The 72,089-nt window shown below is 34.4% G+C and overlaps 2 protein-coding genes across 2 annotated transcripts in view; one reads left to right on the top strand and one right to left on the bottom strand.

Annotated features, from left to right (window-relative positions):
* LOC127840565 (slit homolog 2 protein-like) overlaps window positions 1-11,308 on the bottom strand; it is a 47,236-nt gene extending 35,928 nt beyond the window's left edge. Inside the window, exon 1 of the mRNA XM_052368976.1 lies at window positions 11,138-11,308. The gene's annotated coding sequence lies outside the window, so the exon portion shown is untranslated. The remainder of the gene's footprint in view (window positions 1-11,137) is intronic.
* Window positions 11,309-26,824: 15,516 nt separating this feature from the next.
* LOC127840564 (trichohyalin-like) lies at window positions 26,825-34,852 on the top strand. Its single transcript, XM_052368975.1, has 4 exons — window positions 26,825-26,964; window positions 27,439-27,559; window positions 33,944-34,210; window positions 34,700-34,852. The coding sequence occupies exons 1-4, from the start codon at window positions 26,825-26,827 to the stop codon at window positions 34,850-34,852; spliced, it is 681 nt and encodes a 226-aa protein (XP_052224935.1).
* Window positions 34,853-72,089: the final 37,237 nt, after the last annotated feature.

The following is a 72,089-nucleotide window of genomic DNA, read 5'->3' as shown; positions in this document are numbered from 1 at the left end:
AGAGTGTTATAATGCCCTGAAGTGTATTAAAGTATCGTATTAAAGTATCATTTGTAGGTATATACAAATAAGTTAGTTCGAGTTGCTCGCCGCCCAGTAGTGTAATAATCGGACGGAAACAACAAAAAGATGCTTACATCGTTGGCGACAAACTTTACATAAACAGGACACTGTACGAAGAGCCATCGCAACAAAGGAATCGATTGGGCTGGAGCCAGAGTGGAGTACGATGCATTGCATGGTATATCAAAGGACTGACACAGCAAAAAAGGACCAATAGTAACTTCAGCCAATATTCAAACCAGTTTGACATTATATTCTTAAGTGAAACGTGGAATAATAAAAACAGTGACATTGAATAACAAGGTTTTACATTATTTTACTCATACAGAAAAAAACAAGATACGCGTGCAAAAAGTAACAGTGAATAAATTTTAGTATATATCAACAATAATTATGTTAAGGGCGCTAAGCTAGTTAAAAACGACCAAGATTATATACTTGTACTATGGATTAAATAAGATAAGACGTTTTTACCAGAATGAAAGATATTTTTTACTATTTACATAATTATATTGCACCAGAATATTCACATTTGAATGATGCGGTCTATACATATGCATTTTCCAAATAGAAAACGATTAATGTTATTTTCAAAACAAATGAATGTTATTAGCTTGTGATGATTTTAATGCGGGGGTATGCAAAAAAATCGGACTTTGTACGTTATTATCGACATGTTTTTTAATCAGCATATGACGAACTTGATTTTACCTTCCTCGGGTATCTAATGATAATAGAACTAACGCATTTGGCGACAGATTACTGGTGTTATGCAAAGCTCGTGATTTTCGAATATGTAACGGTCGATACGAGTGTCTTTCAATTCACGTGTTTCACGCATAATTGCGAAAGCGTGGTTGATAACTTGTTAGCCGGATACCTTTATCTTGACCATAACACGATTTTCTGCGTGAAGACTTTTCCGAATTTTAAAATCACGCACCGCTTTCATTTGATTTAAAAACGATTACAAACATTTCTGGTATGTTATTAACACTGAATGCTATTGCGTTAAATGGATACTAATTATAGTGATCGGTTTTTAATGAATACTACAGGAGTTAATCGCTTATGCAAGGACATATATCAATTCATAGAAAATAATTTAGATACGGATGAAATGGTTTACCGATTTATATTGCTTTTAATAATTACGGAAATTAATACTTTGAAAAAGGCTCAAAACAGCGTAATTGGCTAATGCTCACTGTTTTCAAACACAAGTAACAAATGGTTTGAAAATGTATGTAAACAAAAACGAAATCTATATATTGAGAAGTTTAAGAAGCACAACTTGTATCAAGATGGTCATAGTAGAAATGCGATGCTTATAACGAAAAAAGATTATACGTACCAGTGCATACAATCTAAGCGTAATTTTAACAGGAATCAATATCTTAAAATGAATGAAATACGATGTTAAAACAATAATTTTGAAGAAAAAGTCATTTAAAAAGAATGCCTTTTTGAACATCTTAAAAAGTTTTCTTCTTCAAATATATGTGAAGGGGAAGGAGATATTAACGAATATGTAAACGTCACACTACAAATAATATGACGTCAGAGATATTTGAAGAGTTGTTTAGTTTATTTGCGAAGGAGTAATACGAGAGGCAAATGTACAATTATTGAAGATAAATCAACCTCATTCAGTCGATAATATTATCTACGAATATTTTAAAGTGGTAAAGGAAGTCTTTGATACACTAATGGAAATATTTTTAAATATATTCTTGAAATATATTCATTTCCAAAATCTTGGTTAAAGGGAGTAGTTATACCTATTTTCAAAAAAGGCGACTCATTCGACCCAATCAACTATCGAGGTATAACATTATTGAGCTGTTTCGCCAAATTGTTAACAGTATTTATAAACTTAAAAAGTGGGATATTGTAAACGACACATTCACCGATGCTCAGTTCAGATTCAAATCTAACAATAGCACAGTGGATGTTATTTTTTCTACTGAAGGCTTTCATAGATAAACAACTTAGTAGTAAACAGAAACTATACTGTTGCTATATTGACCTAATGAAGTGCTATGATTCAATACAAGTATATTAAGAGCGGCATTAACGGTAGATTGTTTAGCATTATTCAGTCGATGTATGATGAAGTGAAATGTGTAAAACATATGGGGACGTTTCCGGATTTATTTAATTGCGTAGTTGGAGTATTGAAAGGGGAGACAGCCTCGCCTGTACTTTTTTCTCTTTTTGCTCACTACATCGAATTTGTTTTTGAGTAATAACAATACAAGCATGACAAAGAGAGACAAGCTTTCTATTTATTTATTATTGTTTGCAGTAGTTGATAGCTTTCTGAAAAACCAAAAGAATTTCAAAAATCTATATATAATCTATACGAAGATTGTGAAAGATGTAAGCTGAAAGCCGGCCGCGTTGATGTTTGTATATTTTCTCATTTTATTTGTCGCAAAAAAGTGATTATGAGTCAAAATGTGATGGTATAAATGTCAGATGTGCAACAAATTTGGTCAAAATCGGTCAAGAAATGCCCAAATTCAGTACAAAGATAGGGCTTTTCAATTTCTGTCAATGGACAGAAATGATCTAAATTTAAACACGCGCGGGTCACATGTAAAACCACGTGACCATTGCATAATTGTTTACAACTGCATGAATGATGAATAATAATATCATTACCAGTTTAAATATATGCTGTCCTACACATTTCGTTCAAATCATGTTTACATTATTTGTTGTATAGTGCCAATTTAATTCGTAAATACACTCCGTCTGCCGTATGACTACATTTTTAATACTCGTATAACCCGCCCCATGTTAACTTTTTTATCAACCACTTGTTTTCACGTAGTTTAAATTTCAGCTGATCTCTAGCGATACACTTTTTATCGTCTGCTACCTTGTCAATTATGGAAGGGAAAGACCGCCAATATTATGTATCACCAGAAATGTTGCACGTGTTGAGTATTCAGTTGATATGCTCCATGTTGCAATTATAGATTATACATACATGTCAAATAATATCCGTTCAAATAAACAATGTTTGATATTTAATGTTTCAATTTTCAACAATGTTAATTTTTAAGGTGGAGCCATCTCAAAAATCATCTCGTGCATTGTCCAATTAAAACTGTTCAATTAATAAAATAATTACATGTTCAAAATGTAAAATATACATTTAGTTTTGTTTTTAAATCGCGCACACAACGCACACAACTTTGTCACAACTCTAACGCTTCTTTACAAAAGTGAATGCTAAAGAGTATAAATTTGGAACAGTAACTTTAACGAGCTGCCGATTTCCACTGTGAGCATGAAAACACGTCAAATATAATTTTCGATGTTTGGAATTTATTGAATGAGTCGAAAATTACATTCCCTTCAGTATGAATTTTCCGCTAGAGGCGCTTTGGAAGGTTTGTCATTCAGCTTTGGGAACTCGCGAGGTTAACATTTTATTTTTATTGTAATGTGTTAATATTTCATATTATGGAAATTATATATTGAATTGAATAATTGATATATGCATTGGGCAAAATTTACATAGAATGTCACTGTATGACGACTGTTAGAAAGATTGTAGTATGTGATGTATATTTGAAGGTTTGATGATGATAATTATGTTAAGTATAATAATAAATGGACAGCCGGAGCCGGTATGCGAGCAGCCGGTATGCCAGTATGCGAGTGCCAACGGCTAGTAAAATACATTCAGCCTGTAATTCAGCCGGTATGCGAGTCCCAACGGCTAGTACCCACTCAGCTGGTGTGCGAGTCCCAACGGCTAGTACCCCTCAGCCGGTATGCGAGTCCCAACGGCTAGTACCAAAAAACAGAGGTTTTGTTTGTTTTCTATATAGGCAAAGGAGGGATGTAAGGGAAGATAAGTCATCGCGTTTCTTTACATCTTGCAATGTTACAAGTTGACATTTGAACAGTTGTAAAGTCTGCATGAAACCTACACGCGGTGGAAGCGACACAATTATTTTTCGTCTTAGCCAGGAACCAATCCCTCGCTTACGGGCCGAGAACCATTGTAAATGTTAACAACGATTTTTATGGTGCAAGGTGTTAGGTATATATATAAGGTAATTTTCAACATGCTAATGTAGTTTGTCATCAACTTACTTTCAGATGGATCTTTTATCTTTTATTTAGTATTATGACTACAATATTAGGTATATGAAGATGTAGAATTTATATATGCACTTCTTCATTTTCAGATCTGTAGTTTAAGAAGTTACATGTTTGTTTTTAAACATTCAACATTTTGTAGAATCGGAACATATAACATTTCACACTTTACAGTTGTACAAAACAGATATTAAAATGTTGCATTTTAAAAATTCTCTGTTTAACAAATGAGCTGAATATTCAACACATGCAACATTTCTGGTGATGAACAATATTGCCGGTCTTTCCCTTCCATAGTCAATATGAAATGCCCGTTAACGTTTAATTCATTGACGCAGCCATCTTTATTTGAACATGTCATTGACTTGATTATTTTAACCTCGTGTATAGTTTGTCGTGTATGTCCAATTTTAATGTATATTTTACACACACAGCCATGTTTGTTTCGTATTGATATCGTTTAAGTTATAAAGGTAGATAACTTGCTAGTGTACAGGAACAAACTTAAAATATGTCTTAAAACATACAAAGTATTAACATTAATGGATTTAGATCCAAACACAGACAAACTGATTGTGTTATTTAGTAGTTCTTCTTTGTAGTGATATGCGCGGAAGTGGACATCACGTGACATTGGCGCTCATGTGACTCACAGCGTGCATACGTAACAGGTTAATAATATTCTTGGGGATTCCGTTATGTACATGATTAGGTTTCATATTGTTGATGCTTTTGGCATTTTTTGGAACAATTTTGGCGAAAATCAGTATGGAAGAGTTCAGCTCTAGAATGTATCTGACGAATACTGATCAATTCTGGTCAGTTGAGATTACTGAATTGTTGTGAAAAATATCAATTCGGGCGGCTTGGAAGTCAATTTAGGAAAAAAAGTAGTCACAAATAAAAAGGTCGGATAAAAAACATAGAACGTACAATGGTCCAATCATTTAACTATCTAGGCATTGTACCATCAAGAGGAGGGGCATTTATACAATCTACTCAAACGTTATCAGATAACGACTTAAAGGCTATGGGGTCGCTTTTTTCAATTACCATAGACATGCATGTCCCTGTTAAAATAATGATGAATTTGTTTAATTAGTATTTTACTTCAATACTGTGTTATGCGTGTGAGGTTGGGGGGTTTCAAATACTGTGGATATTAAGAGAGTTCATAGAAGATTATTGAAACAAATACTTTGTGTCAAAAAGAGTACTTCTGATTTCGCAGTAAAAGGGGAACTAGGGCAATACCCGTTAAATATAAATCGCTATGTACGAATTATAAAGTAATTTATAAAATTGTATACTGTTAAAAAAACTAATTGCATAATATTAAGTACAATATGTTATATGCAAAACGCTGCGGAAAAAAAAGTAAAACGATGTAACAAATAGATAACGAAAGTACGCTTCAAAATACTGGTTTTGTAGATGTATGGATGTATCCTGAGTCAATTAATTCAAATGTATTAATCCCGTTATTTAAAACTAGACTTATTGATATGTACATTGGTATGTAGCGAAACGTTTAATATTCGCGAACATGGATTATTGTGTACATATATTTACGACCACAAGTCGATTGACTTTTAATTTAAAGCACATTCCTTTTAGTACATCTATTGTGTGCGTTCTTTACAACAATAGGAACATACAATTAACTCTCTTAATGGTAAACAGTCCTAGAGAAACTTAAAATTTTGACTGCTAAATTAGATCAGGAAATTAAAAAACCATCTGTTAAGTTCTAAGTTATTAAAATAAATTAAAATATGCTTTTAAAGACGAAGTCACTTGACAAAGTGACGTTTCGAAAAAAGAGACCATGGTTTTGGTAGGGTATAAATACCTCAACCATTATTTGTACACATTGGGTCTGAAATAGTGTGTTTTAATTGATAACCTATTTGAATGTTTCACAATTGTCTATCATGATTGCATAATTTACCACACCACAATTATCAAATTGAAAGCATACACGTTGACCTCATCTGCTTTTAAATCAATACGATGTAGCAGTGTTAAACAAATCCGTACCATGATTTCAATTGTTGTTGAATGTAATATACCTTTTAACAAATAAGCAAATATGTCAAATAAAATCTATATTATTAATAGACACGTCCTATTGTATTCAAACAAACAATCTTCGATACCAAGCAAGACATCGGTTGCATTGAATCTTGTGTCAACAAACAGAGGAAGATTAGTGAAACTGTAGTTCATTTTATACGTCAACGATTTAACAGGCCTTGTTACTAGCTACAATAATTGTGTTGCAAAGATCTAAAATAACACCAGTGCACCAGCTAGGCCTAAATGGAAGGGCGCCGCGCCCTACCCTGCCCTTCTGATGCCCCGCCCTTTCCTCTTTTATGCAAATGCAAACAAATTGAATACAGTAAATGAGGAGTGTGACCTCGGTATCATCTTCAAGGACAATATAAATTTAATAAGCATGTCCCCAGTAAAGTTAAACAATCCAACAGTACCCTTGGTCTAATAGGCAGGTGTTTTGACTTTCTGGATAAGGACTCGTATGTCAAATTATTTAAAGCTCTTGTGCGCCAACAACTTGAATACGGAAGCATAGTTTAGTATTCTAACCAACGCAAAGAAATTGAAAGTATTAAGGGTGTTCCGGGGCGTTTCACAAGATTAATTCCAGGCCTTCAAAATATGAACTACAATCATCGTTTTAAAAACTTGAAACTGCCAAGCCTTTACAACAGACATAGAAGAGGAGATATTCAGTGCTATAAAATTATTTATCAACCTGATGATATACCATGTGAACGTTTTTTCTCCTTCACTAAATCAATAACTGGAGGACACTGTTTTAAACTTGCAAAACCTACATGTGACACAAATTTTAGACAGTAAAAATTTCCCTCAAACAATCATATCTGAAAGGTGTAAATCACCTTACGAAGTAATGTCTGCGAAGTCGTTAAACATTTTACAAAACAGACTCGATAAACTGTGGGATAATGACCAGTGTTATATCTCAATGGAGATATAGGAGATACATAAATCACTAGATTTTTTAATGTGAAAAGTGTATTAAAAACCTGTTAGTACTATATAAGTCCAGTTATCATTTGATAACGAAGATGTAGTTTATAAAAGGATCCTGATCCTTACTTACGATCCTAATAACGATTCTAAGATATTCTATGGTATATTGTGTACTCGGTTCTCGCGCAACATTCTGCGCTTTATTTATTTGCTATAAGTTACAGTAATAAATATATCTCGTCTCGAAGAAACGTAGCAAGTGCGACTTCATTTAAAAAGAATGAAAAACTCTCTTGCAATTTTTATCACGTTCGAAATGGTAAAATCATTTTTGTCTGTGTATTGAACATATTATACTGAAAGTATATTTTAAATGCAATCCGGTATTGTCTTCAGAACGATCGTCATCTTAGCTGTCTCCATTCGAAAGACACAAATAATCCTACAGGACATGAGGTCGGGTACTTTTGAAATTTACCGTAACACACCTGATTTTATCGGACCTCGTCGTTTTACGTTTACGCTACCATAAGAAAATACCTGTATTCAGTTTATTTCTATTATATGGACATTCACATTTTTTAATAATCTAAAATAATGTAAAATGCTTACCAAATTTATACGTGTTATTGTATAACATATCATGGTAAATCTTTCAATTAAAAGAGAAGAAAGCTTGGTAATTGTTGAATAGATAACAAGTATGTGTATGCAGAATTATGAAACACAATAGTACTCGGTGAAACTTTATCGCTGTTCGAAGTGCTTAGTTTTACATCATATGTTGCCAAGGTCAATAGCAAGGGGAAGTTCGTATTGTTCTCCGCTTTTGCTTTACAATCATAACAAGGATTAAAACCAGCACACTTCATTTAATCCAATGAAATACTGTTGTGTTTCGCTGACGTTAGGTAACTCAATGCAGGATTATACTTGTTGTGAAATAAAGCACGTTGAGTTTCACCAGCACAGATAGCCATTTTGCTCGACTGGTTGGAAATGAACCGTTCTATCGAAGACAAAAAAACATATTCCAGCCTATATTTATAACTGATTCGTAGTTTCGTTTTCATTTCCAACTATCATATCTATCAAATATCATATCATTTTTTTTTAACACGAGCACCACCACTTTCGGAAATGTTACCGGACATAAGGATATTTTATCGGAACTGTCCGAGGTCCGACGTCCAAAAGAAAAATGTGATTGTCATGCATAAGCAACACGACCCAATTATAAATATCAGTTGAAGTAAATTTGATTAAAATGTTTCATTACTGTACCCACTACATAAGAAGCAACGCAGTCATCATTTTCTCTCGCTTGTATTGCCGTTACAAATGCATTGGTTCACTGTGCACTTTAATGAGAACGTGTTTTCAATTCAGACGTGATTGTGGTTTTCGATTTAAGACCTTATTTTGACATTTGATTGCATTACCTCCCCTACACCCCCCTTATAGTAATTAAGGTGCTTAGAACGCGGGGTTGTATACAAACCCCGTTTTTTATAGTGACCTCGTAAGTATAGTCTGAAAACTACCGAAACCGCGTAACTGGCACTATGTATTAGTATATATATATATATATATATATAAGTCTCTATAAGCCTTGTATTATTTAAACAAAAACGCTGTATTTATTTTATGCATAAGCTTTCGACCTCAAGGTATTCATTAGCGACCATTTTTTATTTCAAGATGTTTTATTTATATACGGATATGCATTTCCGGCGTCAACATTGTTTTGGCGCCCTTTATGGCTGTTTATTCCTGCACGTTGATGCCATATGGTCGGTATGTTCTTAGTTTTGCCTTCCATAATTGTTCAATGGTCTTGCAATACTCGTCCGACCCGCTGAGTTTTTTAAGTCCCATTATTTGGAAATCATCCATGGAGTGTCCGTCTGTGCAGAAATGTTCAGCTACCGGGTCACTGTGCTGTGTGCGAATACACGAAAGATTCAGCAGATGTCGCTGGTACAGAGTTCCGCCGGTCTCTCCCACATACACGTACCTGCGACAGCGACGACATTTGACCGCGTACACAACATTGGATGATTTGCAATCCACATTGTTTCTCACGCTGTACTTTCTGCCTCTGGGATCTGTGAAGTAGTCCGCCTTCATCATGTACGAGCAAACCGCACCTCTGCGCCCAACAAGGCCCGCTCATGTTGGGCTTTCAGAAGAACATCCTATTGTGTTTCTTGTGTACTAGGATGTCTTGCAGGTTGCAATCCCTTCTGAAGGCTACTAATGCGGGCTCAGGGAACACTTCCTTCATTCGATCAGACGTGTGCAGCGTGTATAGGTGTCTGCGGATGATGTTGGGTAGTGCGCGCGAAAACGTAATCACGAGCGGAATCCTCGTATCACGCTTCGAGTTTGTCTTTTCGCGTAGAATGTCCTCTCTCTTTTTATTGTCGACCTTTATTAATCCTGTCTCTACAAACGCCCCGTCATATCCACGGTTAACAAGCTGTGCTTTCACCGCCTGTCTGTGCCTCCGGTAGGCAACCTCCTCTGAATATATTCTTTTCTCACGCACACCCAGACCATATGGTACCATATGGTATCGCTTTTTTGTAGATTCCGGTTGCAAAGAATCCCTGTGTAGGTACAGATGTTTATCGGTAGGTTTAGTATATAGGCACTTCCGGTAAGCTTCAAGGGAATCCGAAGTAACATAAGCCTGGAATGCCGTTACGCACCATTGTGAATGGTAGAAGCCACCCGACAGAAAAAATGACGGAAATTGTTGAGGACCAGTTGAGAAGTCATGTGACGTCACTTCCGTCGTTTGTAAGAGACACTATGGACTTCTTAAACAAAATACAAAAAGTGAAACAACCTCTTCCGGATGGTGAGCTAATATTCTGTTTGGATGTGAAGGCCCTGTATCCGAGTGTCCCGAGAGATGAGGCCCGTGCTGCGGCTATAGAGGCTTTAAACAGCCGAGCGGACCCGGAAATTCCTACAGAGAACGTCATCTTGATGATGGACACTGTGTTGCAAAACAACACCGTCTCCTTCAACGACGAATACTTTATACAGACGGAAGGGACGGCTATTGGCTCATGCCTCGGGCTAAACTATGCATCAACCTACATGGGTGCTTGGGAAGAGGAAATGTTCCGGCAGTCAGAAAAGCAACCGCTTGCATACTTCCGGTTTGTGGATGATGTTTGGGCTTATGGGCGCATGGTATCGAGGCACTTTCCACAAACAAGGAAATGAAATCAGCCCCCGCATTTAACTCGAGCTCCGCTATTCCTCGGAAAAACTCGATTTCCTGAACACGGTGACATCAATACGGAACTGGCGCCTACAAACCGGCCTATATACTAAACCTACCGATAAAGCTTTCGGCATAAAATAAATACAGCATTTTTGTTTATTTATATATCTATATATATCTATATATATATATATCTATATATATATATATATATATATATATATATATATATATATATATATATATATATATATATATATATATATATATATATATATATATATATATATATATATATATATATATATATATATATATATATATATATATATATATATATATATATAGATATGCACTCAAAATAAGTTTTTAATTCTATTTGTTTATGTAAGGATAAACAAGTCTAAAGTTATTACCAAATGAATGTATTTATTTATTTATTTTTTAGATCATAAATCCACTTATTTAGAGTTATTTCGCCTTCGTGAACAGGAAACAAGACTAGCGATCTATAAATGGCTTAAAGAGTTATCACGTACCATGTTAATGTTGTGACGCTGTATGCAAACATATACATTTATATGTAATTTATTTAATTACGACAGTTAAAAGGTTGTTGGTTGTTCCTGAAGAACAAAGGAAAAGGAAGAAAGCAAAATGGACGATAAATAAGTTCGACAAATTACTTACGGAAAGAAGTGAAGCACCTCGCGACTGAAATTAAGGAACTGTCGAGTCCTCTGTCCCGTATACAAACAATTCTCGGCTATGACCAATTTTCTTAAGAATTCTAACAAAGCACAGTGTATTGACAAGATATGAACCAATAAATGTTAAATATAACATTAAAGCAAATAGGAGTATTCCTATCGAACGCAGGTTTTAATTTCCTTCTGATATATGCAATGTTCTGATCAGAATGAACACTTGTAAATATAAGTGTCTGTATTATTAAGTTAAAGAGGTTATTCCGTTTCTAAGATATGCTTTGTTTAGAACACAATGAACGCTCGTTAATATGAGTGTATGTATTTCGAAGTTAATGAGGTCCTTCCGCTCCTGAGGCTGCCTTATGTATGGACACAGAGTGTGTCCTAGCCCTCCTACCTAATTAACTTACTTAAATCACAAACGTTGGGATGAATTTTTAACTATAGCTGCAATTTCCAGCTATTAAATTATAACTGAAATATTTTCAATATTGTCCTGACCTTGAGTTCTGGGAAGGGGAAGCTGGAGTACCCGGAGGAAACTCCCTCAGCCCGGTATGATGACCTCAACGCAAACTCGACTACTTCCGGGAACGGGATACACCCCATGTCATATAGATGAGAAGCGAGCCTACTCACCACTGTGCTTATTGAACAGCCTTGAAAATATAAACGTTCCGAGCATATATTTATACGATTGAGTCAACCTGCCCTTTTTAAACCACGTGTATTCATAAACATTTGACAAAATCGTACAATCTCACTTAAAAGAGAGTATTTTGTCAAATATTTATGAATTCATATAAAATGTGCAATAAAACTTATAATACATATATTTCAATATAAATTTAAATAAAAGTTAAGAAGAACATGTGTCGAAGAATGCGAAATATGCCAGATAATAAATTTTGAAATTCTGAAATCGAAAATGTCTGGACAGTCGAATTCGCCATCATGTATATCATGCATGTACGAGGTGAATCTTAAATTAGTTTTACGGAATATTTTAATTTCCTGCAGCGATATCTATTTATACGACACACAAAAACTAACTCCGATCCTGATAAAAAGGCGAATGCTTCGGTTATTGTAGGAAAATATGTACGAAATATCTTCGTCACAATCGGCTCGGGGCGCTAATTTGTCTTTGCTGCATGTTATGAAATTCGTATTCAATGTATAATTTATCTTGCCTATTTTATGTAATGCTAACACATTTTTATCAAAATATTACAATTTAACACAAATAAAATCGTTCATAATGTCTTTTAGCACTTGCTTTTATTTCGTCGCAATGAAATGTGAAATCCGCGAGAGTGATATTAACAGCACGCTCATGCAAAGAAATCCCATTATGAAACCCTACCTTTGTGATTGACATTTTCGTTCGCCATCTACAATACCAAGGGGTTGGGCATGCATACACTGGATTTAACTGGATTTATGTGAGGTTATTTTGAACTAAGGTAATATAGGTGCGTTGTTTAAGTTAGTCGGTAGGTTTTAAGTACAGCGTTATTTAAATTCTACAGTAAGTAAAGTGATGAAGAAAACATCATATTGGAGTACACATATAAACATATATGAAAGATGGGTAGGTGCATTTACCACTTAGTCAGAATAACCTTCCCTAAATTAACTCGGAACTAAAAGTTGTATCTTAGCACATCGTGTTCATCTTGAGCTTTTGTCCGCCGTGCTTAAACACTATAGCTGTCATGTGTATGGACCAATTTTGTATAAAACTTTTATAAGACATTCTCGGCCGAGTTAGAAACTGGGTCATATAGTCTCAAAAACTAGGTCACTAGTTAAATGTCTACCTATTCATTTGTCACTCGTTTAAACAAAAAAAAACGTGTAAACATCTATAAATCACACAAGATTATGTCAAATCTCCATAAAACTTGCACAAATTATTTATGCTGTTTTGTCACGGGCGAGTTGGAAAAGGGTTCCGCTCGGTAGAAAAATATTGCTACCGAGGTGGGTCAGCGATGCTTATATTACCTTTTTATGATAGATCTTAGATTATGTGGTTAAAGTGAGGTTTTGTATACGCTCTAGGTGTTACCTTTTTGACCAATCTTCACTAATCTTGCTCAGAAAGCTTGTTCTTATAATAGCTTCGTCGGCATCGAACATTGGTTCCATCCGTTAAATAACATGCCTATCAGGATGCTGTTTAGTTTCCTGATATAAATGTATTTAAAATTGCGAAAACTCCAGAGCTTTTCCCTTTTCCAAACCATCTTGAAACTTGCTGAGAACATATATGATGCTCAGAAGTATTCCGTTTTATTATATAATGACCTATGACCTTTTGTCCTTTTTTCCAGTTTAAACATGCCCATGCACCGAGCTAAGAACATGGACAATTATTAATCGCTCCCCCCACCTTTATTTTTGTATACTATTCTAAATAAAGCAGAGTGTGAAGTCTACTGACTTATGTACTTTTAATAATATATGACATTTATATGACATGATTAAGTATTTACCATTTCCCACATGGTCAAGTTATTGTCTGACAGTTACTTTGGCTGTCCGGTAAGTACGGCGGTCAGCACACGCAGTTCTCACGACCCCATCTCGTCACCCAGCGCATGTGAGTTTGTTTCATTTTCAGCATAGCCGACATGGAGGGGGGTGACGTGGTCGTTCGGGTACTCCGGCGTCCACCTGCACGACGTACCCACATTTAAATTGACTGGCATTCGGGCAAAAATAGCAGTAATTGCGGTTGTTAATCAAACTTAGTTCTAAAAGTCGCGAGTCTAGTTAATTATTTAATAAGTTGGGAGTGCTGTGCCACAATCCGGTTGAACACATTCGCATCATTAACTCGGCTTCCTGTCGTTCCGCGATAAAATGTAAACTCTGCCCTCTTATTCTTACACAATATTCACTAAGACCATGGACAGACTGCTTGGAAGAAATTTGAAAAATTTGCATGCCACCCACCCCTTTCCCACGCCGCCCCTGTAACCTAGTAATTTGATCTGACGACCTAAATCACAAAATGCGTATTTTATCCTACCACTATACACACTTTCATGATAGTTGGTCATGGCGTTCTGAAAACTTTGTGCAGACACGAATTTCCAGATACGAGCCATAACACATTAACCTTTGACCCGTTGAACTCAAAATCGATATCCGACATGCTGTCTTCCCTTTTAACCATCATACCAATTTAAATGATCTTAGGTCAAAGCATTTTCTTGAGGTATTGAAGATACCATAAAAGCTTGTGTCTTATTTTCCACCCGGTAACCGCTATACCAATGTGCCTGACAGTAAGTAAGGCGCAATTGGTAATGGTCGGCTCATGGTACTACTTACATGTACCCCGTGTACTCTTTAGTATACTTACACGTACCCTGGGTACGCTAAATATACTAAAAAGTTCCCGGGAAATTTAACGCTAAATCGATCGTTGTCGGCTGTTTTTGTAATTTTTTTTTCACATTTATGTCAATTGTCGCTCGATTGGTCATTGTCTACTCATGTATTACTTACATATACCCTGGGTACTCTTAAGTATACTTACATATACCCTGGGTACGGTAAATATACTTAAACGTACCCGGTCAATATAAGACTGTACCCGAGTTGTATTCCCGCCCCGAATCCGATGTCATAAAACGCGCTACCGATTATGTTAAACAAACTTCTCTTTAAAACAACTGCATCAACATGCTTTTTGAGTATGAGTTTCGATTATTAATATGCCATTTAACAGAAAATTGACATAAATGTGAATATAATTAATTTCAAAAAAATAGCCGACAACGACCGATTTAGCGTTAAATTTCCCCGGTACGTTTTAGTATATTTACCGTACCCGGGGTACATGTAAGTATAGATAAGAGTACCCGGGGTACATGAAAGTAGTACCCGAGCCGACAATAACAAATCGAGCTCAATCGTCTGTTCAAAGGCCTCTATATTATTGAAACTCATACTAAAAAGCACGTTGATGCAGTATTTTTATAAAGAGACGTTTGTTTAAGATAAACAATATCTTTTTACGGAAATCGGTAGCGCGTTTTACGACATCGGATTTTTGCGGGAATACAACTTGGGTACAGTCTAATATCAACCGTGTACGTTTAAGTATATGTACCGTACCCGGGGTACATGTAAGTATACTTAAGAGTACCCAGGGTACATGTAAGTAGTTCCCGAGCCGACAATGACCAAGCGTAAGTAAGCGTATTCTACATATATCGCGAGGAAACAAACTAAATGTTACACGCCTCTATAACCTTTGACCTGTTGACCTCGAAAACAATAGGCAACCTCCAGGTTCCTTTATTCCAATTTGAACAGGTGAAATCGTTCACTAGATATCGTGCGTTCACGGGTCAATATGCCGATCTGATTACATACACACTTGTGTTAAGCAATATGCCCCCGTTACTTCGAATAGGGATGTTTTCTTCTTTTTTTATCATAATGTATGTTTGGCGGCAAAAGTAACTAAATGTCAGTTATTGGACTTAATTATTTGGGAGCCACGTTTCTGTCTTATGCGATAATAAAAAACAGTTCTTTAGTTGTGAATGTTCAAGTTTATCATTGTGACCGTACAATATGTATGGCGTCCACAAGATCCTATCAAGTGCTAGTTCGAAAGTCGTTGGGACGAATAGGCCTACCATGCAGGTATAGGTTTTCAAACAAACATTTGGCCAATCGGAATTAACGTCAAGCGCGGAAGGTTTGAAATTGAACAAATGCAGTTTCCCTTAAAATAATTCGTTTTGTAATGTGACAACGGCAAAGATGTCCGCAGATAATAACATCAAAGTATCAATGAGAATCCGAAATCTTATTCAGAAGTGAATATTAAATTATACTTCTGAACAAGTACACGTTACGCAATAGTCATTCTATTTTGCGTTGTTCTCCTACTTCCACCTGACTTGTCTCGAGACTATTGGTCAAACGTTAAGAGATATTCACCTTATATGAGACATTATCTCATAATTGTCGTTTCGTGAAGTAAACTTCTACAGTACTGTTAATAGTTTGTTAATCAATTTCAATTTACATGCAGTAAGGGAAGATGGTGTCATTTTAAGAGTCATTTACTGCAGCCATAATCGACTTGCAGTAATGAACAATAGTGTCATTTTAAGAGTCATTTACTGTGGCCATAGTCGACTTGCAGTCATGAAAACCGGTATCATTTTAAGAGGCATTTACTGTGGCCATAGTCGACGTGCAGATATAAACAATGGTGTCATTTTAAGAGTCGTTTACTGTGGCCATAGTAGACTTGCCGTAATAAACGATGGTGTCATTTTAAGAGTCATTTACTGTGACCATAGTCGACTTGCAGTAATGTAACACTGTTGTCATTTTTAGAGCGATTTAAAGTTGCAATAGTCGACTTGCAGTAATGGAAGATTGTGTCATTTTAAGAGTCATTTACTGCGGCCATTGTCGACTTGCAGTAATGAACGATGGTGTCATTTTAAGAGTCATTTACTGTGGCCATAGTCGACTTGCAGTAATGAACGATGGTGCCAGTTTAAACAGTCATTTTCTGTGACCATAGTCGACTGGCAGTAATTAACAATGGTGTCATTTTAAGAGTCGCTCACTGTGGCCATAGTCGACTTTCCATAATGATCAATTTATCATTATAAGAGTCATTTACCTATGCCATAGTCGACTTGCAGTAATTGACGATGGTGTCATTTTAAGAACCATTTGCTGTTGCCATAGTCGACTTGCTGTGATGGACGATGGTAACATTTTAAGATTCATTTTCTGGGGCCATTGTCGACTTGCAGGAAAAAACATTGGTGTCATTTTAAGAGCCATTTACTGTGGTCATAGTCGACTTGCAGTAATGAACGATGGTGTCATTTTAAGAGTCCTTACTGTGGCCATAGTCGACTAGCATTAATGAACGATGGTGTCATTTTAAGAGTCATTTACTGTGGCCATAGTCGACTTGCAGTAATGGAAGATCATGTCATTTTAAGAGTCATTTACTGTGGCCATAGTCGATTTGCAGTATGAACAAGGGTGACATTTTAAGAGCAATTTACTGTGACCAAAGTCGACTTAAAGTAATGAACGATGGTGTCATTTTAAGAGTCATTTACTGCGGCCATAGTCGACTTGCAGTTATGGACGATGTGGTCATTTTAAGAGTCATTTACTCTGGCCATAGTCCACTTGCACTAATGAAAAATGGTGTCATTTTAAGAGTGTTTTTCTGTGGCCATAAACGACTTTCTGTTATGAACAATGGTGTCATTTTAAGAGTCATTTACTGTGACCATAGTAACTTGCAGTAATGGATGATGGTGTCATTTTAAGAGTCATTTACTGTGGCCAAAGTCGACTTGCAGTAAAGAACAACGGTGTCATTTTGAGAGTCATTTACTGTGGCCATAGTCGACTTGCAGCAACGAACATTGGTGTCATTTTAAGAGTCATTCACTGTGGTCATTTTGAAATCACTTGTAGTCTCAATTTTAGTATATTTGTAAGCAAAGATTAATAAACAATAATTTTCCAATATTACTGAAAATATCGCTATTTTTACCAATCAAAAGGCACCCGGCCCCATTCCCAAAGTGGTGGGATAAAACCCTGAACACCTATCTGTTTAATCGCATACTTACCATCTGTTTCCTTATAGATGTGACGATATATAAAACGTATTCAATGTTAATATTATTCCTTAACCATTTTCCGCTCAGAAGCAAATTGAAAATTGTCTAAAATTTTGTCTGTGTAGTTTGACTCGAACATCAAGAACAAGCCTACGGTGGAATGAAGTGATGAGTGATGCAGCCATGCTAAAGCAGTATCGACGCAAGATTCAGAAACTGGAGGAACAGATCAGCAAGTTGGCGTTATGAATTAGCCCTGCTTGAAGAAAACTGGGCTTAATGCATATACATTAAGTGTCGTCCCTGATTATCATGTGTAGTCTGCACAGGCTAATCAGTGGCGACACTTTACATTATGAAATTTTTGTCGTTCGTCGCAAGCTATTTTACACATAGACGTAACGTCGTTTTAATGACGTTTTGATGCATAATTACGCATTTGCCGGACGCCAAAAGGTCAACAACTGGTTGAACATGATATAAACAAATTCTACTGTACATTTTACATTTCGATGCATCATTAACAATTCCATTATGAATTATACATGGATAATATAACAATATATTAACTGTAAAACAACTTCGGTTTTGTTAGTAAGTATTGGCCAAGAGAACTCGCGACTATTTCTTATATTTATACAAGTTTTTTTTCGGCGATGTAAACAACATGAACGATATATCAATAGATTAAACACATACTGCTATTTACTTCTATTATTATTATAATTATTATTATTATCATTATAATTATACTTATTATATAATTAATCCTACTTCCACCTGACTTGTCTCGAGACTATTGGTCAAACGTTAAGAGATATTCACCTTATATGAGACATAATCTCATAATTGTCGTTTCGTGAAGTAAAATTCTACAGTACAGTTAATAGTTTGTTAATCAATTTCAATTTACATGCAGTAAGGGAAGATGGTGTCATTTTAAGAGTCATTTACTGCAGCCATAATCGACTTGCAAGTAATGAACAATAGTGTCATTTTAAGAGTCATTTACTGTGGCCATAGTCGACTTGCAGTCATGAAAACCGGTATCATTTTAAGAGGCATTTACTGTGGCCATAGTCGACGTGCAGATATAAACAATTGGTGTCATTTTAAGAGTCGTTTACTGTGGCCATAGTAGACTTGCCGTAATAAACGATGGTGTCATTTTAAGAGTCATTTGCTGTGACCATAGTCGACTTGCAGTAATGAACACTGTTGTCATTTTTAGAGCCGATTTAAAGTTGCAATAGTCGACTTGCAGTAATGGAAGATTGTGTCATTTTAAGAGTCATTTACTGTGGCCATTGTCGACTTGCAGTAATGAACGATGGTGTCATTTTAAGAGTCATTTACTGTGGCCATAGTCGACTTGCAGTAATGAACGATGGTGCCATTTAAACAGTCATTTTCTGTGACCATAGTCGACTGGCAGTAATTAACAATGGTGTCATTTTTGGAGTCGCTCACTGTGGCCATAGTCGACTTTCCATAATGATCAATGTATCATTATAAGAGTCATTTACCTATACCATAGTCGACTTGCAGTAATTGACGATGGTGTCATTTTAAGAACCATTTGCTGTTGCCATAGTCGACTTGCTGTAATGGACGATGGTAACATTTTAAGATTCATTTTCTGGGGCTATTGTCGACTTGCAGGAAAAAACATTGGTGTCATTTTAAGAGCCATTTACTGTGGTCATAGTCGACTTGCAGTAATGAACGATGGTGTCATTTTAAGAGTGCTTTACTGTGGCCATAGTTGACTAGCATTAATGAACGATGGTGTCACTTTAAGAGTCATTTACTGTGGCCATAGTCGACTTGCAGTAATGGAAGATCATGTCATTTTAAGAGTCATTTACTGTGGCCATAGTCGATTTGCAGTATGAACAAGGGTGACATTTTAAGAGCAATTTACTGTGACCAAAGTCGACTTAAAGTAATGAACGATGGTGTCATTTTAAGAGAGTCATTTACTGCGGCCATAGTTGACTTGCAGTTATGGACGATGTGGTCATTTTAAGAGTCATTTACTCTGGCCATAGTCCACTTGCACTAATGAAAAATGGTGTCATTTTAAGAGTGTTTTTCTGTGGCCATAAACGACTTTCTGTTATGAACAATGGTGTCATTTTAAGAGTCATTTACTGTGGCCATAGTAGACTTGCAGTAATGGATGATGGTGTCATTTTAATAGTCATTTACTGTGGCCAAAGTCGACTTGCAGTAAAGAACAACGGTGTCATTTTGAGAGTCATTTACTGTGGCCATAGTCGACTTGCAGCAACGAACAATGGTGTCATTTTAAGAGTCATTCACTGTGGTCATTTTGAAATCACTTGTAGTCTCAATTTTAGTATATTTGTAAGCAAAGATTAATAAACAATAATTTTCCAATATTACTGAAAATATCGCTATTTTTTTCCAATCAAAAGGCACCCGGCCCCATTCCCAAAGTGGTGGGAAAAAAACCCTGAACACCTATCTGTTTAATCGCATACTTACCATCTGTTTCCTTATAGATGTGACGATATATAAAACGTATTCAATGTTAATATTATTCCTTAACCATTTTCCGCTCAGAAGCAAATTGAAAATTGTCTAAAATTTTGTCTGTGTAGTTTGACTCGAACATCAAGAACAAGCCTACGATGAATGAAGTGATGAGTGATGCAGCCATGCTAAAGCAGTATCGACGCAAGATTCAGAAACTGGAGGAACAGATCAGCAAGTTGGCGTTATGAATTAGCCCTGCTTGAAGAAAACTGGGCTTAATGCATATACATTAAGTGTCGTCCCTGATTATCATGTGTAGTCTGCACAGGCTAATCAGGGGCGACACTTTACATTATGAAATTTTTGTCGTTCGTCGCAAGCTATTTTACACATAGACGTAACGTCGTTTTAATGACGTTTTGATGCATAATTACGCATTTGCCGGACGCCAAAAGGTCAACAACTGGTTGAACATGATATAAAAAAAATTCTACTGTACATTTTACATTTCGATGTATCATTAACAATTCCATTATGAATTATACATGGATAATATAACAATATATTAACTGTAAAACAACTTCGGTTTTTTTAGTAAGTATTGGCCAAGAGTACTCGCGTCTATTTCTTATATTTATACAAGTTTGTTTTCGGCGATGTAAACAACATGTAAGATATATCAATAAATTAAACACATACTGCTATTTACTTCTATTATTATTATTATTATTATTATTTTTATAATCATTATAATTATCTTGTGCAACGCGATAGATGTGGGGATATACGTGGGATTGCACTAAGTTACGAGTTTTCATTTTCTATGCAGCTCGCGGGACTGCTTATATTTAAATAGTTAAGTTAAAATGGTAGTTTTCCATCATAAATCGTACAACGCGTCTATGAAACAATATTTGAAGTATTTTAAACAGGATCTTCAGAAAGACAAATATTTACTGCGTTCATTTTCAAAACGGATGTAGGATACATTTAATTCATGCCGTGTTTCCAAGTATTTCCAAGTTTAGTTAACACAATGGACAACATTTAAAGTACTTCATTTCAAAAATGAAAATCTTAAGAATGACTGCTAAAAGATATATATATATGTAAACAGTTCCCTTCTGCGAAACGGAGTTTACGCTTTATGGCAGCACATCTAATTATAGATGGCGCACTAATTTAGAAAAGTGCGCAATTTTCATAAACGAACACCGGATCTCCAAATATCTTTCCATTTTAAATATACAACATTATCGTTTAAACATACATTAAAATTTAAAGAACTTGGTTAGAGGCTGCCACGCCTCCCACCACAAAGTTCAGTTCATAAAATAGGTACTATTATTTAATAAACCGACAGTACAGCTTATTATCTCGTACACAAATTTACTGACGGGGTAGTGTAGTAAATTTGCACAATGTTACAATTTTATATTATTCCATTTGCCGATAATATCATTTTAAATACACCTGTCGTACATCTGTGCTATGCACATACTACAGTAACAGGACATCCGACTGATCATGAGTTAGTTTGAGCTTCCTTGAAAAGATCGTATGCTGTGAACTTTCTGGTTGTCCTTGACTGCTCGAACTTTGCCACTGCTTCGATTTCTTTCAATATCATCGTTTGCTACATAAAAAATAATCTTTGTTTTAATGTTACTTTGTTATGTCTAGATTTAAAAGAAGACGATTCTGGTGATTTAAAAGATGTGCTTAAGAAATTATGGAAGTCCTTTACTGTATGAATGGTGCACTCGCGTCTAATGGGTGACATGAGGGCTTTGGTTTTTACATGGGAAACAGCCGCATCTTGCTAGACTTTACCATGACTTGTTTCGAAGCAATTCCTCTGATAATGGATACCAAAATATTTATAACTATTTGTTATATCGTTCATGCAGAAACTTGATTTATATTGTGCACTGCATCCGTCACTAAATTTGTAAATACAATCTTTTTGATATTCTAGATCATGTTTAAAATAATTGATGATTGTTTTATTGACGTGATCTACCGAGTCTCTGTCGTGAGTATTTTCCTCAAAAATGCAGAATATGTATTCTTTTATTATAGTGTTATCGTTCAAACGAACATGACTGGTTTTAAGCCTTTATAAAAGAGTAACATGTATAGCAATTTCATTTCTCACGAAATATTCGGACTGGATTTCATCCTGCATTTCACACGTGAACTCCTCTGCCGTATCGTGGATCATCAAAATCTGGTTATTTGGTAAGTGTGACGTGATTTTTTCAATTGTTCTTTTTGCCAGATAGCTTGAAATTGATGTTTAGGAAACTCTCGTAATATATCCTTGAAATATGACCAGAATTCAAAGCGAGTGGTATTGACGGACACCATTCTTAGTTTCTTAATTTCTCTACCCTGTCTGTCATTTTTACCTGTACCAATGTGTAACGATAGAATCAATTTCTTTGTTATTTAATGTTAATTGTCGGTTCTCATTTGTATAGAACTGTACATTTGTCAAGTTATGAAAGTTTTCAGAGTTTTCTGTTTGGTTGTTATAATAGGAGTTTTAAGCAAGTTTTATTTAGTAACATTATGCAGTGTGGTAGAAGCAATTTTTTAAGCCAAAACACGATTAAATACGTTTAGTTTTAAGAAACTTCGATCTTCATATTTTTGTTAATTGTTATGTTTTTCTGTAAAGTAAGACTTACGGGCCTCAGTATTTCACGCTTATAGTCGTACGATATCGAGTGAACATGTGTGAACATGTTCGATTAATGTCTATTTTGATTGGTCAGTTGAAGAAAAGTTGTTCAGTTCGAGTTCATGGAAAGCAAGTTTCTCGCTTTGGCGGTAAACGCTGCTGGGCGATTATCAATCTCTTGCACGACGGCTACATTACATTCACCTCTGTATTGGACTCAGAACGGACTATTGTTATGAAAGCGTCTCATTTATGTCATGATCATTCCAGCGTTCATTATTGAGGTTACAGAATACTAAACAATCTCTTGCACGACGGTTACATTGCATTCACTGCATTAAAGAAAACCATCTCATACCATGATATCTTATATCAGTCTTAATTCATTATTATAAAATTGATATGTTTTTTATGTTAAGAAACCAACATACATACACACGTCGAAGCAATTCCTAACGTCACTCAAAACAATATATGTTCAATTGTTTACATTTGTGAAGTGCGTGGAATGATTCCATCTGCGTAAATGGGCAATAAACTAGTTCCAAAGAGTTGCATTAAAACTCGCAAGTTTTTGCACGATTTATCGTACATTTAAAAGTCATATTTCCTTATTTAATGCATTCGATCTTAAATATCCAATCAAATATACGTTGAATGCGTTTGTTCGGTTTTATCTATTTTATAGACAAAATGGAGGGCTGAGCCTTTCGCAGAGTTGTATGTGAGAACAAGGAACGAGAACTCTGCGTGGAGATTGGGCGATTATTCGTATAAAATCGACAGACTATTTTACATACACGGACAGTTACAGCATTGCGACAATAGCACTAGCTGGAAAGTAAGTGTCCGCAACATACGGCATTCGGCCGTTTGAATGTGTTGATTCGTATGGCATGACAGACGTCAGGTCGTCAACGCACCGTTAGCGTTACGCCAGTGCTACATGAGCATCCGCAAGTCTACAGGGCGTCATACTCGTTGACAGTACCTACGACAGCTCGTTATTAGGCGGCAATACTGTGAACCGTTCGCACCGGTATACGGCCGGTCACGTGATATGTCTCAAATACGTTCTTTTTCCGGGCATAGTATGCTCGGTGTTTGACAGAACACTACTTCCGGGCTTGATACAGCTCGGGTAACACAGTCTTCTTCCGGGCATAGTCTGCTCTGATATCTACAGTCTACTTCTGGGCTTGATACAGCTCGGGTATCTACAGTCTACTTCGGGGCTTGATACAGCTCGAAGTTTGCTACTTCACAGAACACTACGACCGGTGCTCAGTTCCGGCTCTGGTCATTGACGGCTGGACATAAGTTCAGGTCGTGACACCCAATTCTACTCCACCACTACATCTACCGTTCGAATTTATCATCTACAGTTGGACTTCGTAATCTATCGTCCAAATATTACTTGAATATTGGAATACACCGATAAACATGGAAGTTTCACTTTCGGTTTCGGTTTTGGAGTACCCGGATGTTCGAGTAAAATCAGTAGGCAACGAAAACCGCCATATGTAATGTTTATTGTCACTATCAAAATCCTATAGAAATGCTGTAATTGTTTCGGTTTATGTGTTAATGTTTTTGTCAAGATGGACGATCTAAGAGGTATGAACCTTGAAAAATATAAATTATGGTCGATACATGCGCTAATAGTGTTTCTGTCAAAACGAAAAGCTGACGTAGATGGCTCGTTTGATGAACTCTGTGCGAGGTGAGTAAAAACTAAAATTCGATTATTTCTCACATAAAGTTGATTTGTACCAAACGGTCATTTTATTTTTACACGAAGGATATTTAATTTACTTAAAAGCTGTATTGTTTTTTAAACGATTTAATCGGTCACTTTTATTTTACTTCCTGATTTGGGAGGGGGGTCATTGTCTTACGTTTTCATTTATACTTGTTTTTCTTCAATGAATGTAAGGATACGATTTATGTTTAAAATTTTAAACAAACTTAGTTTATCTTAAAATCAAAAAGATTAAAGCCATTAGTTTGTAAAAAACAGCCAACATTCTGTTATTGAGAGGTTCACCCAAAGTGGCACACATTAGCTAACAGGCAGTTTCATATTAATATTATCCCTGCAAACATGCAAAGCCTCAAAAACTAACTCAGTAGTTAAAACGACATGTAATACAGATTTTCAACTCTGACTCTTCCAATTTCTTATATTTAAAAAAATTGATGTGACATGATGTATATGTTCCTCATACAAACATTACAAAAAGAAAAATATATAAACTTAGAAAGATTTGGTCCTTGTGCATAGCACTCCTCATTGTTATCTATGTACCCATCTTAATCACTTATTTTCAGAGCCTTTTGTGCATGGGAACAGCGTCTTCCAGTCGATGCAGAGGCAGAGTGTAGAGAGATGCGTCTCTTAGAGGAGAACAATGCAAAACTAAGTGTTGATGGTGGAGTATTGCCAGACCCCATGATGCTAAATTCCGGATGAAAGGGTGAGAATGCTGACATGAACTTATGGCCTTCTATTTATATAATAGACATCTAAGCCTACATCGACGGTACATCCCCTAGTGCTGTTGTGCATAAACTCATGAACGAATATTAGCTTGGAAAAGTATACAGATATTTTGATAATGAATGAGAAGTTTTAGTACACCAAATATCTGACGAATGTGATAAGTATATTTTGAAGGCAAAAGTTAAACCTTCACAAAAAGTGAACAATGTAATTTACAATGTTTGGGTATGTGTTAAAAAAGATCAGAGTGACAAACCATGATGTGAAATTATTTCAGTTTATTGTACCTGTACAGCTGGCATGTATGGCACATGCAATCATATTGCAGGACTCTTGTTCCGTTGTGAACATGCTGTGAAAACAGGGGCGACCAAAATCGCATGCAACAGCAAGTAAGCAACTTGGGTTGTACCAAAAGGGAAACAGTTGCTAAATTCTGCAAAAGCAAAAGATGTCGCATGGAAAAAAAGCCATTATCTTATATCTCCTACAGACCGTCAAGCTGAGGTTATGGCTAGGAAAATGAAACAGGCATTCACACCACGTATGACAAAACAATGTGAAGATGTAAAAGATGGTGCCAAAATGCGCTTAGATCTAAACACTTCACTTGCCCGTGATATTCCAGACCCTTGCTTTTGTTTAACAATGGAGGGAACGACACTAGAATAAATCCATTGAACTCCCGAAAACATTCAATGACCTAAGCAAAGAAACATAAACATCAGATGAACTCATATCAAAATTGACCTTGACTGACACCGAAATTGAAAATTTAAAAATTGCAACGGTTAATCAATTAGAATCACTTATTTGGCATGCGCAACGGAGAGGAAGAATTACAGGGCAAGTATCTTCAAACGAGTTTGCACACGGGCAGGGCTCAACATAAACAGTCGTCCTATTGCCCCTGGCAAGTAAAAGTTGGGTCCGGGCAAGTTATTTTATAATCTAGTTGTCCTTCCTGGCAGGTGCAAAAAGAACAAAGAGCATTTATTTAGACTTTAATTAGACTTTAATTGCTGTAATCATTTTGTTTAATGTGCGAAAATAAAATAAAATTTTTGTGGTGTATCATTTTGATCTTCATTAAAAAATATGAGGTTCACAGTTCATGTGATAGTTCATGTTTGGGCAAGTGGCTTTACGTTAAGTGGGCAAGTAGATTTTCTAAGTACTTGCCCGGCAGGGCAAGTTGGTTTTAAGGTTAATGTTGAGCCCTGACGGGTTGATACCATTAGAAAAGACAAAACAACTAATGTGACGAAATTAAAAGAGGCCATTTTAGGTGAGAAACCCCTTATCCAAACAAAGGCTATAAAACATGGAATTGCAATGGAAACAGCAGCAAAAAGAGAGTATATAACAACTCAGAAAAAAACACACAAAAAGTTCAAGGCCACTAACACTGGGCTTGCTGTGGATAAGGACACTCGTTTTTTGGCAGCTAGTTCCGACATGGAAACCTCCTTCATGTGCTGTTGATCTGGCCTTTGTGAAATTAAGTGTCCAGAGAGTATCAAAGATCAAACACCAACACCAACAAATGTTCCCTTTATATTTGAACAAGATGATACTCTAAGTGTAGACCCAAATCACAGCTACTATTATCAAATTCAGGGACAAATGGTCATATGCCAGAAAGCATTCTGCGACTTTGTCGTGTTCACTTTCCATGGAAATCAACTTCTTCGTGTGTTTTTTTATTAGGAATTTTGGGAAACTGTGAAAGACGAACTGTGCTGGTTTTGGTTTGAACACATTATGCAAAGCTTTTATGAAAAGGACGATAATAATAATGTTACTGTTCCAACTAAGCCAGTTAGGCGCATGCTGATGCCAGCGGCAATTGTAAACATTAAAAAACAAGCCTGCATAGTGAGAAAGTGAAGCAAACAAGGGAAGTTAATTATGCCAAGGAAAATAGTTTTTCATTGTGGTCTTTGCAGGAAAGAGCGTCTGGACTTCCCAGAACGTTCACAAGATCAGTCTGTCTGTTGTGATGATTGTGAAACCTGGGTGCACTATGGCTGTGCTGGTGTCACAGAGGAAACAGTGGAATCAATTGATGTATGGATTTGTGCTAAATGCCTTAAAAAGTAATGTTGACCCTAATATAAATGCCTGAAATCTTATTTTATGGGTTTGGCTCTTCCAAATTCAAAGCATATAAAAATAACAATCAGGATTTCAATCCTTTTTTTAAATCAATTAAGGATTTTTTTAATATTCACTTAACTTTGTTAAACATAACGAGCCTTTTCATGTACATGTATGTTGACAATTATTTTGCAAAATATTTATATCTGGAAATTTGGGAATTCATTACAAATCAAGGTAGTGCAATGTGATATGCGTGTATGTCTGATTGTAAAGTATCAGTTGAAACTGAAATACATGTTTTATTTGCATGCCTATCAAGATTTGAAAGATGCACTAAATAATAAAGCGTATGATGTTGAAAATAACTTTGTCAATTTTACCAAACAGGTGAAGTTAAATTTTGTGCTATCCAACACTGGTTTAGTCAATATGACTGACCAAACCTGCTATTTAATTTAAAAATCTAGGAATAATTTGTTGTACAGATAACTATGTGTATATAGTTCTATAAGGATATGTCATGGCTGCATAATTAATAGAAGTTATCATTTAATTAGCATTTATAATATAGATATCCTTAACACTATACTATTAAGTTCCGGTTTAAAACTTCTAAACTTGTATTAATTACATATTTATTATTCCTTACATGGTTATATATCATGTGCAGCAATGATCTAAAGCTATACTTGTAATAAGAAAGATATATCTATAGTGCTTGGTGACAGCAAACTGTTTTGTCAAGATCTGTGGAGTTATCCCTCTTTGCAAATAAGAAGTAGCTTATATTGTCAGGGTGTTATCTAAGTAATTTTTACTGGAGTCTTTTGGTCAATATTTATAATTAAGGGTATTGATATGGACATAATAAATATTAACTGCTTCTTGTCTTGAAAGAAATATGAGTCGCGTTCTGAGAAAACTGGACATAATGCATGTGCGTAAGGTGTCGTCCCAGATTAGCCTGTTCAGTCCGCAGACGACACTTCCCGCTTTTATGACAGTTTTTGTTTAAATGAAGTCTCTTCTAAGCAAAAATCCAATTTAGGTGGAAAGTGTCGTCCATGATTATATTGTGGGGACTTCACAGGCTAATCTGGGACGACACTTTACGCACATGCATTACGCCCAGTTTTCTCAGAACGCGACTCATATATTTTATCACTGCCAATAATGTTTTTTTTCTTATCTGTACATATATTTTAATTTTAATACAGAAAGTTATTGCCAACGAGTCCACTTGATAGAATCTAATTCTAGCTGGTATTTGCTCTTTTAAAATATTTTTAATATGCCCGTTAGTGCCTCGATCTACAATATTCAGTATTTCAGGAATGTGTATTATTTTATGGCAGTTGTGTATAAATCAAAGGTTGGCAATGGCAATATGTTTTTTATGCACCCGAAGTGTGGCATATAGTTTTTGAACTGTCCGTCCGTCAGTCTATCCGTCCGAAAACTTTAACATTGGTCATAACTTTGACAATATTGAAGATAGCAACTTGATATTTGGCATGCATGTGTATCGCATGGAGCTGCACATTTTGAGTGGTGAAAAGTCAAGGTCATCCTTAAATGTCAAATATATGGCTTTAAATCGGCGTAAAAGAGGGCATTTTGTTTCTGACAAACACATCTCTTGTTCATGATTTATCGTAGAAATCAACACTTATGATAAGAATATGTATTCGTCAATTTGTTAGTCAGTTACAGATTTTAATAATGTATGTTACAAATCTGTAAAGATTGGCCATGCATGTTTGTCATATTGTATTGTATCTGCACATATTGTAGTTGTACAAGTCATTGATAAGACAATAAACTTGTAAAACTGCATAAAATTGTTAATAATTGCAATTGTCTTGTAATAAAATGTTTGCTTAGAAAACCAACTAAACCCATTCTGTTTATTTGTATGCATGTTTAGCTAAAATATAATTGTAACAATACAAGTAAACTAAGTCTCAGTATTGAACTATATTGGGATGCCATTTAAAATCATGGCCTAGTAATAGAAGTATCCCGAACAAACTTAAGTGAATTAGCTGACTCAACTTTGAGTTTGTTCTAAATTAAAAAAAAATATTGCTTTTTGTATGCCTTCGTCTGACTTGTAAATGTTTATCAGTCTATAAACAACCATTTATTATAATGGCCTACATTTAGATGATAAAGTGTTGTTTATCCATAGATGAATAATTAGTGAAATTCAGAAATAATTTGATCTGGCAAAATGTTGAAAATTGGACAAATTTATTCAAAATTTGATCAATCATAGTTTTGTTCCATGAATATAGAGTATTATATTTTGTTTTTATTATGTTATGGATTTTGTTGTTCTGGTTTAAAATATATTAGCAAATTACATGGAGATATGAGAAGCTAGTGTTTCAATTTTGATGTATTATTATATTACACAGCAAAACATAACTGCAAGAATGTTCAGTGAACAACTTATTATAATACATGTTTAGTTCAACACTGAACAAAATGATATGCATCAATTAAAAACGACTTATCGTAAATTATTATATGAAACTGCATCATGATTCAACAGAGCATATATAATTCAATAATCTAAATAGGCGAACCTTGCTCTTGGAAAACGTTGATTAATGCATGTGCGTACATTGTCATGAAGAGATCTAGCTGATACAGATTTAATAAAAAGAATTAGTATATGAGATTTGCAGTTGTAATCCATCTGCACATATATATATGAAACACATTAATATGTATATATTTATAATGGGGGAGAAATTGCAGAATTTTTTTTTATTGTCCTTGGGGTCAAAGACAATTCTTAGTAGTACCCATGGCAAAGGTTTTGATAAAAGTAAAAGATATTAACTGCAGAATAACCTACTGGTCCATGACTCGACCATTACTTATATATGGGTTGCTTTAGGTTGGACAAAGCAGCACATACAGTCACAATGTCATCAATATGTTCTATTATATTTATAGGAATTTCATTTGAAAGTATCCTGAATGTTTTTAGCCGGCGTATCACTTGTTCAATTAGTATCCTGTGGTTTGCAATAGTTTGCTTTTTTCAACTTGCTCAGATGTCATTTGAGAATTTCCCCGTTTTCCTGGAGGAAAATACAATTTCAAACTCTGTTTGGCACACTCCTCTGCAATGTTAAATCCTTTGTCTGCCATGACTGTTGAAGGAAGAGACACCAAGTCCAAATATCCACAATCTAATGTTAACGCTTTGTCGCTTATACGGCCTAAGTATGCATTGGACACAAACACTAATGTGCTATTTGGGGAGCATGAAACCAACATTTTCAAAGTGTTGTGATGCTTATAGTCAGACCAAGTTGAGCTTTGTAGTTGTAGGTTATTTGGGGTCTCAATAAACAGCTCTGTACAATCTATGATCGAATGAAGATTTTTAATTGACTGAAATTTTTGGGGATTATAACCTGAAATATGTTCCTGTTCAGGAACAAAAACCAAGTTTTTTTTAAACAATGCTTGCAGCTCTTAGCCATGTTAAAAAAATCTATAGCACAAAGTTTCTGAGATATCAAAGCGCTTTGCCAAATCTTTATTTAAAAGTCCTAGCCGTAGTTTCATAAGCATCACTAAAAATTCACTTTTTGATGACAATTTTCTTAATAAATGCCCACTCTTCCTTGATCGTCTTGAAGTGTTTAATGTCCGTTTTGCACCAGTCCATCTCCTTGTTACATACTCAGAAATAATGTTATGTAATTTGTTAAAAACAGAAACAGAATTGAGGCCTGTGTAGAAATTCACATTTTCATCATTCTTGATAATATTGTCGTAGTAAACCTGTTTTTTTTATTTGAATAGTGATGCCTTTAAAACGAAAACTTCTTTCTTCAGCTTTTGAATTTCTTTTGTCTGGTTTCTACAATGCTGTAGCAAGGCCAAAAAACATAGCAAATAAAACAAATATCCAGGGAACAGGTTTTGGAGATGGAGCGGGGATCTCTTCAATAATCTGTCTTTTCTACCAAAGTCTCTTTGAAAATGACTGATTTGACTCTCGTCTGTCGCTTCGGTTTGGTCGCTTCAAATCTTGACATCATCTGAAATCTACATATAACATCCGCACAACTAAAATACAATACACATTACCATTACTTGGGTTATCAATATCTCTTTTTGTTTTAGGTTTATAATTCCTTCAAGACTCCAACAAGCACAAAATACTCTAAGCATAACAGTTAACTAATTTTTTTTAAAACCTCTCTTGGAACTTTTACTTGTGTAATTAATGTTCCTTTATACATAGAAATGTTAATGATTTTGAACTGAGCTGGTTTCACATTTAGGATAGACTACACAAAGAATTAACAGCCCACCGAGATTAAGCTTGGGTATGCAAATGATATGAAATGATGTCATCCATATATTAATATAGCTGATTGCACCGTTAACTTGTATTTAAAGGTAAATAGTAGTAAATACCATACCCCATATAAAAACACGGTAGGGAATTAGCTGCTGTTGGTTTTCCATCACGAAAATGTCTCGAGCACACTCTACTGTCCTTTAAAGGAGATAAAGACTTGTTGCCTACACGCCGCCCAACAATATGCAGCTATTTGTCACGCGCCTTTGGATTGGTCTTGTGGGTAGGGAAAGGGTACAGCCTTGAAAAATACAAATAATAAATTCATGCAACACTTAAAAATAGGAAACTCAGGTCTAGATAATATTTGCTAAATCGTAACTATTTTTTACCCATTATTGATAAAAAAAAGATATCAGAGACAATAGTATAATGAGTACCAACAACCTAAGGTTTGGGTCAGGAATTAAAAAGTTAGCTGTAGAAATACCCCTCATTTAAATTCTGAAAGTATCTAAGAATGTTGATTTGTCATAAAAATGTTTATGAATCAATATTCCTTAATGCAAGCTCAAGCTTAATAAGTCATGAAGATTGAGCCGATTTCTTAAACAGTAAACCTATTCAAACCGTAAGATTTGAGAATAAAAAGGCTCTCGTAAATACGGGTGTAAATAATCGTTTAGCAAATTTCATCGCATTTACTACCCGCTAAATGGACGCATAAAACCATCATTTTTCGATATCTATATAAACATGCCTGAAAGGTGGTTCAAATGAACACATCTTCTTTTTGTGCAAACATCCGCATCTGTCACAAAAGTGATGTTTCCACTTCTTAAGCCAATAGCCGCCGTTTGAGCAATCTTTCACAGAGCAAGTCAGTGCCATATTTTTTACTCGAAATGTCATGTCGGGTAACTCTAGCTGACTTTTCGTCTGCGCATGTGCAGACGTTTAGTGTTTATCGGTGTATTGTAACTGGCCATTAACTTTGATCCTTTGTTGTTTATTCCTTTTTATAGTGATATAATATTGTAAATAGTTTATTTTAATGTTGTAAATAAATTGATTTATTGTTCACGTTTGTATCGGGTTCTGGAGAGGTTATTGCGCTGGGTTATCATAGCTTCTGCAATCCTGACCGTTACATGGTGTCAGAAGTGGGATGATAACCAGCGAATAACAAAACCAGAGTCAAGACTCATTGTTTATTTTAACTGGTTTCCGCAGTAAGTAAGTTCTAGTATTGTTGATGAACATTTTTGTTTTTTCTCTTTATACATTTTAAGACACAGCGACCCAGTTGGTGCTGACGTAGCTACCGAACAGACTGAGAGACCTTTGACATTGTGCCGTTGGCATCATTCACTCTTTGCCTGGTGATGAACCACAGCTGTAAACTTCGTGTATTTCCGTAGAAAAGCACGGATCTGAAGGCAAGAGCTGTCTGTCTTAGGAAACCCTGTGTCTGCGTTAACCTCTTTTGTTAAAAATTACAAATAGTTATTTGGTATAGCTGTTTTCATATAAAAAAACTAAATAAAATAAAATTGTGTTGAATATTATAAAAATTTAACCAGGCTCATGTACATACGACATTGTGCGTTTTTTACATAGCTATCGGTTTGTATGATATCACTGATCTGTTTTCTTGGAAGGTAGGAGTTTTAAATTGCTATTGTACTTTGGCTTTAACTTGACGAAGCCATAAGGAACCTAGTTAAGGTAAGTTAACTTCCCTCTAACGTGCTATAGTAGCGGGTGTCGTTGTTAACCACATTGAACTTCAGATAATTTCATCGGGTGTTTATATTCTTAGGTGTTACTCTTAATCGTTGCATTGTGCTACATGCATACTAAATGTTTTAATGCATAGTGTGTACGTGTACTAATCGGGGTATACTTGTACATAAGTGGTGCTTTGTAGAATTCTAGTGTGTATTAATTATTAATTTTTTTTTGTATTGTGTATCGTGTGTTGCAATTATGTCTACATTAATGGAGTTCAATTACAGCAGTTTGTCAAGGAGAAGCAAACTAAAGAAAGGGAAAAAAGACAGGCTGAGCGGGAGCGCCGAGAGGCTGAGCTGAAGGTTGAGCGGGAGCGCCGTGAGGCTGAGCTGCAGGTTCAGCGGGAGCGCCGTGAACTTGAGGACCAGCGCCGTGAGGCTGAGCTGCAGGTTGAATGGGAGCGCCGTGAGTTTGAGGCAAAGATGCGGGAAATAGAACATTCGAGGGAGTGTAACTTGAACAACTTCGGCACTACACAACGACTGAGGACAGTAAGACACAAGTTCTATCGTCTTTAAAGGTAAAGGTTCCAAAGTTGCCTAACTTTTATGAAAATAATGACAATATGGACAGTTACTTGTCCCGTTTTGAACGCTATGCCGAACCTCATAAGCTTGATATGGCGATGTGGTGTTTGCATCTTAGTACATTGTTGATAGGGAAAGCTCTTGATGTTTACTCTCGACTTCCGAGTGATGATCCATTTAATTACGATATGTTGAAGACTGCACTACTTAAGCGCTTTGAGTTAACGGAAGAAGGATTCCGTAAGAGGTTTAGAAATGTAAACCAGAGAGGGGTGAGACGTTTGTGCAGTTAATTAGAAGATCCCGAAATTATCTTGAAAGATGGATGCAACTTGGTCAAGTAGATAAAACCAACGAAGGGGTAATAGATTGTTTGGTGCGTGATCAACTTTCAGGTATAAGCCAGAAGGAATTGTATATGTTCTTGAAATCACAGTATATTACATATTGTAGCGAGATGGCAGTCCAGACTTGTTTGCGGAATCTCGTGGCGGAAGTCATACTGTGATTGTACGAGACAGCCCGGATGTGCAACAGGTTAGACTCAACCGGTCTGACAATGAACAAAGGCGTCAATATACACCAGCAAAGCAGCAATCCTCTTGAAATTCGAGTTTGTATTCGGTGAAATGTTCATATTGCCATTCAAATCACCGTACTTGTGATTGCAGGAAAGGGCCACAAGGGAAAAGTATTGCAGCAATGTGTGAGAATGATGCAATTCCGCAGCAACAGTTTGATGAGATGGGATTCTCCAAGGGGTCCGACTCAAACACATTTGTGCTAGCCCGAAGGGATGACCGAGGTGGTGGTGGTCGTGGCCAAGGATATAGAGGTAGAGGACGTAGCAGAGGTAGAGGTCGTGAAGATGAGGATCACAACGTCAGTTTTTCTTACGATACAGTGGCTAGTTCACAAAGCCAGAATTTAAAACAGAATTTTCCTTCGCAGCTTCGTAAGGTTAACGGTACTGAGGTGACTGTTCTTGGGGATAATGGTGCTACTTGCGGCATCGTTAGCTCTGATCATGTTAAGGATTCACAGTATACTTGCGAGCAACGCGTGGTAAAGTTCATAAATGGTACTCAGCGTTACTGTAAGGAAGGGTTGGTGGATGTTGACACACCATATTACGGAGGCCAAGTATTAGCGAAAGTGATGGAAAACCCGTTATATTCCTTAGTTCTAGGAAACATAAAGTGAGTCAAGGATCCAGCGGAAGTGCAAGACACGGTGCAGGTAGTACAAACAAGAGCTCAACGACAACAGGAAGAGAGACCTTGTCGTAAGTTGAAAATGCCTGATAGGATATTGGATGATTCCAGGGATGAGTTTTTGTGGTTGCAGACAAAGAATACTACATTGAAGCCAGTTCATAAAACAGCACGTGATGGACAGGTGAAATTATGCAAGAACGGCGGAAGGGTCAGTTTTGTCTACAAGAACGGACTGTTGTACCGTAAGTATACTTACCCAAAGGGCAAGGAGGTAAGCCAGTTAGTGGTGTCAAAGAAATGTAGAGAATGCGTATTGCAGATTTCTCATGCATCATTAATGGCCGGACATTTAGGAATAAGAAAGACCTCAGATCGGGGTACTTATGAATTTTATTGGCCAGGACTTATGGGAGACACAATTAGGTATTGTCGTTCGTGTGATGTTTGTCAACGTACTATATCCCAGGAACGTGTTCCGAAGGTGCAACTTGGTGAGATGCCTCGGATTGACACAGCTTTCAGGCGGGTTGCCATCGACATAGTTGGACCCATTCACCCTGTCACAGACCGGAAGAATAGGTTTATCCTAGTAATGGTTGACTATGCTATTAGGTATCCAGAATCTGTGGCCTTACCAAACATCGAGACGGCGCGTGTTGTGGAGGCTTTGGTTGATATGTACAGCCGATTTGGGATACCAGAAGAGATGTTGACAGATCTAAGCTCAGTTTACTTCAGACTTGATTAAGGAAGTGAGTAGACTCTTATTAGTTCGTCATCTTACTACTACACCTTACCATCCTCTGTGAAATAGACATGTCGAGAATTTCAACGGTACTCTTACGCAGATGCTTAAGAAGATGTGTGACGAACGTCCAAGAGACTGAGATAAGTATTTGAATGCAGTATTGTTTGGTTTCCGAGAGGTGCAACAAGAGAGTTTGGGCTACTCGCCGTTTGAATTGCTGTATGGACGCAAGGTTAGAGGTCTAACTACTTTAAAAAGAGTTGTAGACTGGAGAGGATGCCGACGCTGAAGTTAAAACTTCATACCAGCATGTCATTGAATTGCAGGAACGACTAGAAGAGACATGCCGTTTGGCACAGAATCAACTTTGCAAGGCACAGATTAAACAGCGGCGACACTTCAACAAGAGAACCAAGCACCGGGTGTTTAAGAGTGGTGACAAGGTATTGATATTGCTACCTGTAAACAAAAACAAACTTCTTTTGCAGCGGAAGGGACCATTCACCATTGATGCTTACATGGGAAACGAACTCGATTATAAAGTAGAAGCAATACAGAAGGCATAAAAACCGAAGACAAAGAAGCAAGTGTGCTCTTTTCTGGGATTAGTAGGATTTTACAGGAAATTTATTCCGAACTTTGCAGCAATTGCACTTCCTCTCACGGATTTACTAACAAAGGGCAACCAAACCAGGTGCAATGGAATGACGCTCATGACAAAGCTTTCACGATGCTGAAGCAGATGTTAGCAGGTCCACCCATTCTGCAATTACCAGATCTTGAGAAACCGTTTGTGCTACGTACTAACGCATCGGATATTGGTTTGGGAGCAGTACTTCTTCAGGAAACCAGTAGCTTATGCAAGTAGAAAGTTGTTAGAGAGGGAAAGATATTACGATGTAAGAAAGAGAAGGAGTGTTTAGCAGTGGTCTGGGCTGTGGCAAAATTTCATAGTTATTTGTTTGGGACAGAGTTAATGTTAGAAACAGACCATCAACCATTAACTTATCTTAACAAGGCTTTCATATTTTTGCCACGTTAAAGTGTCAGTGTCGCTCAATTCTGCAGCATATAAATTCAGTAAATGCACTCACCATGTTACATAATTTCTATTTAAACACTAAATGTTGTGCAAATGTTTCTCGTGGTCTCCAACACCGATAGTAGGCCACAATGTCTCTTGTACTAAATCATCCACTGTATTCCAAATTTCGTATTCTTCTGCTTAATTATATTTTTCAATAATTCTTTTTCGCATCAATTTTGCGCTTTTAAACAAACTTTTCACGTCTACAAAGACATGTAATGCGATCTTTTTTCGTGGCTGATTTAATAAAATACGGCATATATGACTGGAAACTCCTCTGGCATATTTTGACATCCGCGTTTTTTTTTATTAACTGATTGTTAACATTGAATTGAGTCGTAGTAAGTCTGTCTGTCTGTCTGTCTGTCTGTCTGTCTGTCTGTCTGTCTGTCTGTCTGTCTGTCTGTCTGTCTGTCTGTCTGTCTGTCTGTCTGTCTGTCTGTCTGTCTGTCTGTCTGTCTGTCTGTCTGTCTGTCTGTCTGTCTGTCTGTCTGTCTGTCTGTCTGTCTGTCTGTCTGTCTGTCTGTCTGTCTGTCTGTCTGTCTGTCTGTCTGTCTGTCTGTCTGTCTGTCTGTCTGTCTGTCTGTCTGTCTGTTTGTCTGTCTGTCTGTATGTCTGTATGTCTGTATGTCCGTCCGTCCTAAAACTTTAACATTTGTTAAAGTTTTGCGATAACTTTTGCAATATTTAAGATAGCAAATTTATATTTGGAACGCATGTGTATCTCATAGAGCTGCACATTTTGAGGGGTGAAAGGTCAAGGTCATCCTTCAAGGTCAAAAGTCAAATATAAGGCTTCAAAGCGGCTCAGTAGGGGGCTTTGTGTTTCTGACAAACACATCTCTTGTTTTATTTATTTTTGTCAGATCAAGGATGGAGACATCAAGCTAGAGCAGGCTGAGCTGGAGAAGCGTCTCCAGGAGAAGGAGGCCTATCAGCGACAGCAGACAGAGATCATTTTTAAGCTGCAGACCATAAAAGTCACCTCTGGTAGCTCCAACAGGACCTCTGAAATCAAACCAGTAAGGCTGGCTGCGCATATTGAAGTCTCTTTTTGTAAATATTGTCTTAATGCGTGTGCGTAAAGAGTTTACCTAGATTAGCCTTAGCAGTCCATACAGGCTAATCAGGGACAATACGTTCTGCTTTATTTACTTTCTTTAATGAATCAATTAATGATTGCAAGATTAGATTGTTGCACGCCACTATGGTGAGAAAGGGGTAATTGTATCATTAAGTGTCTTTAAAGCCCTACATTTCTGCATCAAGTTTTGAAATGGAGTTTTATGTGTTAGAGATTCACTAGAATTTTGTGTGTCGGTATTTTTTCTCTCTTTCTCTGTCTGTAGCGTTTCATACGTTCCTTTGCGAGAAAAATATCGCGTTTACGCTTTCTATCATTTGATTTCTTTCTATTTTTCTGAACTATTGACCTACCAATAGCCCTTTTCTTTTCACGATACCATTCTCGCTTTTCTGAACTACATTGCGATGAAAGAGGTTTTTCCTATATCTGGAAATGAAATAGCATACATACAATTTCTATATATATACAGTATAATACATCTTATTTCATTTATTTCAATTCATAGTATTAGTACTCCAGATACTTGATGCGTATTTGCGCAATTAAATGTATTTAAAAAAGACACAATAATTGCAACCAAACTGCATGTGCAGCTAAACACAAATCGGCATATCAATTATAATTAGCCTGCGTAACGTTAAACATTGTATTACAATGAGAAAAATAGTAAACAAGTTATAAACCTTTCCCAATTTCCAAAGTGGGTTTTCCGATCATTAAAAGAACGATTTGATTTTAGTTTGAAGTAAATATTTACTTAAATCAACAAAAAAATATAAGGTATTAATCAAATCAGAATCTGGTTGGATATATCTGCATGAATTGAAAAATATCTAACTAAAGGGGGAGGTAATTCATGTACGACACACCCTGATATATTGATGTAGCGGGTACTCAATTAGTTTCAAAAAGATTAATACTGCGTAACAAAATTATTTCATTTACACTTCGTTAAATACACAATGAATTCAAAAAGTGACTAGCAAAAACTCAATTGTCCTGAACCTCCTAATACATTGTTATTAATTTTAATTAATTCAGGTTAATCGTTCCAGAGCAAGTAGAGAGAGATATCATTTCGTTTTTAGTACACATATTTTTTTGTTTTTGTGATAATTTCTACATCAATTATTACAAAATAGTTCGAATGTTTTCAACTGTTTAACATTTTTAAAATGTGTACTCTATCTGAGTTGCGCATGATTTTTTATTATAATTTATAGCTCACCTGAGCAGACTGTGCACATGGTTAGCTTTTTTGATCGCCTTTTGTCCGTCGTGCGTTGTGCGTCATCCGTTGTGTGCGGCGTCAGCATTTGTCTTGTTAACACTCTAGAGGCCACATTTATTGGCCAATCTTCATGCAATTTGGTCAGAGATTGGTCTCAATTATATCTTGGACGAGTTCGAAAATGATCATGTTTGCTTACAAAACATGGCTGCCATGGGGTGGGGCATTTTTCCTCATATGGCTATATATGGCTATATAAAAACATTGTTAACACTCTAGAGGCCGCATTTATTGTTCGATCTTCATGAAATTTGGCCAGAAGATTTGTCCCAACATTATCTTGGATGATTTAGAAAATGGTTCCTGTTGGTTGAAAAACAAGGCCGCCAGGGTTCGCGGCATGTTTCCTTATATGGCCATATTAAAACCTTGTTAACACTCTAGAGGCCACATTTATTTTCCGATATTATGAAACTTGGTTAGAAGATTGGTCTCAATGATATCTTGGACGAGTTTGAAATGGTTCCGGTTGGTTGACAAATATGGGCACCAGGGGGCGGGGCATTTTTACTCATATGGCTATAGTAAAACCTTGTTTACACTCTAGTTAATTGGAAATATAATTGCAAGGTAAGGCTGAAAATTGTTCATGTTTATTTATAAACAAGGCTCTCAGGGGTGGTATATTTGTGTATGTCCTAAAGTTTTGTGGTTAAATTTAGCTTTAGCTGATTATCATTACACAATACTTATTTTATTTTGTCATTTTTCACAAGAGTCTGATAAGCCATAATATAAAATAAAGATAACCTCTACATACTTGCATATAGTTAACTAATTTGTTTAACCTGCTGACTCAGGTTTTCTAATCTATTTTAAGTTCAGCTCTGGAATTTGTTAGACCCCTTGGTTTCAAAACACTTAAAGGGTAAATACTTCAAGATGCATATTTTCTAGTATAATGACATTTTTGGCTAAGTTTTAATTTCTTGTAAATCGGTACTTATTATTTTGTCACATTTGTTATCAGTTTGTAGCAAATTGATATATAATGGGAACTATTACTGAAAAGCCTTCTTTAGGAAAACCCCTACAAAGTTCCTCAGAGCTAAGATATTGATCATTGATTATTGGTGTGTTTTTTAGCTTAATGCATGTGTAGCTTGATATTTTAGTAGAAGTATGTTGATTATGTTCAATTTAAATAATAGTGTTGATTTAAGTGTTTTATTATGTTTTTAGTCAATGAGTAGAGATTATATTTTTAACCAATCAAAATGTCTGTAAATGGACTGTTCTGAGGGAAAATAGACTGTTCTGCCAGTGCTCTCACAACTGTATACAATAAGCTGTTTGGCTGATACAGTCACTTCTTGGTGCTTTCTTGAAAAGGAAACAACTCTTGAAAAAGGTGGGAATTTTGAAATAATTAAACTCGTAATTATTGTAACGCCAGCATCAAGACATTTTGGCATTATTTTCCAAATTATTCTCATTATTTAGCTAATTTTTATTTGGCATTTTCCAAATTAGAAAGACTCTTTTGATTGACATTACTTTTGTAAATTCTTGTTATTTTTTACATTTGAGTCACTGGAGTTTTCCACTCTCCATAAATGGTTTTCTTTAGATTAAGTTAGACTTATTTTATAAACTATATATTTGAAGCAACTTCTAGACTAACAGTAACTAATATTTATATCAAATTTTTTGTTGTTGACAGATCGTGAACTTCTATTTACATTCATTAAGGCACTTGCTGTATTTGTTCATTGTTAAATTCTTTAGACTTGGCTTGAACCCGTTCTTAACTCTCTGTCATTGTTCTTCGTTTTCCTAGTTCTTAGAATAAAAGTTAGTTATTTTCATTCAAGCTGCTTTGGTTTTCACTTATAGATGAATTCTTTGAGTGTATTCCGGCGTATCTGACTGGACGCCTTTAGTTAATTGAATTACAACCAGTCAGTGGTGTCATCCGGACCGGAATTAAGACTTATTGAATTAGACACGATAAATATTTCCGTATTACATAAGTGCTCAAAAGATTACATAGATCGTAACCGTCCCGTGACCGGTTCACTTTCGAAAGCAAACGAGACCGCTCTACCACAGTTGTTTATAGTGAAACATTGTATATACTTTTAGTCACACTTTTAGTTCAATCTGAATGACACTAGCTGATTTGCACACATGGTGACACTCTTTATGAGCATAATAGTTTTTACTCATGGGAACTTTTTTGATCACCTTTTGTCAATTGTCTGTCTTCCGTTGTGCGTCATAAATATATTTGCCTTGTTAACACTGTAGAGGCCACATTCATGGTTGGATCTTCATGAAACTTTTTAAGAAGATTTGTCCCAATAATATCTTGGACGAGTTCAAACATGGTTCAAGTCTGTTGAAAAACATCACCGCCAGAGGGCCATTTGTTGTTCATTCTTCATGAAACTTGTTTTTTTAATGCCGAACAAAGCTTTCTGCTGAAACATGGCGGACAAACGCGTGTGCTTTGCCCATATTCGAACCCGGGTCTCCAGATTAGATGGCGCTAAGTGCGCTAGAGGCCATAGTGCATTTGTTTGACCATCTCTTCTATACTAATTACTATGCAGAACAATGTACAATGCCTTGCTTGGGTAAGGTAAATTAACTTTATGAAATCAAGAACTGTAGTCTTAAGTCTACATAAAACGCACATAAAAAAGTTTTAACTTTTAGTGTTTTAGGACCGAATAGCATTGAAAGCATGTACGTGTATTATGTAATCAATTAGTTATAGGCTGCTTATAGCAAGGAACTTACCAGCGATGAACTATTCATATTCGACTTTCGATCTTCTACTGCCTCATTGATTTGTACTCGGGGAAAATGTGTTAATTGTAACCATGTGCCTGTAAATCAGAGCTTTAGATATTTTTTTTAAGATAAAGAGTATTTCACTCATTTTTTTAGCTGATGAGTAAAATACAAAATCAAAGACTTGCGTGAGTTTTTAAAATACTCCCGCAAAAGTCTTTGATTTTGTATTTTATAAAAAAAAATGTATACATGAACATGCAGAAAACATGTATTAATAATAAAGAACATCTACTCTTGTTTGAATTAACATGCATTTTGAAATGGCTAATCAAATAATCTGAATTGGGGCACTGTTTGTTGAACTGATAATTGCACAAAATGCGTATGCCAATTTTTATGATGATTTTTTTTTCACTCATCAAAAGTATAATTCATGCATATTTGGAATTTTTCCATTAGTATTTTATGCAAATACGCATCTTATCTGGACCTCTGCTGTAAATTTATTTAAAAAAAAACAACATTTTATTCTATATATCAAAACGTCTTTTTATGTAAAACTTAACGCCGTTAAATCGGACATTTTACGCAGTCATGACCGTGTTTGTAATTTTTCTTAAGTATGCTGCTTCCACATAATTTATTTAAAGATATAAAACTAGTGTCTCCAGAAAACAGACTTAATGCACTTTTTGATAATTGTAAACATGAAAAACAACATTTAATACTTAATAAAAAATATGGAGAAACGGTGTTATGAAACAGAATTAACTTCACTTTTTTCTGTTTGTAATATTTTTAAAATCTGTTTGCGTTAATTTAAAGTATTGATTATAAATAAATACATGTTTGCATTTGTTATTCCATGCACTTTTACATAGTATAAGATTTGCTAATAATTTCAGTTTTAAAAAATGAGAGAGAAAAAACTCGTACCCGGATGATGAACGTTACATCGGTATCAACGTCTGTTTTGTTGTTGTTTACGTTGCATGAAAATGGAAATGACGTAAAACAGGAGCACGTTCATATGAGCGGCAAATTTAACGTCGTCTGCTTCTTTTTTCGATGAATAACTAAACGTAAAAATTGACAATACATTTCCAATGTATATATATTTGTATTGCGTCTTAGTGATAAATCTCAACATTGGTATGGATGTTGCCTGTAAATTGTTCAGAGGTCAAAGTCATATTTTAACCTTTCAATTTTATAACGCATAACATCTAATATAGCTGTATGGACGTTTTAGGGGACAGAAATGTTTCACAAACATTCTATGTGTATTTTGTTTATCCATTTTTAATTTTTTTTATACAATGCTTTTTGTAATTTAATTGTTAAAAATATTTTCTGTTAGTTGTATTGATAGCAGTTTTTTCAAACTATGATAACTTTTATTTAAGTGATGAGCTGCTTTGAACTTTCTTCTAACTAATTTTATCTTGTTATAGTTTGAAACGCTGTATACAAAGATTCAATACGAAGAGCATATAAAGTCAAAATGAATGTTTGACAAAATTACAACCACGGCCAACTGTATTATGTTTTTATTTAATAATGTCTACAAGAATATAAATATTACCTTGAGCCGAGTAGCCTTGGCCACTAAAATGTGTGTTGGGCTTGCAAGTTTGTAGAAAAAAAATCTTTTATCATTCTATACAAAAAGACTGAAAGAACAAATTTTGACTCATGTATTCAAAATGTTAATTTATAAACGTGGTCTATGTTTAAACTTCGGCTTTTGAGTTAGATTTTTAATGAAATTGGAAAAACGGATGTAAAAAAAGTAAAATATCCACAGACAACAAAAGAAAATGGTTGAAAAATATACATTGCAATTAATTATGTATTCAGTCATCAAGCAACAACAATAAAGGCTAACATAAATGATAAAAAATGAGTTGTTCGAAATAATTACTGCATATCTTGTCAATTACAAGCAGAACTATCCAATAAAATCTTAAATCATTACGCTAATGAATATCATTCACTACTCACAAATCATCTGAGCTTTTGCTAATCTGGGGTCTGTCTTATTAAAGATCGTACGACAATGTTAACTTACGATTGAATTTTGTAATTTTAAAATATAATGATTATGATCTGTTAAAAGGATATTTGACAGCTACTTTGGAAGCTTTGGAAATGTTGCACGAAAGTAATTGTACATGTGACGGTTACATATTTATGGCACTTCGAAAATTGAATCGTAAGGTGCCAATGCCGTACAATGTTCGATATGACGGGCCACTGCTTCTTCCAACAGCATATGCCTTTCACAATGAACCTTATTTACAGAATAATTTATTCTCTGATCTTGAAACCACTTAAATCAAACTAAATATCAATGCACTCAAAGTACAATACATCATCATTTGACACCCTTTCATCAAATCAATCCAACTAATAAGGACACTTTCATCTACAATTAATTAAGGTTTCCACCAACTTTACAACAGCCGTCCACTGCCAGCGTATTCCACTTTTCCCAGTGTAAGATAAAGTGGAGACCATTCATTGTAGGGTTACCTTCCCTTGACAAATGTATTCCCTTGTGTGGTTGTGTGGATGACATAATGTGGACCAAAGAACTTTACAGTTGCTGTGACAGGGACCTTGGCACAAACATCCACAATGAAGAGTCCAAGTAAAAAAATGGTCATAACCATGTAAAAATAAATAATGGTTTCCTTCCTAAGCAAGTTCCCCTTAACACGCAATCCAAGTCTGACTGAATCTTTTTTTATGATTTCAGAGAAATAGATTTTAACAACAAGAATAAAATTTCAAACTTTACAAAGGGTCACAGATATGGCAAAATAAAGGGTAACCTGCACTTATCAAATGTGTTTAGTCAAAATGCCTAAAAACATTGAACACAATATATTTGATATTTATCGTCTTTAGAAATGCAAGGTTAGCCAATGCCAATAACTGTCATGCCAAGTGCCCGTCTTTTATATTTAAAAAAATCTTACACTAATAGTAAAATCTATTACATTTACTTTTTTCACTTACAGCATACTAAATGTAAATACATTGCATGTGGCATCAATTTTATTCAGAATTGATCATTAGCAATACATCATATATCGAATACCTATTGCATCAGTTCAATTTCATTTTCTCTTGAACCTGGTTTGTTAAGCCTGGGCAATTGCTGAGGTAGATGGAGGGGATTGTGGGGCCAAGTGTTTTGCTTATCTTCTCGGATCACCTTTTTCCAAGGTCATTTTTGCCCATTCCTACTTTATCCTTAATCCGTTTTTTGTACAGCATTTCTGCCATCTCTGGAACATATGCATAGGTCTTGGCTACTTTCTCTGGAAAAACTGACCAGCGCTTGTTTTTTGTTTTAGCATCTGTGATATCTGTGTTAACAACAAAAACGAATGTATTACCATAAAATAATATGACGCTCAATTTATTTGTATTAACATTATTATTACAAGAAACTGTCACAGATTGCCTATGTTACTCCAATAGGCTTTTTCACAAATTTTAGCCATCAGGGCAAAAGAAAAATGAGTATTCTTTATAAATACTCGAATTCATGTTCTAAAACACCATTTACTAAGTTAATTTTAAATTAAATGAGTGACAATTTTTTTGTCATGAAAACTTAAATATTGCAAAAGAAATAGAGTACTAATGGTCAATTTTTTATGTTCAACTGATAATACTGGTTTAAATAACTAACAGGTTAAGTACTTATTGCCTGTATTATATCTTTATAATTTGATATTGCATTGTGCAACTACAGTGACTGGTAAATTAGTGAAATTGGATTGTTTTATATCTGTTTTAGGTAATTCAAATTTACATGAAATGATAGTTAAGTGCCCCTATAATTAACTGCAATTAAAGGGACATTTTGATGTCAATATGCATATTATTCCCAACATCTTTCGAATAGGATTCGAACTCTGCCCCACAGAACTCCTTTTTCTATAGTTTCAATGAGTGGTTATGAGGTTTCGAAAAGAAAAGGAACACGAAAATCTAACAAAAGGGAATAAATACAAAATCAAAGCGAATCTGGAGTTGTTAATCGTGTGCACTACTTTTCCTCTCACCATCTACTATTCAACAATAAAATTTGAAGTCAACATGCTTAGTACTTTAATGGGGAAAAGATAGACAGACAAAGCGAGAACTATATATTCTCGATTCGTTGACATATTAACATCTGTATTATGTTAAATTTAAACAGACTAAAAAACTATAATTTAATATAAACCAGTTTACCTTATTTCTCCATCTTTGTTGGTCTGCAGAGGTCTGTTGCTGTGGTAGTTGTGGTCGATAGCTGCCAAAAGGTTGCGGATTCTGTACACAGGCACTGAATAGTCACAGTACATCAAAATTTACTGGAGGAACACTTCTATGTTAGCAGTGGTTCTGAAATAATAGGAAATATATACCTTTGAAAATGTTGCAATGTTGGCTTTATTGAGTTCCTGATGAGCATCACATAAAGTTCAAAATACAGAAAATATATATTGAAAAACAAAAATACACGTATTTCCTGTTATTCAGTTAATATGACACTTTGCTCAGGAATCTCTTGCCCAGGATCATAGCACTTAGGTCTTGTAAAACTCTGCGTGGTCTGAAGTTGAAAGCCAAGGATTTTCACGCACTTCATTTTCATCTAATGGATCATGAAGACAACCATTTATTACAGTTCGTTGAGACAGGACCCATTCGTGCTTGTGTGTGATGTGATGTAAAACCCCGCGCCATATGCTCTAGAAAAAAACAAAGGTGACTATTTATAAAAATGAGCATAAGAGTGTACCTGCTAGATTCTGATTTATTTGTATTTAATATGATTCTTTTCATGGCATAACACTATCAATGTGTTATTGTCACTGCTATGCTTTTAATTTAGCTTCTTCAGAAATATACAAAACTCTAATGACACAAGAGATGTCACTGTAGGTAAGTATCAGATAATAATTTCTCCTGATTATTGCTCAATTATGTAAATATAAACAAAACGTTACACTACACTGTTGTAGCAAGACCTCCGCGGTCGCACTGCTGCCTCCCAAAAGGGCATTGACACAGGTTGTTTATTTAAACAAAACTAACCATACGAGAAAACCTTATCATATCAGTGAGACTTAGCCACTGAAATAGGGGTCATCTTCTTCTAAGGCCGATGTAAATGGGAAGTATCAGGCCAATCGCGCAATCAGTTCACACGTTATTGAAACGAACTGGTCTACCGACAAACAGACCGGCCGACATCGAGCAAAACAATATAACCCCTCTTCTTCTAAGGGGGGGGGGGGGGGAGTGGGAGACATGACAATGAAAATTTGATGGGGAAATTTACATCATAAGTGTAGGAGAAGATTAGTGTACAAGAATAGTAAGAGACTCACGGGACACTTGGACAAGACACACTACATGGACAAAAAACATCCACAAAAATATTACATACCAGAAATTCTTAATAGGAGTCAGCCTTGCTGCAGGCAAACCAGAAGTGATTAACATTGCCCTTCTGCCATAGTTTTAAAATGTGGTTTGCTTTCTTCTTCACAATCTAAAAATAACAAAACAATAACAAATAAACAACAACCCATTTAATCACATGTCAGTTAAAACTCCAAATAATTTTACAAACACTATAATCTTAAATAAAAGTGTCAATCCAAAACCGGACATTGTCTTATTCTACTTGTTGTCTACGGTTTCTAAAATTTTTAATTTATAATGATAATGAAAGCAAACAAACGATAATGAATAAGATTTTTTTACCTCGTCAAGACTTTTACCAAGGTTTTGTGCAGAATGCAAAATATCATGCGAATATTTGATGTCTGGTTACTTCTTTTCTACAAAAGAAAACAAAAAAAGTAAAAAATAAAAGTGACTTTCAATTAAGTTACATTAATATAGCACTCAACACAATGTTTAATCCATTACACCTTTTGTACAATTGTACCAATGCATTTCTACAATATAATATGGATACCTTTATACTGAGGCAATAAAATTAACATAACCCTGTATAAACACAAATCAAGTACATTTTGTACATTATTCTCTAAGCTGTTGAAATTATTTCGTGAAGTTTGGCACATGATACATGTATCAACTTTCAAAAAACATGAAGACTTTAAGCAGAAATACCTGGTTTGTTAGAACCAATAACATGAATTATCTTTGTGGGATATCAATTGAACGCTGAATTTTGTCGGTAATCTCCACTGCACGAACGAAAAAGCCGCAACAATTGAACGTGAATAATATGCGCAAATATGTAATACAGCATCAAAGTAATAACCTCCATTGAAGAAACATCCTTAGTTATGGTGCGCAAATAGAAATTATAAGGCAAGCATACTTAATGTCAGCTTTTGCGACCAGCGATTTTTTAGCACATTGCAAGGCAAGAGACACACCATTAACAACATTTTCCAAATCGTAATATCTATTTCCGATAAGAGAGTGTACTGATCGAAAATGTGGTATGGTCAATTAAAGATCACGAATACGCCTGTAACGGGCTTTAGATGAAGATATTAATTGGTTGGTAAAGGTAATGACCCTTAATTCGGCACAAAAGAATATCATTTTTCAGCTTATTAAAAACACATTCCATATTTATAGAACAATAAGAATGATTTTTGAGTATTCGAGGAGACAAAGCGTCCTTACATCCGAGCGAAAACCAATAGCTATAACAGCTTGTCAATAACAATACAAGTTCAGGGTCAAAACTGTTTAAGAGTGCAAACTATACATTCGAAGTTTAACATGCTCTTTACTTTTGCTTCTGTAGCTGCTGCTATTAAGGGTTTTAAGGATTGCAATTTTTCTGATGGTGTGGGTGAGTAACGTCATGTTTAGTAATGTGTCTGTGTTTAAAAAAGCACATGTTGCATCGGAATGCGAAAAGGTCGGTCTTCGAAAACTCGCGCATTTGGAAAGAATAGCTAACTGTTGATACATAACACATTAACCCACTTGTTGGAAGTCCCAACACTAACCTTTCCCGAAGAAAGGTGAGTTGGATGGCCTGTTTGAGAAAGATCGTACCCCAAATCAAGAAATGTACTGAGAAGAAAGGCAAAGAATGGTGCCGAAAAGGACTGTTTCTAAACGTACTGTACCCCCTGGGATATAGGGGTAGAAGCGGCGAAACTTGTAATCATACGTCAAACTGTTTTTTTTTTTTTTTTTTTTTTTTTTTTTTTTTTTTAATTCAATATCATACATACCATACAATGTAAACATGTATATGATCATTCAACATAGTGATTGTAAATACAATGTAAACATGTATATGATCATTCAACATAGTGATTGTACAAAGCAATAAAGTTCAAACATGTTATACAAGATATGCTAATATATATTTTTTTAGAGAGAAAAGAAAAGAACAACAGAGGAATAGTTGTGAAAAATGATGAGTTGTATAAAGTCGGAAGAAAGCATGTTGGACTTGTGTGTTTTGTTGTATATTCACAATGATCTTGTCAGATTTACAAAAATAAATAAATAAACATAACTGTTTTAGAGAGATAAGCTAACATTATAGTGAATGTATATAAGTGGACAAAACATTATGAGAATTTAATCCGATTCCATTTTTGTTCAAAGATTTGTAATGAGTCATTACTGAGGGCTATTTCTTTCTCAATCTGGATTTTTAGTTTAAGACTATGGACAAAACAATTAAAATTTGGTACTAGTTTTTTGTACTTCATGTTTAAGATAAAATATTTCATCAATATGACCATAAAATTCACAATATTATTACAGTCTATTGATTTCAATGAGTTAATTCCGAAACTTATATTTAAGAAAGATAGTTTAACGTTTAGTTGATGTTGTTCAAGAAAAGATATTAATTGATTCCAAATAGGCTGGATGTGTTTGCACTCCCAAAAAAGATGTTCTATAGTTTCAATGTTTTCACTGCAGAAGTCACACAGATTTGAGTTAGATAATTTGCATTTAAAGAGATATTTATTTGTAGCTATAATTCTTTGGATGTATTTATATTGAAAATTTCTCAGTGTGCTTTCAATAGTTGCTTTATATGGCATGGTAAATATGTGTTTCCAATTAAGTTCATTTTCTCCAAAAAGGACTTGCCATTTATTTTGGATTTTGGAGTTTTCTGTAGGGTTTTTAATTTGTAGTGTGTAAAATATTTTATTTGTTTTGTTTTTTCTTCCAAGTATGTTTTCTACAAATGTTGTTTGAGTACATGGTGTATTATTTGTATTGATTTCAGATTTAATATGTATGGGTATGCTTTTGATTAGTGTGTAGTATTTCAGAAAATTATTTGAAGGTATTCCGTATATGTAGCATATATTATCAAAAGAGTAGAAATCCTTAATTCTGTAGTCATATAATTGGTCGACATATTTAATGCTTCGTTCAAACCAGTCTTTATAGAAAAACGTCTTATTGTTTGAAGTTATGTCTTTATTGTTCCATAAAATTGTTTTACTGCTGGTTTGGGTTTCTAAGTTATGAGTGACATCACTCCACGCTGATAGAACATCAGTCAGAAATATGTTTTCGTTTGCAATTTCATGTAAGATAGTATTGCTGATGTTACATTCAAAGAGTAAGGAGTCACCATATTTTTTTAGGATTTTCTGGTAGAATAGTTTCCATTTACTCGTATTGGTATTATCTAGGTATCTTTTAACCCAGCTGCATTTGATTGCATTCAAGAATGAGTCAATGTTTGTTAATTGGATACCTCCATTTTCTACAGATTGAATTAACTGAGTTCTTTTTATTTTATCAGGCTTACCGTCCCATATGAAATTAAATATTGCTGATTTTATATCGTTAATAACATCATTTGGTGGATTTGGGAGAACTGTTAATACATATATTAATTTAGGAAGTGCAAACGTTTTCAATACTGTGTTTTTTCCGATTAGTGTAAGTTTACGATGATGCCATGATTTTAAGCAGTTTTTGAAATTCTGTAATTTTAGTAGTATGTTTTTAAGAACTGTATCTTTTTCATTATTTGTGAAAGTAATTCCTAACGTTGTGGCTTCATCGGATGTCCAATTAAATTTCATTTCTTTTTTATATTGGACATTACTTTGTTTTAATTTACCTACTCGTAGCACAGTACATTTACTTTTGTTTAGTTTAAGACCTGATGTCATTCCGTAAAGGGTTAGCGACTCTATTAGGTTATGGAAAGAATCGTAATTGTCATTTAAAAAATAAGTTGCATCGTCGGCAAATAAGGATTGTTTGATTTCTTCGTCAGGTTCTAGTGATATGCCTTGTATGTGTTTATTTGATTGGATGTGATGTGATAGATACTCGATGCAAATAATAAATAGCGATGATGAGAGTGGACATCCTTGGCGAACCCCTCGTTCGATGTTAAAACTGTTTGAAAAGAAGCCATTGTTTATGATTATACTGTTAATATCGGTATAGAATAGTTTGACCCATTGAATGAGACTTTCGCCAAAATTCATATTTTCTAAGCAAGAGAACATAAATGAATGATCAAGCGAATCGAATGCCTTTTCAAAGTCTGCAAAGAATATTAGACCAGGGTTATTTGAATTGTTGAAATAGTTGATGCATTCTTGGATAAGACGAACGTTTTCATCAATGTAGCGTCCTTTTATGAAACCTGATTGAGATTTTGAAATGATTGATGGTAATATTTTTTTAATTCTGTTTGCTATACTTTTAGTTGCAATTTTATAATCATTGTTTAGTAAACTAATCGGGCGCCAGTTTGATAACGATTCTAAGTTTTTTCCAGGTTTTGGAATAAGTGATATAATACCTTGTTTTTGTAGAGTAGTTAAGTTTTCGTTGTTAAATGAATAGTTAAGTGAATTAATTAGATGTGTTTTTATATCATTCCAGAATATTTTATAAAATTCGATTGTGATGCCATCAGATCCTGGGCTTTTGTTATTTTGCATTTCTTTTAGGGCTAATCCACATTCATATTCATTAAGCAATCCGTCGCACAGTTGTTTTTCCTCCTGGTTTAAAGCGTGATGTGTATTTTTAAAAAGGGTGTTATTTTCAACATTTTTTCGTTTATAGAGGGTTTCGAAAAATAAACGTTGTTCTTCTAGTATTTGAGTTCTGTTTGTTATATCTTTGCCATTGACTACTAATTTGTGTACAGTTTTTTGTTCACTTCTACGTTTTTCAATGTTTGCGAAATATTTTGTGTTTTTTTCATTGTGTTCAACATGCTGTGCACGCGCTCTTAGTATTATTCCATTGAGATGTGTATGATAGATTCCATCTAATATTTGTTTTTTTATTGTTATTTCATTTTCAATGTCGGTGGTATCATTTGTGTTTGTTTGGTGCAATTGTTTTTCAAGTGTTTCAATGGTTTTGATGGTTTCAGTTTCAAGTTTGTGTGTTTCTTTTTGTTTAAATGATGTGTATCTAATTGTTGTATTACGTATATTTCCTTTAATTACTTCCCATAAGGTGTTTGGGTTTGCGTCTTTATTATTTTGAACAGTATTTAATATTTCCTGTTTTATTTGTGTTTGGTATTGTGTATCTAATAAGATGCTGTTGTTAATTTTAAAGTATCCTGGGCCTCTTTCAGGTTGTATATTGTGCAGTTTAAGTTCAACCAGAGAGTGGTCTGTCATAAATCCTGGTTTAATGCTACATGAGTCAATAATGTTGCAAAGTGACTCAGATATTAAAAAATAGTCTAAACTACAAAATATTGTTGGTTTTGTGTTTGAGTGCCAGGTGAATTTGCTTTCTTTTGGATTTACTGTACGCCAGATGTCTATCATATTGTAGTTTTCAATAATGTTACTCAAAATGTTTCTATTTTTAGGATGAGTATAAAGGTTTCCCTTCTTTTTATCTACTGATGGGTTCAGGACAGTATTGAAATCACCACCGATTATTATATTTTTATCTTGGTTATTAATTATGAAGGTTTGTAATGTTTCGTAAAATGTGGAATCGTCTATGTTAGGACCGTAGATGTTGATTAATGTTAATTGTGATTCGTGTATTTTGATATCTATATATGCTAGTCTGCCAATTATTATTTCGTTTAAGTTATCGACTGTGATCCCTGTATTGTTTTTAATAAAAAAAGCAATACCTTGTTTATAAGTATGTTGTCCACTAAGATAGATGTCTCCGTCCCATTCATCCTTTAAGATTTGTGCTAAAGAGTGTGTCAAGTGACTTTCTTGTAGTAGGCATAAAGTATATTTTTTTTCGTCTAACCATTTGAAGATTTTTATTCGTTTGTCTTTATTGTTTAGCCCTTTTACATTCAAAGTACATATTTTAATCATTTAAAACGGTAGAGGGTAATGTAAATGATAATTTGTGTGTGCTTGTCCAGTTGGTTTCTATTTTAAGACATATGTTCATACATACAAACAAAACAAGGAAACAAAGATTAGAGATACAAAAAGATGAATATACCATAGAAATGAGGAAGTAAAAAGAAATAATAACAAAAGTGAGAAAAAAAGAACAATAAACGACTGGCCTCCAATAGAGACATGAAAAAAACATATTTCCGTACACTGGAAATAATAAAACTAATTGAGTAATAAAAAGTGATCTGAGACATAAAATGTATGGCAGTAAATTCTAAAAAACAGTTGTTGTTTTTTCATATCTTCGAAAGATAATTTTAGTGTAATAGAAATAAAAGGTCAGATAAGTACACTGTGCGCAGAAAATCACAATCCAAATTACAAAAATAGCTATTTCATAAAAAATACATTGTGTTTTTCTTAATATTATCGTCTTTGGGATGATTTCGCGTCTAAACACACATGCAAGATTAAAAAGAAAACAGCACAAAAAGGTTATATGTACAAAAAGGAATACGAATATTATGTTCAGGGATGAATAAACACTGTTTTGTCAACATCGTAAAATTATTGATAATGATCTGAAAAAAAACAACAACAACAAACAATTAGTATATATGACACCGTGTAATGGATGATCACTCTTTGGAAAATAAATCACTGAAAAGTGAATTTCTTTTTCTACGTATAAAAAGAAATCGATTTTATATTTAGTATTATAAATGTACGTTTCCTGGTTTCAATATGATATCGATTACATTTAATAATTTAAAAAGAGTCGATCCACCAATGTGTTATTATCGACATCAACATTTAACAAGTTACACGTAACCTGGTGTGTGTTGGGGGTGGGTATGTGGGTGTGTGCGTGCTTGCTGTGTGCGTGTGTTGTGTTGGTGCGGGCATGAGCGTGTGTCCGCAAGTTTGTGTTTGTGCGTGTGTTTGCGTGTACTTGCGTGTGTGTGTGTGAGCGGGTGTGTATCCGTACGCGCGTTTGTGCGGGCATGAGCGTTTGTGTGCAAGTTTGTGTATGCGCGTGTGCGCGCGTTCGCGCGTGCGTGTGTTTGCGTGTACTTGTGTGTGTAAGCGCGTGTGTATCCACACACGCGTTTGTGCCTACGTGTGTGTGCTCATGCGTTTGTGTGTGAGTGTACTTGCGCGTGTGTGAGCGCGTGTGTTTCCGCGTGCGCGTGAGTGCGCTTTCGTGTGTGTGCATGCGCGCATGTGTGTGTGAGTGTATTCGTTTGAGTGTGTGCGTATGCTGGTTTAACTTTTCGTGCACGCGAACGTGTGAGTTTTGGGCATGCGCGCTATGTGGTTGCGCGTACGTGTATGTGTTTGTGCGTCCGTACGTGTGGGTTTGCCCGTCTGTGTACGTTGTCATACTTATTAAGCGTAGATAACTTTAATAACAATAATAACTAAATATGGTTATTGCAGTTACAAAAATATGTGTTAATATTAAGAGATATATGCTCTATAAGGAAACGCACACGAAAACGTAGGGTAAATCTGCTAAATTAAAACAGGTTAACAGGTTATTTTGAACATCCGTCTCCTTGTCGATCTAAATATACGAAAAACGAAATATACTTAGATCGACTAACGGGTACTCACACTTTTTACTAAATAAAGAAAGGCTTGTTAGAAGTAATCTACATTTGGAATGAAAATCTCATATTTTAATTTCGTCTGTATCCGGCCGTCAGTTTATCTAGCTCCGAAAAAAAGATGAACTAGACTAACTACCGGATGTGTTTATACTAAGTTATCAAAATTATGAGCGTGTAACTCTAATGGGAATGTAGTATTTGGTTAAAAAAATGTTTACGAGAGTAGTTAGATAACAACATAGGTGATGTGGTATTATAGAGTAAATCTAATTTACAGATTGCATATATCTGCATGTTTAGCACAAACGTTCGGTATATATTATAAGCACCGCACGCTATATATTTAAATATATATCGGTGGCATAAAAACAGTGTACAGATGTGTGGAATTATAGCAATGCACGTGTAAAATATCTAGGTTCAAGTATAAATAAGCATGAGTAGCTACATTGACAAATATAAAATGTTACATCCTTAGATAATTGTATACTATTGTATAATAAACATAGCTACATCGACAAATATAAAATTTTACATTATTAGATAATTATGTTATACTGTATAATAAACATATTTTTAATATTTTTATGAATGGATGTGTTTTTATGTTTATACGTCAAACTGTTGCGGTTGGTGTTGGCAAAGTTCTGGACTATAGTCACGTGACAGAAAGCTTGAGGAGCTTGTGCATCAACATAGATAACGGAATAAGAGATCCATTGGGTTATTGTATTTAACATTTTCGGCTGGCTTTGTGGATCGATGTTATTTTAGAAGATTTAGTTTTGTGTATAGTTGTAGTTCATGAGATTTATCTTCGTAGATCAACGTCAACAGATTATCCATTAGCAATCTAAGTAACAGTACAGCGCTCCAGCGGCAGGTATACATCAGACAAATCACTTAAAACAATACTACTGCGGTAAAACTCCACCATTTTCAGCAATTTGTCTAGTCTAGTTGTTGCCATAGCAACCAGAATTCCTGAATTTTCAAATTTCATGGAAAAAAATTAAAGAACTTTTAAAGTTATCGCAAGATCAAAAAAAGTGTGACTGACTGACTGACTGACTGACTGACTGACTGACTGACTGACTGACTGACTGACTGACTGACTGACTGACTGACTGACTGACAAACACACAGAGCGCAAACCATATTTCCACTCCGGTTTCACCGGTAGAGGACTCATTACATCGTATTAACACTTTTAAGATGAAACGTAATGAAAGTTTGATAATGAAATCAGTCATTTGTCGTCCATATTCGTCTTACTGACGATACCAGCACCTGAATAAATTTTGGACGAAGCCGTACGTATTCAAATGGGCCAGAGGAGACAGAAAATCGTGAATCTCATCCAGGGCGTCCTTGTCCTGCGAGATGGCCTGGTCAAGACGAGGTGAAAGGTGGTACTGTTTAGGTGGTTATTCACTTTTTGAAATGCAGAGGTTAAGTTGCAGCATACCTCACCTGGTACATGCCAAATAGCCAGTAACATAATGGTATACATAAACTTTAACTTGGGGTGCGTAAACAACCAATACTCATTAATAAATACTTTCTAATTTGTACTGGGTACACAACCAATACCCAAACATATGTAATCGGTACACCGATAATACACGATTATATATATATTTTCTTTAAACTGAAAAGCATCGCCAATGCTATCGAGAGACGAGTTGGCAAGCTCTCTACGAAGAGTGTAGGACTACTCATCCGAGATTCGTCTAGTTATAATACTGAACCGTCCACATAACTTTTGTGGGGTCTTTAAACTGTTCTTATGTCCATTTAGCCCTAACCTTTGAGTCTAAAATGGCAGTTCTCAGTTGATAGCGTAAGCTAAATCGACTGAACTTGGAAATGTGTGAGTATGTTAAAAATGACCGCCGTAGTATGAGCTAAATTTGTTTGCAACAGCCAGCAATTGACTAACATCCCCCATATCAACTGGGTGAGAAAGTCTTTGCAAGTTCTAATAAGTAATCAGATTAAGAAGGAAATGTGTGATGCATAACACATATGTGTCAAAAATCGTAAGTTTACACAATTAACTTAAGACCATTTAATCCAATAAATAGTTAGGGTTCTTTTATACGCCTCCTACTGAGCCTCTTTTTAATAAAATATGTTACTACCATGCAGTTAAATGTTAGTATCGCTGATATTGTGCGCGTTTTTATGTCAATGAAATGTGCAACGATTTTCACACGTATAGCATGATAAACATCTTTATCATTTCTTTAGTGCTGGAGTATACTGTTTTCCATTGATTAACACGACATTCTAGTCAGACAGCCGCCAATACACACGGGATCCATATACGAAAGACCTTATAACTATGACATCTGTCTATCGATGCATGCTGAGCGGAATCATTTTTCATATACGGGATGTATTAAATATATACAACATGTGACCACTTTAACTATATGTAGATGATTGATTTTGACAAATACTTATTAGTCAATCTATATATCGATAGTGGTAAAATGCCTGAGATTGACGAACATTTACTTGATCTTACTGCTTTCTTTAACTGATATTGTCGTATCATTAATATGTTTCAAATGTATCATAATTTATATATCACATGACTGCGTTATATGTTATATTTAACATTTAATTGTACAAAGATATGCTTCGGACATAAATATACCACGCCACCCATATTCCCTAATATCAAAACGACCGTTCAACCGAATGACTGACCGCCGCCTGATCGTTCGGGTGTGCATATAATATGGTTTTCTTTTCAGAATAACATATACAAACCGAAACAACTACAGACAAACGAGCGTCCGCATACCAGGTTGCAAAAAAATCCGCGTATAACGAATCTCTCGAATTTTCCAATGCAGCGTCTTACAACTGCCATAATCCCAAAATACCATACAGGAAATGTTAAATTTTATAGCCAGGATTTAGGCACATTTTGGTTTTCGACCACTACTATTGCTAGAGAAGCCTTCTCCTAAGTTCTAGAGTGCATTCAATTGTATTATTTGCAGATAAGATGTCGTTCTTACACAAAACCTAAACCAATAGAGGCCATCTGTTTCGAGTGTAGACCGTATGGCACTACGCCACGCACTATAATTTCGAACTATTTAAGACCTTTTTTCTAACAATGGTTTTCCACCAGGCGCCTTGTTTCTGCGTCAATTGTGTCAATATTATATTAAATCAATTTAAAAAACTATCCAACCCACATGTTTTCATGTATAATGCAGTCTTTGTACGAGGGGTGATTAATTCAAGCTCTACATTATAAGTTGCTATCAAGTCAATCATGAGAATAAAAAGAAATTCATAGCTGTTCAGATTGTGTGTGGAATAAAATAGTATCAGTATTTTTCTACTTTTAGACAGGCGATATCGCATTGTAACGTAGCTGTTGTAGACATAAACATTTTTGGTGTAAGTAACGACTGGTGTTACCATATTGTAACATCTGTTGTGTTGAGAAATAATTGTGAAATTAGTTGTACTTGGGATATCATATTAAAGCAAAACTGTTGGTAGGGAGTAACATTTGAAAGCTCAGTATAGAGTAGAATTATCATATTGTAACATAGTTGTCAAGAAGGTATCTTTTTGTGATGTCAGTATAGACTGGCGATATAATATGGTAGCGATGGGCATTGACATAATTATAATTTCAATATACCTGGCAATATCGTATTGCAGCGTTGCTTTTGTAAGAGTAACATTTGTGTTGTCATTATAGACTAGCGACATCATATGTTATCATATTTTTTGAAATCTGTGACGAGGATTAGCATGTGTGATGTCAATTAAGACTGACGTTATCAGTATGTTTCCAAACCGTTTTGACGACTAACATGTATTATGAGATTAAATAGTTGTGATCAGTTATATCATACTAATAGAAATCATAATTTGATGTAGCTGTTGTGGGAAGAAAATTGTTTGTGATATTAGATGTAATTACGATATCATATTATTGAAACGCTGTTTTGGGGGTGAACATTTCGATGTAAATAAAGACATTTATATCATATTGTTAACTATCTGTTTTGAGGATTGATATTTGAGGTGTCATTGATGACTGTCAATATCATATTCTTAAACAGCTTTTGTGGGGCAAAATATATGTTATGCCAGTATAATCGGAAAAGATACAGCCATTATCTGGCTGCAATACAGAAATCAGTATAGAATGGCGCTAGCATATGGTAAAGTATTATAAGTAGCGTTTGTGTTGTCAATATATACTGTATATACTAGCGTAATCATATTTTATCAAATTCTATAAAAGCTGTTATGAAGAGAGCATCATCTGCGATGTCAATTCAAACTGTCGGTATCGCTTGGTTTCCCAACAGCTTTAGGGACTAATGTGTGTCAGTACATAGTATCGATATTATAACATAGTATACACTTGTTACGTCATGTTTTTATTATTGATAATTGAAATGTCAGTGAAGATGTCGTAGACATTTTCATTGATACATATCTGTTGTGGGGAGAAATATTCATGGTGTCAGTGTACACTGGGTATATCTTACTGAATATAGCTTTTGTGCTCGATAACAAATGTTGTTATGTCAGCTATAACTGGCGATATCGTAGTGAAACAACTGTAATTGAGTGTAACATTTTGGATGTCGGTAAAGACATCATATCTAACTGTTTTGGGAAGTAACATTTGTGACGCCGGTATTGAAGGGCGATATCATATTGTTACATATCTGCATGTGATGTTATTTGTTATATCAGTAAGTGTTTTGTATGTCACATTTTAAACTATCACGATATATCATATTATAATCGAGCAGAGTTGGGGAATGTGACAGTCGTTAAACATATAGCGTAAATATTCACCTTCGTAAAGTCAAATCGCGTGTAGGCTGGCAATCATATAGTAACTTCTGATGATGATGATCATACAATAATTTCATATTGAAGAAATATTTGTTTTTAATTCATTTTAACAACGTTCATTACACATCGTATCCGTGTATGGCCCTCTAAAATGTAATAGACAATCTGACAAGATACAGAACGAAGCAACTTATAAAGTTGGAATTTTACACGAAGGTGACTTTCAAACTTACATGACTCATTAACTTAAAACAATGATAATGTGAATACTCACTACTTCTATGTTAAATAAGTTGTTGGTTGGCCTTATAACAAACGAACAAACACTCTAAGAAAGATGCTAAATTTATTATACTGTAGTATACTGTAGGACAGAATTTCATTTATACATCGTTAGGGTACATGCTAACAGATTACATTCCCGAAACGAATGATCCGTCTAAAAGGACCTTTAAGACTTTTAAGAAATCATCAATTCAAACAATATACAAATGTACAACATACTAATACAGCATTAAAGGAATATATACATAAGAAATCTAAAATAATACAATGAAAACCTATTGTAAATAATTAATAAAACATACATTGTTACAAGTAAAAGGTTTACATTGTGGTAGGGGTAAATAACAACAAAAGTCCAACAATAACGGTCTACATTTTTGTTTTCTTTCTCAGCAAGTTACAGTTATTTAATTACATGTTTAGTATAATCGAATTGTATTAACTGACGTTATCAACTTTAGATTTTAAGATGTGTTACTACAGTTGAACGAATTGTGTTGGCATGGTCCCTTTGAACAAATTAAACATAATTATTCGAATATAGACCTTAATACGTGGAAGGGACTTACGCTTCTTATACAGAATAGTATGAACAAGATATATATGCATTATTTCATACATAAAAACGGTTTCTTTTTCTTACCAGTATGGAAGGTCAATTGTAGAAACTGTGAGCAATATGAATCTGCGTGCGTGAAAAAATAGCAACTAGAAGAAGAACAGCACGCGATAGCAAAGATATGCTTTAATATATAGTGACTGCGTTTTTTTAAACGTACAATTCTGGTTTATATGTGAAAATTAAAGATAGATTCGTATTAAGACAAAAACAGTACATGGTAAAAGTGTATTTTCTACAAACTATACTATGATACCGATAAATAATACCGTGTTGGTATATAAATTTAAGTGAGTTAGTCTCTGATATGATCTTCAGTTTTATTATAATCCGTAAACAATTACAAGCGAAATGTTACAAGACAGCTATGTAGTTATTGCTCTAAAAAGTTTACGAAGTTAATTGATACAATTGCCACTAAAAACAATTAAAGAAGGGAAGAAGTCGACTTGCTTGTTGAAAAATATGTATGTTTAGCACTTGCCCGCATTACCTTTATCAACAGCATGACATTACCATAATGGCCACTAATCAGTTCAGACTTTTGTTCAAGAATATTTATAATTACTACCATGCATTGAGTTCATCTTGTTCATCACAAATCGAAAAGCACAATTGTTTACATAAATCATTTTATTCTTTTATGTTAATATTATATATTTTGAAGAGATGTTTTCTCCCTATGAGTGTTTAAAATGGCGATACAAGCTTAATGTGCTCTCAAAATGATAAATTCCTTAAATGAACCTGCTGATGTTTTCAAACAAACTCCCTTAACATTTATCTAATCGCAAATGTGAGAATTTAAATTTGGATGTGCATGTTTACTTGTGGTACCTTAAAGTAACATTACTATTCAAAATCAACGAAAATTTCGTACAATTGTTCGTAAAATAAACTTAACCAATTAAAAATCAGTGTTCCTTATGGCAATTGCCGAAATTTCAACGTCATATGTGGTCTGGTAAAATAGATGTTTGTAGATACAAAATGCTCGTTTTTATTATTGTTTTGCATATCCATTCATACGACACATGAGCACTAAAATGGTGTTCGTGTGTCGTATGAATAGATATATTCGCGGGAATTAATTGTGGCCACAAATAAATAAAAACGAGCATGTTGTATCTACAAAAATCTATGTAATCATACAACATCTAGCGTTGAAATTTTGGCTATTGCTATAATGAAACACTGATTGTTAAGGTGTTAACTTTATTTTACGAAATACTTAACGAAATTTCCGTTGATTTTGAGCGTTATAGAGACTTTAAGTTTTTGTGAAGATAACACAATAAAGATTATATATTAAATTGAATTATATTTTATTTTTTATTTCTGACAGGCTTGATATTAAAACGCGAGACTATTAAAAATATGTCATTCGATCAAGCAAAGGTCCATTAAGTTATAAATCTTAAAATAATATATCATTTAAAACCGCTTAATGAAGCGCAAGGCAAAATATGCACATGCAACATTTACTTCCCCAAACATTGTAGTGTAATGCACTTTAAGTACGTTTGTTGTTCCCATTATGGGAAAAACTTATCCCTTAAAACCAACCTAATGCAGTTCATGGTCAATCCAAATAGGACAATCATTATCTTTTTAACACACGAGAAAATATAACATAAAAAGACGTATACCAATAAAGACATCTGTACAATATATTATATATAGTTAACACTTGCGTCTAACTCAAGACTTTTGCAAACAAATACTCAGATCTATACATGTGTACATTATGCAGTTCATTTACACGAAAACAAACGACATCGAAATACATATGCGCACTATACAATTCATTTAAACGAGAAATGTATATATCTTAATAATATATAATATGAATTAATATTATATATAAATACATGTGCTAAATACAGTTAATGTAATTTATAGCATTAACATATAATGTCAAAATACATGCACACAGAATTATAAACATGATACGCATGTTCACTATTTACAGTTATTACATTTCAGGGGAAATTACATCGATAATGTATACATGTGCAAACTATACAAATATTAAGTTGAATGAAAATATTTAGTAAAAATATATATATTTATACAATAAGCAGCTCATTGATCCAACAATATACGTGTTATAATAAAGTTGACAACTCGTGCAAGTTCCTATACATATAGAATACGCGTAAGTGACATTACTTCAGTTTCTTTGGATAGTAAAAGCATATAATATATATATACTTCTTAAGTAGCGTAAAGCATACATGATATTAAACAATTTTAAGCATCTGAAAAAAAAAGATTAAACGTTAATACTTTGTTTGCAATCGTTGTCGGTGATAAAGGGAGTATATGCTCTTTCAATAAAACATATGTATTTTAAAATCACTAAGAATATTAAACTAACAGTATGTTACTTTTAGATTTTAGTAAGTCAAACAGTATAACAGAATAAACGTTTTTAACATTTTATATAATTCAGCAAATCATTGTGCATAAAATTATCATCGCAATTTGTCATTTAACTAAATTCATCAATCCAAAATTCGACGATTGTAAGCTGAACTCGTCGTTAAATTTGTGAGTACTGGGTTGCATGTCAATAAGATACACATAAGCACCTCTTTAATATACATCTACACTGCACAGCGTTATTTCTATCAAGAATACAATCTATACGAAACAGTAAGTATTTCGATTTACGAACGGAACATTTAGGAGCCCAACAACACAAAATTAGTCGCACTAAAAAACAATCGTAAACGTTAATTATAATAAACTATTAGTCCATTATATTAAACGCATGTTTTATCACTCAAAACCGAACAACTTCACTCATATAATTTTATTTTAGTTTCGCAAACGGATGTCAATTATAGCCAATCTCAAAACATGAAACCATTTCAAAAACGACACACTATTTAAAAATGATCTTTGGAAAACATTTAATTGAATATAACGATCATTAAAGACATGCAATAACCACGCTTCAGCATGAACCATATGTTTCCTTAATACATGAAATCAATTTAATAAAACTTCCATCAAATAAATTGAAGGTGTCTAATTAGAGAAAAATAAATATACATCTACCGGTTTTAGCGAGTACAAACTATGCTAATTTTTTTTATATAAATGAAATTTAAATTTGGTATTTTTAATTTTGATACATAATTTATATTTATATACATATGTTTTTTTTTCTTTTACAAAATAATTCATCCTCACTTTACAGGGTCGAATACTTGTGCATACACAAATCTACTGTCCCTGTTGTTTTATACAAAGGGAAGCTCGCTCGACGTAACGACTTGTCTTTTGTTTTTAGTGCTGCATGTATGTCCACTGAAAGCTCTCTTGTCACTGGTGTTATGTACCAAGTGTCATCCGTTTGACGTAACGGCTTGTCCTTCGTTTTCAGTGATACGTTCCTCGAACGATTTGCAGTCATCGGTGTTATGTAACCGCCGTCCATGCTGCTAGAGGCGCCCGGTATTGGGGAAAGTGCCTTGTTAGACTGAAGGTTCGACCCTGTGACATCCGATATGGCATCATACTCGCTTGAATTCACATCAAGGTCCGCAATGTCATGATAAACGCTTCCCCTCATATCAAGGTCCGCAAGTGTATGATAATCAATCTCCTCCACAGAAAGTACAATGGGATCTGGCTCCTTTTCATCACGATGATGTTAGGAAAATATATAGAGGATATATATAGTTTATAGTATATATAGATATCGGACATTCACAACCGTTACATTGGTTTTAATTTCAATCATTTTAATTACGTCTGGTTTTACATTTAAATTACTATCATTTACGAATGTTACTTTAATAAAAAAATGACGTCAATGCCCTGTAAGAGTGCGTATTCGTCTTCAGTACTTATTTTCATGTACTCAATCGTGCAATACAACTCAATTTACATGTTGTATTATTCTTATATTTGTATGTTTACATATTTAGCAAGAAAAAGTAAATTTTGAAAAATGGGCATGTCGTAACATAGTATTTGGATTACATGTGATGTGTGCTTAAGACGGACCATTTGATCGTAGCAGATAACAGTTACAATAATTGGAATGTACCTACAAAAATACGTGATTTTTAAAGCTAACATTATTTTAGCGTTTACCTGGCAACAAGTTCGGCATGCAACGAGGCAGTAAGCCCAAAATTCAATGATGAGTGGCTAACTATAACGATATTAGTATTTCCTCAATAGCTACAGTGTAAAGTATTTTTAAATAGTTGTACAATTTTGTTGAATCAACATGACGGATCGCCCAGAGCAATTTCATATACAAACTGTGTGTTTACCACTGGGTTGCATCGCACATAACGAGTCTCGGACGGAACTGTGTTTTGTGTGCCTGCCGTTGGAAAGCTTCGGGAAAACTGACTTCGGCGTCTTCAATATCAAACGTCACATGTAAATCATATGACTATAAATAAATAAATATACAAATAAATAAATAAATACATAAATAAATGCATGAATAAATGAATGAATGAATGAATGAATAATGAATGAATGAATGAATGAATGAATGCATAAATTAATCAATGCATGAATTTATGAATGAATGACTGAATAAATGAATGAATGATCGAATGAATGAATAAATGAATGAATGAATGAATGAATGAATGAATGAATGAATGAATGAATGAATGAATGAATGAATGAAAGGATGAATGAACGAACGAACGAACGAACGAACAATCAAATGAATGAATACATGAACAAAACAATGAATGAATAAATACATAAATAAATGCATGAATGAAAAAATGAATGAATTAATTATGAATGAATGAATGCATAAATTAATCAATGCATGAATTTATGAATGAATGACTGAATAAATGAATGAATGATCGAATGAATGAATAAATGAATGAATGAATTAATGAATGAATGAATGAATGAATGAATGAATGAATGAATGAATGAATGAATGAATGAATGAATGAATGAATGAATGAATGAATGAATGAATGAATGAATGAATGAAAGGATGAATGAACGAACGAACGAACGAACGAACAATCAAATGAATGAATACATGAACAAAACAATGAATGAATAAATACATAAATAAATGCATGAATGAAAAAATGAATGAATTAATTAATAAATTAGTTAATGGATAAATAAATGAATGATAACCAGAATGAATACTTGAAATAACGAAATAAATACATGAGTTAATGAAAACATGAATTAAGGAATACATGAATACATGAGTGAATGAATAAATAAATGAACGAATGAATGAATTAATTAATAAATAAATTACAATATAAATAAATAAAAACATAAATATATAATTACAAATAAATTAATGAATTAATCAATCAATTAATAAATAAATGAATAATATAGGAAATAAATAAAAACATGAATATATAAATAATATTATAAATTATTAAAAAACATGAATAAATGAAGAAATAACTAAACAAGTGAATATATATATATATATATATATATATATATATATATATATACATATATATATATATATATATATATAAATACTATCGCGACCGTTGGGCGAAGCCGAAATCCAGTTTTGCAGAGTTAAGTCGACCTCGACCATTATGGCGAAGGCGACTTTATTCTCGTAATTAATTATTAATTATCTGTCGACGATTACGGTTTGAAACTTTGTACGTTGATACAGTTCGACCTAGCAAATATTTAAATACATTTGAAGACGTTTTCAAATGTTAAATGAATTTTTCATGATTTTTTTTTAAATAAATATGTATATGGTTATAAAATCCAGGCTTAGGGCGAAATTTAAAATATGTGGAATTTATTCTCCAAAACTAATAATATATGTTGTGGGTTTGACCCTATAAAGATTGTTTTTCGAACGCCGCCTTTGATAGTGCAGTTTATATAACGTTGGTTAGTTGATTTAGGCTTAAGAAATACATTTCAAAATTTCGACTTGTCCAAAAACACAGAGTTTTCTTTTCTAAACCGGAAACCGCTACGCAGTGAATGTTAGCAATCATAGCACCTTAATGTTGCTTTTGAGTAAAAATTCATGCATTACTGTTCTCAATGGTAAAGTTATTTTATTCAAATTTAAACAATATAAATACGACAACGCCATAATAAAATAACCACAACCGGTTTAGTCTTATTGTTGATCCAATTTCAGATTGATTGCGCGAAAATGATATAATTGGTACTATTTAATACTTTCTAGTGATGATGAGTGTTTCTCCCTTGATTATTTTATGCAATTTCATAATTGTTGTGTTCTGGATTCATTAAAACGAATATGCTGCACTGTCACTTTATTATATGAAGGGCAATATTATGACAGTTTAAGCATCTTCTCTTACATTTGATGTTTTTATTTGTTAAAGAAATAGCATTATGTCGAAATATGAGAACGCATCTTTCTTTTGCCGCCGAAAAAGAATCTCATTATAAACCATATGTAATCGATTTAATGTTCATTCTTATGAGTTTTGGATTATTAGAGTGCTATACTGCCAGGCAGCTTGAGTTTCACCCCCTTACATTTCATAAATAGAAGACAATACAAATATCGACATATCAACAAATAATGAAGTAAAATTACAAAAACCGTTGAACCTGTATTAAGCAGCCATCTATGGGAAGCAGCAGATCTAACCAATTAGTGCAGGTGGCTGCTTAATAGAGGTGCATTTGCACTATATAGGGTCATTTTGGAAATCAAAATTGTGCTTGCTTATGACAAGTGTTTGAAAACAGAGGTGGCTACTAACACAGGTTGTACTGTAGTTATTTCAAACGTATGAATTTTCAAAGATTAGAACGTCTAAATGTGTAACTGTGTCCTAAATAATGTGTATGGTATCGCCGTATTGTTGTACAAAATGCATAATTTATAGTATTCATAAATAAACATTAAAATTAAGAAAAAATCAAAGCAGGTAATACAAACTATTGCTTTCAATGATCATGTTTTCCACAAATATACACTCTAAGACAATGCACAATTTTACACAAAAATACTGCAACATGCTTAAATTGGCAATAATTTCTAACGCTTTATTAATCTGTAAAGGATTTTAAACACACATGGTAGGCATATATTCAATTCACGAAACTAGTTCCATTATAGTTTGCGCATGTGTTAATTTCCAGCATTAGGTAGAATTTTCTCGAGTATAAAGCATTGAGACAATCAGTTTACCTTGTATAGGTGGTATTTCTAGGTTTTATTGTAAATTATTTTATATAAATAGGATATTGATAATATGATTTATTGTTCATAGTATTAAGTGTTTGTTTTTTCCTTATTAGTAGACTTCTACGCTTCTCTCCGGGATATTCACAAATATGCATTAAACACGTAATCAAACCAGTATTATGTCTAAATGTCTGAACTCGTATTCCAGTCTTCTAATTTCAATCAATGTTATCCAAATGAAAGATCTACAATCACAAAAGTATTCAAATAAAAACATTGTATTTACTGCATGTAAATAGATTTAATTCGGAACTCGCACGCTGTGGGTTTTTCCGATTTCTGAGCGCACGGGAGGTACAAACATTGTCATTAATACAGTAATGACCAGTAACGTCGATATCCGATTTGCTTCCCATTCAGTAGTGGATAATACGTATTTAAACGACAGTAGTGTTTCTTTTAGGAAATGTCAAAATTCAAGTATTTTGTTGTTATATAATATTATTATTATCATTGATAATTACACATAACAAATCTAATAAAATTAAACACGATCGAGATTAGTTCATTTAAAGAAAAAATGATTAAATCATGGTATTTTTATCAACTATAACGAACGTTTGAGCAGAAAAGTGGTGTTGACTATCAGCGATAAGAGAAATTATTGATTCACTCTCTTTTAAAATATGCTAGTCAGCTTTTGTTTGTACCTAACGCGTGTGCTCAAACATCGGAAAAACCCAGACATGAGTGTTCCGAATAACAACTATTGTCAGCACTTCGACTGTTCGGCATTTTTATTAAAACGTGGCAACAAATATGAAAGATGGTGCATATTCAACATTAGAAATATCATATTATTCATTGTTAAAAAAGTTGGGATGTGTGGCTTATTCGTCAACATTTTCTTCAGAAAACGACGGACGTTATTTCCCAAACTCACCGAAATGCGTACAAATGACAAACAAACACAACGCCAAAAATTTATACAAAATAAAATTAAACGGCCACTGTTTCGATAAAACATAGATCTATTTAAGCTTTTGAATTCGTTTTACATGTGCGAAATGTTCATGAGCTATTTTAGTGTTACCGGTATCTTTGTTTTAAAGCGTCATTATGTAGTTTATGCTTATGTCATAGACCATATATCATACATTGTATTTTACGAGAAAAATAAAATGCGTATGATGATCAAAATAAAATGCGTCCGGATAGTTTGAAGTTAATACCCTAGTGACATTGATGCAACAACAACTTCACCAGAACAAAGAAGAAAACAAACATGAGATATAAGCTAAAAGGTATGGTGCTAACTAAAACGGTGTATGAAATGCTCCCTTATGCTGGAATTGTTTACACAATGTCCTTTGAAAACAAATATTGATATAATATGTTAATAATAATAATAGTTTCGTAATGCGAATACATGCTAAAAATATAATTTCAAATGTGTGAGTTTATGCTTTTTAAGAGGACGCATCAAGTCACTGGTTTGACCATCCGTTTCCTCGCCATTTCGTCTGTTCGTCCGTACCTAATCAATTCCAGAAACTATTGAATCCGTTGTATTCAACTATAAAACATCGTGAACTACCAAGAGGAGATGCGGATTAAGTATTATCGTTCCGGGTCAATTTTATCCATCTGACTTATGTACTTTGAATATTTCTGCAATATACATAAACATTCCTCGCCAGTTCTGAGAAACAACTTAACGGTTTTTATGGAACTATAAACAGCCTTAAGTACAATATATGATGCGCATTTCTACATGTAGCTCCGGGGAAATGATTTATGTTTGAGTAATTGCTCTTTAAAGATTTCTACATTTTACATAAATACTTTTTCTTTTCTACATTAATTCAGGTAACTTTATTGTTGAGGCATAAAAAAACAACTCTACAAATGTTACATTTTCCAACCAATTTGTACGTGAAAGGGATCTATTGGTGTATCAGACAACAATATATAATATTGAATGCCTATTCTTTCATTAAAATGGACAACAACAAAAACGCATTAACATATTAGCAAATAGAAAAGATCAAGTTAAAATATGAATTCCAAACGAATGCATACTGATAGATTAACACGTCTGAATGCTCTACTGTGATCAAAATAATTGGTATTGTACCGCCGTATTTTTATGTGAATGCATATAGTACTCATGAATATACATTACATTCAGATAGTGTATATTTACTTCAATGCAGATGTGTCCCACTAATGTACACTCTAATTATTAATGAACAATTCACACACAAATACTGCTAAATGCTTGATAATCTTAAGTTCATAGAAATACCCAAAACGTTGATTGGGCAGTGTGTTGTCATTATTACTCATAATAAGTTATGATAACTGGCATTACGAGAAGACTGATTTGAAGTACAGCTTTATATATAAGAAAGTTGTAATTAATATTTTCAGCATTCAATACAGAATATTTATTTTCATTTATAGTTGTATGAAGTTACGTTTGGTAAAAATGTTAGAAATTACATTTAGCTACATAAGCATTTTGTTTTATGAATTGAAAATTGCAAATTATTCATAATTATTTCCAAACACAACTTTCTAGTTATCAGCATAACAATGTGATGATAGGCTACGTTGGTGTGTATTTTTAAGTTTGTTAGGTCCCCCCCCCTCCCACGCGTAAAAAAGTTGTTTGTTTCAACTAATATTGCCAAAAAGGAGGATATGTACGTCGGCCTAACGTTTTAATTTGACAATTGTTTTACACTATATTTTATACTATACACACGCTATTTTGAAACGTCAAAAAAATTGTTAAGGGTCGGTTGCAAAAAATAGGGACGGTCGGATCAGTGGAAACAAACAACTTGATAAAGCTTTTGTGCGGACCAAGCTCAAGTCCCAGCTCTCCTATCTATTCAGTGTACACTCATGAAAGTTGGGCTAACGTTTGAAAGATTTTCAGCAACTTTAAATGAAAGATATTTTGATGTCGTCTTGTGCTGTGGGAGCGGTGCGGGGTACCCGGAGGAAACCCCCCCCCCCCCTTGTTCGGTTTGATGACCACAAACAAAGCTCAAATGCACCAGGAGCAGGAATCAAATCCGGGTCGCCTAAGTGATAAGCGAGTGTGCAAACGAGCGTTCCGATAAAACGATAAAGATTAATACATTTTACCCGACGGCATGTTCCGGTTTTCCACGAAGAACGCGATAACGTCCGACGAATTTTCTTTTATGTTTGACACAAGTGAGTGCATACTTATAAATGTTTCATTTAATGGTTGGTTGATTGATATATCGATTGGTTTATAATTACAAATCAAATGCAGCTACTGAAGATGTAGACTTCTTTTCATTTTTTACGCAAATCTCCACATCGCTGTTTGACAGGAAATAAACTAATGGTGCACTGTTACTTAAAATAAAATTTAGCATAAAAACAAAACATGCGTATCATAATTTCGTTCTCGATTGGTGATAATTTATAGCAATAAAGTGGAAGGCTACTCAAAAGTATGAGTTTAAATGCCCACATCTTCAAAAGAAACACAAACAAAATGTGCCGATTTCAGTTTACATAACTGGAAATAAGCAACAATTTGTAAGACAGAAGAGTGCGACGGTTATGTCGTCAGTGTTTGAATGGCATTTGTTCAAATGAGTCATATAATTATCGTATTATGTATGTTCATCCTTTTGAAGAAATTTGTTCAAGGACCCATTGGCTTTAGTGGAAACCGAGAAAAAACAAAGTGACATTAACAGCTACTCATAAAGCT

Source organism: Dreissena polymorpha, chromosome 8 (assembly GCF_020536995.1).
Source record: "Dreissena polymorpha isolate Duluth1 chromosome 8, UMN_Dpol_1.0, whole genome shotgun sequence".
In the NCBI taxonomy this organism is placed as follows: Eukaryota; Metazoa; Mollusca; class Bivalvia; order Myida; family Dreissenidae; genus Dreissena; species Dreissena polymorpha.
The sequence above is the reverse complement of the archived record's forward strand: the minus strand, read 5'-3'. Positions and strand labels throughout refer to the sequence as shown.

Coding starts and splice junctions, on each gene's coding strand:
- LOC127840564 (XM_052368975.1), top strand. CDS start 26,825: ATGGAAACAGCAGCAAAAAGAGAGTATATAACAACTCAGAAAAAAACA. Junction 26,965..27,438: donor GACATGGAAACCTCCTTCAT/GTGCTGTTGATC, acceptor TGGTCTTTGCAG/GAAAGAGCGTCTGGACTTCC. Junction 27,560..33,943: donor AAACAGTGGAATCAATTGAT/GTATGGATTTGT, acceptor GTTCAATTACAG/CAGTTTGTCAAGGAGAAGCA.